Below are 71,051 nucleotides of genomic sequence, written 5' to 3'. Positions count from 1 at the left end.
GACAAGATAAAGTATAATAAGTCCAAGTGCCGAGTCCTGCACTTTGGCCACAATAACCCCCTGCAGTGTTATAGGTTGGGGACAGTGTGGCTGGACAGTGCCCAGAAGGAAAGAGACCTGGGGGTACTGGTCAGCAGCTGGCTGAACATGAGCCAGAAGTGTGCCCAGGTGGCCAAGAGGGCCAATGGCATCCTGGCCTGTATCAGGAATGGTGTGGCCAGCAGGAGCAAGGAGGTCATTCTTCTCCTGTACTCTGCACTGGTGAGGCCACACCTTGAGTATTGTGTCCAGTTCTGGGACCCTCAGTTTAGGAAGGATGTTGAGATGCTTGAGCACGTCCAGAGGAAGCAATGAGGCTGGTGAAGGACTTGGAAAACAAGACATATGAAGAACGACTGAGGGAGTTGTTTAGCCTGGAGAAAAGGAGACTCAGAGGTGATCTTATCACTCTCTACAACTTCCTGAAGGGTGGTTGTAGACAGCTGGGAGTTGGTCTCTTTTTCCAGGCAACAACTGACAGAACGAGAAGACACAGTCTCAAGCTGCATCAAGGGAAATATAGGTTGGACATTAGGAAAAAGTTTTTCACGGAAAGAATGATAAGGTGCTGGAATAGTCTGCCCAGGGAGGTGGTGGAGTCACCATCCCTGGACGTGTTTAAAAAAAGAGTCGATGTGGCACTTGATACCATCATCTAGTTGAGATGTTAGGGCATGGGTTGGACTCAATGATCTTAAAGGTCTCTTCCAACCTACACATTCTGTGATTCTGTGATTCTGTGATTCTGTGATTCTGTGATTCTGTGATTCTGTGATATAAGAATGCTGTCCCTGTCCAGAGCACATTGAAGGATCAGGACCTCTTTGCACAGCAAGATGAACTATTTCAGGGAGTAGACCCAGAGAGGTGGTGACTATCCACGTCACATTTTGAGGACCCAGAGATAGAACATCCTCCTCATTCCAGCAAATTGCTCTCAATGCCAAGAGTCCAAGGTCCAGTCCAACCCCATGCATTTTCTTAACTCTAAATGATGCTGGTTATTTTCCTAGCAAACATTCACAGGCTTTACACTTCCTTCATGAGAGGCTTTGCACCACAGATGAGTATAAATCAGCCTGCCGTGGCCAATGAGTCACATCAAACACTGCTGTCCCCCCTGGATTTCCCTGCTGCCAGCCTACTGGCTAAACTGGGAGCCTCTTCGGGCCAGATGCTGATGCTTTTATTCACAGCCATTTCCTCACCTCACAGCTTGCTACAGGCACAGACACCGCCCCCTCCCCCCCCCCCCCCCTCCCCCCCCCCCCGCTTTCCTTCTTCATTTGCCATGGCATCCCGATCGCTTGCACACTCAGAATTGAAACCTTGGTGCAGGAAAACCCCCAGAAATCCGGGTAAAACCCCGCACTGGCTCATGCAGGCAAAACACTATCCTCCTGTCAGGCAAACATAACAGGATTTGACTCGCTGTGTGAAACAGTGTGTCCCGTGCTGGATCTGACCGTGCCTTACTTCCCGGCGCTGTGTCGGCGTGCCCTCTGTCGTCAGAAGCTGCGAGTTTGTCACCTGCCCACGCAGAGCCGCCGAGCTGCTAATGACAACAATTCCTGCTTTCCTGATGTCGGGGTCGGGTTACCGGAGCCGCGGGAGAAATGCCTCATGCTGTCATGGTCAGCAGATCTCACTTTATTAAGGTTGCTTTACATTTTTATACTTTTCATAATTAGCTCATACATATTGCAAAAGCCAAGCTCATCATTGGACATAACTAATTAACGCAAGCATTACTTAGCATCGACCTCAATAATTGCAAAACAGTTAAAGTCAGTACATCATATCTTTAGTTTTCCCATACTTGACTAATTTCACATCTGGCTTACATCCTGTTCTTCACAAAAGCCTTCCTTCAAGGATAGCATATCCTTGAGGCCTAAATTCTTACTAGTTTAATCATGTCATGTCCCTTTTCTGCGAGCCACTGCTCTGATAAGCTCTCAACACTTCCCCCGTTTTCTTTTATGGCAAACATCGACATTTTTACATTCTCTACCATTGACATCATCATGCGTTGTATACATTGGAAAATGCATGGTCCTAAAAGTAAACAAGCATTTAAAGCTGGAAGAAGTCTAAACTGCATGTCCTCTCCAGAGTTAATCACGAACTGAGTCCCAGGCAGGCTGTCAGCCTGTATCAGCAGTGGTTGGAGCGTCTTTCTTAAGCGATGAAGCCTCCTCCCTTCGGGGCTGTTCATTTATTGCAGCTCGCGTCCATCTAGCAGGAATCCAGGCGGGACCTGTTGGGGATGAAACACAAACATATCCTCGGCCCCAGTAAAGCACTTGTGCGGGGCCCTGCCATATTCCTGTTTTTGGGTCCCTATACTGGACAAAAATAGGTGGTGTGGGAGGGGACGCTGTCTGGAAGTGGGTAATAACAGGAGGGACTGTCCTATCTCCAAAAAGACACAAATGGTTTAACACAAATAAGCATCTCAATAACTTCTCTTTCGGCTCTGTAATGTCTGAGAATTTGAGCAAATAGCGTTTCAAGGTCCCGTTAGCCCTCTCTACTACGGCCTGTCCCGTGGATACATGCGGGATTCCCCGTGTGTGCTTAATATTCCAAAACTGCATGTATTGTTGTATGCGCTGGCTACAGTATGCCGACCCATTATCTGTTTTAATGTTCTGAGGTACACCCATTACTGCAATACAGCTGTTAAGGTGCTTTTCAACATGTTTGGCTTGTTCCCCTGTTTGTGCTGTAGCCCACAAATAGTGACTAAATGTATCGATGGTGACATGCACATACTTAAGCCTCCCAAAAGCAGGAACATGCGTGACATCCATTTGCCATAGTTCATTTGGAGACAATCCTTTCGGATTTACCCCTAATCCTAATCCCACCCCTCCGTTATGATGGCTGCACACAGAACATGTTCTAACAATTGCCCTAGCTTCATTAACTGAAATATTGAATTCTCGTGCTAGCCCTTTTGCATTCTGATGAAAAATATTATGGCTCTCTTTGGCTTGTAAATAAGTCTATAACGGGAAGAGTAATGGCTCCTGAGGAGCCAAGGCATCCGGTACCGCGTGGCTCCTTGGATCGTGGCAAAATGTTCGCAGTCAATTGTGGCAGAGGTACAAATTGAGCAATCCTCTGACCCTTTAGAATTTTCACTGGTGGATGAGGAGTACTGGCAATAACAAAAATTTCTCCTTCGGAGTCAGCGTCTACAACTCCTGGTTCAATAAACAGGCCTAGCACTGATCCCGATGAGCGACCTAAAATAAGTCCTCCTGTAGGCTGTCCATTAACAATAATGGGGCCAAAAACTCCGGTAGAAATGACATGCGGGCTGTTGTTAAACAAGGTAACAGTTACTGCGGCTGCTAGGTCCAATCCGAGGCTGCTGGAGGTTGCTGGCACGAGCTGGTTGTCGGCAGAGCAGCTGGAGCTACTTGTGTCTTGGCGCGGCCCAACTTCGCGCTGGTTTTGCAGTTTCCCTATCCGGACCGGACACAGGCGACGCTGTTATGGGTGTTAGAGCGGCATTTCTCGCACCAGATACCCGTAGCGTTGCACTCACGACGGATATGCCCCAATTTTCCGCAGCGAAAACATTTCATTCTTCCTCCTGTATTAGAGTGCTGATGTGCCGTTGCCGCTTGGAGGGGTGCGAGGGCAGCTAAAACCTGAGTATGTGCTGAGGCGGTTTGCTCCCTAAAAGCCTGCGCTTGTTGCTGCAGTCCCTCCCCTATTTTCTGTAGAGCTTCTACCATAAAAACTTGAGTGCCTGAAGGCATGGATTCAGCTTTGTCTAACAAATCCTGCACATTCCAATGACCTGGGGCTGCAGCTATAAGGGAACGGGTATTAGCATTCCCATTTTGTAAAATACATTGCTTAACTAAAGCATCCTGCATATGATCAGCAATACCTGCCTTGCTTAATGCTTCAATTATTTTATCAACAAAAGATCCTAGGGGTTCATCTCTACCTTGTTTGATTCCCATATATATGGGGGTACCACCTGGAGCTCTGATTTTGCCCATCGCTCTTCTTGCTACTGCCATAGCCTCTCTTAACTTCTCCTGTCCTAAAGCTACCTGTGCCTCGATTCGATGAAATGGTCCTTGCCCCATAAGTTCATCCATTGTAAGTCCTGTCAAGGGATCACCCTGAGGTCGCGGCAAGGCAGCACTCATGGCTGCCTCTTCTCGCCAGCGAGCCTCAAATAGTAGCCGCTGATGTGGCGTATAAATAAGTTTAGAGATCCCTCTAATGTCCGATGGCAAAAGGAGGTTGGCATTAAACAAAAACTCTAACATTTGTTTAGCAGGCTCACTCGTGACTCCGTAGCTGGCTACAGTAGCTCTAAGCTGAGAAAGCAGCTTCCAGTCAAGATTTACAAGCTCAGCTCTTTGGCCCCCTTGCGCATTAGGTTGAAAAATAACAGGAAAAGCGCAAGTATCAATCTGTTCCTGGGCAGCCGCCGCAAGCTCAGGGTCTTCCCTCTGCCACCCCTGTTGCGCCAGAGCCGCCCATGTCTCTCTCCTGCCCTGTGCCATAGCCTCCGCGAGGTCCGAAAGGGCTCCGGGGAACGGCTCCGTGGCGGGGGGGGTCAGGAGGCGTGGGAGACGGGGGGTCGGCATTAGAGGGCAGTGGCGGGGCCGGCGGCGGCGGCTGCGGTGGGGGCAAGTCAACAAAAGCCACTCTCGGGGGATTAGGATCAGAAGGGTGACCATAATAAATCTTATTTTTCCCCTGTGCTTCCTTAGCAGCTACAACTGCCTGCTTCTCAGCCTCACATTTAAGCAGTTCATTCTGTACAATCTTCCAAAACTTGCTCATTTTCTTAGCAGATTTATCATCATCTAAAACTAATTCCCACAACTTGTCCCCATATTTACGCCATTCTGCTAATTCATGCACAGCATGAGGGTTAGCAAAGAACCCATAAGAGGCAGCATGCCCCAGGAGAGAAGGAAGATCCTTATCTAAATCAAGACCCTTCACACCCCGCCTTTTTAAAAGGGAAGTGAAGAGATCATACGCTGCTTGCCTGTCCATGCTTACCGGTACCGTCGCAACCCTCCAGGCGTCGGCAGCGCGTGTCGGCAGGGCACACCTTTATGTTCACCCCGGGTGAAAATCTCACCGTCGCAGAGGAACCGAGCCCAACGCAGCTCTGAGGAGGGAGGGGGAGAAGCCTGTTCGGGCGCCAGATGTCGGGGTCGGGTTACCGGAGCCGCGGGAGAAATGCCTCATGCTGTCATGGTCAGCAGATCTCACTTTATTAAGGTTGCTTTACATTTTTATACTTTTCATAATTAGCTCATACATATTGCAAAAGCCAAGCTCATCATTGGACATAACTAATTAACGCAAGCATTACTTAGCATCGACCTCAATAATTGCAAAACAGTTAAAGTCAGTACATCATATCTTTAGTTTTCCCATACTTGACTAATTTCACATCCGGCTTACATCCTGTTCTTCACAAAAGCCTTCCTTCAAGGATAGCATATCCTTGAGGCCTAAATTCTTACTAGTTTAATCATGTCATGTCCCTTTTCTGCGAGCCACTGCTCTGATAAGCTCTCAACACCTGATGGTGCTGTCCCTGCAGACGCTTGCAGCCCAATTCCTTGGCGAAGTAGTGCTCCTTTCCTAGCTGCCCAAACAGAGCAGCACCCACTGATGAACCCTTAAATTTGATCAGTGGAAAGCAGTCAACTAGAGCTGCTTGCTGAGCTGAAGGTCTGCATCCATCTCCCTCACAGGCTGCTTTGCAGTGTGTCCATGCTCAGCTCTGGTCTGGAAAACTCCTGTCCATCCTCTTCCATGCTCCTCTGAGATGTGGTCTGCATGCAGCCCAGCATGTGTTTTACCTCAGGAATGTTTAAATTAATAGCTCTGTGTCATTCACACCTCACCAGCCTGACTTCCAAATTCAAAGTGAAAGCTGGACATGCTCAAGATATGACTCAGGATGCTTTTTTCCATTTCCATGCTCTTTTCAGAGAAAGGCAGGCACCTTTCAAGAACAAGCCACAGGGAAGGTATGTCTAAGGAGGAACCTCCACTCTCTCTTCTATTAGGCTGCTCAGGGCAAAGCTTTACAAATAAGCACCAGAACAAGTCTGGTTTAGCATTTTAGCACCAGGAACATCCCTGGAGCTGTGGCCCCATTCTGTTCCAGGAAATGTGTCTTTTCAGACCTACTGTTCTAATGAGATAGAGTTGTCTAAGAACCATCATTATACCCATTTTCCCAGTCAGTGGAAACAGCATTTTACCCTTGTTATAAAGCCAATTTATGGCCCAAGTGTGCTGGAAGAGAATTTAAATTCTCCTCCCCTTGATTAGGCACTCTTCTTGTAAAGTTGGATTCACTGTTTATGGGCAGCATAGGACTCAGACAGGACATCCTCACATTTCACACTTTCTGGCTTCCTGAACCCTACTCGAATCTTTCTTGTTTGCAGCAGACACTATACACAGAACATGGTGCATGGACAGACAAACACAGTCCCACAGGTAGTGCTGTCCCCATGGTTTGGCATAGGACAAGTGACAGTCCCAGGCAGCCAACACGTGGTAATTGCAGGATCCTGTGTGTTCCTCCACAGGAACCTCTGCAGGGGAACAGAGAGATGGGGGCTAGGGGTACATTATTTGCAAATAAACACCTCTCTGAATTTCAGTGACACCAATATGTACCTAACCGCTAGAATTTTAATGGACACTGTGTAATTAGTGAGTAAAAATAACTTTAGGTCTATTACCATTAAAATGGGAAGGGACTTTACTGTCTGGTAATTAAAATCTTAACCCTTTTGGTAGTATATGGAATCAAGGAATTTTTGCTTAGGGTATAGAACCAAATTGCACAAGCAGTAACTGTGCTTAGTTATATCTCTTGGTAATGCACAATAAAAAATTCAGACCTAACTTTATAAAAGGCAGCAGTAATCAAAATCCAGCACAGATTCTTATTAAACATTTCAAATATGATAATATTTATTGGCTTTTTTTTTTTTTCCTGAGATGTTCTATTTATTTTAATGATCTGATGGTAAAATGGAGATGAAAATGTAGACAAAATTATCCAGAATTTCTCTTGAAGTTCGCTCAATGTGACCACAAAAAAGATCTGTGTGTACCATATGCATATGGATCAGAGTGAGTTTTGGGGGTTCATTATTCCCAATGCAGATAGATCAAAATATGAAAAAGAAAACTGCAAAAGGGGAGGTAAAATTACAACAGCATTCCCAGAGCTGTATTCATTTTGAATCAGGAAACCATACCAGTAATCCCATTCCAAAGGCCCTAACACCATGTAACAAATCCCACAGCATTGGATGAGAAGGGGAAAGTCTGGCTGGGCTGGACCTACTGCTTGTCAACAAGGCTGAAACAGCCCCTGCACTTAGCCTTCCAAGATCCACCTGTCGTCCCATCTGTGATTCTCAAGGCATGGAGTGCTGCCATCTAGTTCTGAGACCACCAACATAACAAGGACATGAAATTGTTGGAGCAGGTCTGGAGGAGGCCAAGATGTTCAGATGACTGGAACACCTCCCCTTGTGAAGACAGGCTCAGAGAGTTGGCATTGTTCAGGCTGGAGAAGAGAAGGCTCCAGAAAAATCTTCTAGCAGCCTTCCAGTACTGAAATGGGGCCTGCAAGAGATCTGGAGGACTTTTGACAAGGGGCATGTAGTGAGAGGACCAGGAGGAATAGCTTTAAATGGGGAGAGAGTAGGTTTAGATAAAATGTTGAGAAGAAATACCTTACAGTGAGGATGGTGAGACACTGGCACAGGTTGCCCAGAGCAGCTGGGATGTCCCATCCCTGGAAATGTCAAGGCCAGGCTGGATAGGGCTTTAAGCAACCTGGACAAGTGGAATGTGTCCCTGCCCATGCCAGAGGGGTTAGAACTTGTTGATCTTTAATGTCCCTTCTGACCCAAACCATTCTATGATTCCATGATAAGGATAGCTCTTTGTAACCATCTAATTTAAACTGTCTAAAATGCATTTTTACTTTTATTAAGCAAAGCTTTGCACACTTACGAAAGAGTCCAAAGCTTGCATTCATAAAACTAAGTTATTGCTACCCATAAAAGTAAATAGATGGCAATTACTGAGGAATTACATTTAGAGCAAAAATTACTGAATTTATTACCCCTCTGAATATGCGCAGTATATGTAGCAAAACAGATGTTTGAGGAGAAGAAGTGGGCAAAGAAATTTCTCTTCCTCTTTAATGATGAAGCCAACAGGCAGCCAAGCTCATACAGTATCTGAAATCTGAAGCTGTATGTGAAGATGGCCTCTAGGTACAGCATTCATGTGCAGATAACAGCAAATGGTTCAGTGAGGGGTATAATGCAAAAAGAGCAGAGACAACTGCATTAAATGAGAACACCAGGCTGGGAAAAATCCTGTTAGATAGAAGCCTTTTGTTAAACTTTATCCTCTACAACCAAAAGGCTTTAATCAAAATCCACTGATGCTCTTTCCACTGATGCACCCAAGCTCTGGCTACCAAGCCTTGTTGCAGGTCAGAGCCCTTTGCTTTGCCTGTGGAGTGTAATTCATGTGGAACACACTTGAAAAGTGGACAAGGTTATCAAGCACAAAAGTACTTCCAAGGGTATATATGTGGCTCCACTTCAGGAGGCAAAAATCAAGTTCCTGGTGTAAAAGCATGACTGCAGCTTTTATCAGTTTCTCTGCCTGTGGGCACTGTGATGTAACGGGAATGTGAGTCAAGCAGAGGATGTGCCTACACAGTGTAGCCCAGACCATTCCCAGATTAATAATGACAGCTTCCAGCACATACTCTTTTAATACAATATTGCTAAAATAGAAACCTTTTCTTTTTAAATAGCGTCTAAAGCTGTGAAAATTTTAATGATAGTTCCCACAAATTACCTCTGACTGTACTCTCAGAAAACCACATCTAACTACTGTGGAAATGTGATGTACGTTTTTCTCTAAAATGATAATAGTTTCCTGGTTAGAAAGTGGTGGTGCAATAGGTTACAAACGATGTTCTGAAACAGCTTCCAGATAATGTCCTTGAAAAATGAAGAATTGTCTAAAACCAAAATTTGCACAGATTGTCTCACATATGCTGACTGTTTCAAAAGTAGAGACCCTTGCTCCCACCCAACTCACCCAGGGATGCAGCTCTTGGGGAGACTGGTGTGCAAGGCTTTGGTTTATTTGTGAAATGCTCAGTGCTCAGTTTCCTCACTTCCTTGGTCCTGTTCATCCTTTCTCTTCCAGACATATTCAACCAGAGATGGACTCTGTCCTAGAAGCATCTCTGAGGAGATGGAGCACTTGCCACACACAGACTGATTGTTTGGTCCCCTTGTATCTAATATCCCTGCACAAAGTCCCAGAATTCTCTTACCATTGTGCTGGCAGGCTGTTAAAGGCATCTCCCTTTAATTTAAAGGCGTACATTGATGGAGAATTCAGTCCCTTAGTAATCAGGCTGATTGCTCTCTCTCTTGAAAATCTACATTGTATTTCTACATTGATTCTTGCTGACTTCAATTTCCAGTCACTGGATATTATATCCTTTCCTATTAAGAAGCCCTCTAACACCTCTTCTCCCTGGACAGTCTTTTCATCGAGTTCTTTGTGACATACTAAATAGGCAGGCCACCTTATTTAGGCACCACAATAAAGCTGGTCCCAGCCCTGACACTGCTCTTCCTGCTCTTTAGTTCTTTAATTTCAGGATAATATTTGGTTCCTATTTGTCCAAGATTAAAGCAAAAAGGGACATCACCACTGTTGCAATAGGAACAGAATGGGATGGCCAGGAAGTCCCCCACCAGCCTTCTTGTGAAGATTTCAGGCTTTTCAGGGGGCTTTGTTTGTTTAGACTGGGCTCTTTTAAGAGGAGGAGAGACTCAGGTGTTCTGTGAACACATCTATTTAGCTGATACAGGGGCAGGTAAGAATTCTGACTTCCATGAGGGCAACCTATGAATGCTGCTGTAGGTACTTGTGTAGTCCAGAACAATCCTCAGGAAAGAACTACAACCTTCACCTTGCCACGGACAGGACGTGAAAAGTGCATTTGGGATCATCACTATTACTCTTCTGACGACAAAGCCACTGATATCCTGGGACGTTTTTCTGATGTGTATGAAGCCAAAGTCTTGAAGAAAGGCAACCTTCAGGAACTGTGGATCTCTGGAACTGGAAAGTTAGAAAAACTTCTTCATATACCTAATGGAAAGCCTATATTTGGCTCAGGCTGCCTAAACACCAGTTTAACCTGCTCTCCCCAAAAGTGCCTCAAGACATCTCTATTTGTTCCTGAACTCAACAGCTTGAGGCCCTGTTCACAAGACTCCCCATCATGCTGTGTTGACATGGGGTGTGAGGCCAGGGTCTGCAGCAGCAGGATCAGGATGTTCTTACAGGCATGGATCAGCTTGCTAAGAACACCGTGCCTCCTTGTTACTACCTGTAGTGGTACAGCAGGCTCCACATTTCTTTCCCTGTGGGCTTATCTGCACCCACTTTATCCACATTCAACCTCCCTGACTTTCCAAAACCTGTCAGAATCACTTTTTGACTGAGCTATGCTCCAATTCTTCCTCTAGCAATGACATCCTCTCTGCCCCATGGAACCAACCTCTGACTTCTCTAAATCAGAATGTTTCCTCATTCCTACTCACAGTTTCATTCAGACTCTCTCAAGGTTATCTTGCAGCTGGGCTTTGTGCAGTCTGACCCACTGTGTGGAAAACTTCCTGAATGCAAAATTATCCATGCTCCTCCTGCAGCAGCACAGCTCACACCCTGCTCACTGAAGGACCAAAACACTTCAAAAGAGGGTGAACTGGAGAGAGTCCCTGACGCTGACCTCATATGGGAGAAAGAGCAGGCAGGAGGCATGGACATGGGAAACATTCATCCTTCATGCTCTGGTGTGGGCATTCTTCCAGACACAGTTAGTCCTGGCCTGGTTTCCCAGCTGAGTGTGGAGAAAAGCCTTTCTTCCTCATTTTTCCAATAGTCAGACCATATGAACAGTATTTGTCTGTCAGAGCATGGATTGCCTGATACCAGGGCCAGACTGATCCCAGTGCACCAGACAGTTCCCCTTTTCCAGAGAAAGTCCACACCCACCAGGTTGATAATTCTCCCTAACTGGACCCAGTGGCTGCCCAGTCTCTCTCTTCCCCTGTGCCCCTTTTTTCTTCCTTGGCCATTGCTGGTGGCAATGACCTGCAGCCTTCCCTGATTCAAGAGGGCAGGCTCTCTGCCAGTCTTCCCAACCAGAATGGAAGAACACTTGGCTCCACTCATTCTGGATGAGCTTAGCCAGAGATAGGTGTTACTGCCATCCCCAGTACACATTTACTCCAGGCCCTGACACAGTCACACAGACATTTATAAATGGCCTGAATACTGCCCGGGGTAGAGTTTTCAGGCCTAATCGAATTCAGTACAACCAGCAGTTGTTGTTGATGTGTTCATCCCTTCTGCAACTGCTAATAACAGACCCCAGGCCTTTGGACAGATCTCTGTGGGACAGGACTGCCACACAAGGCATCCCACCAGTTTGACACCTGGCTACTCACTGCCAAAACCTCCTCTTCAGTAGATGGTATTAATGCACAACAAAACAAATCCAAATCAAAGAAAAAAAAAATGGGGTTTTTCATACATATATGCAAGAGCCTTGCGTTCAGAACTCTGTTGCTTATCCCATTTAAACTGATCTACAGAATGAAAAAGAATCAGATAGGAGCTGACTTATGAGTCACAGACCCTGTAAATCAAGAGAAAGCCCTCTTTTTACTGACTGGCATCCTTGCAGGTCTCCAGAGTTTAGCAGTGTTGTCCTAGAGCTGAGGCTGGGCAGACACATCAAGCTATTGGAAGTGATTTACCATTTGACACTAACTCCATCTAAAGGAAGTGCTGGGCTGGTGAGGTGTTCCTGCTATAGGAAGATAGAGGGGCAGCTGAGGCTTCAACTAAATTCTTTATTCTGATTCTTTATTGTAAGGCAACCCCATCCCCAAGTAGGCATTTCTGTATAAGAAAAAGGATTTCAGTGTACCTGAAACATATGAGGAAACCAAATTAGAAAGTTCTGTGTCTTTCTCCTTGTAATTGGCTCAATGCCAAGGGAGAAGCACCTGTTGGGCCTTGTCACTGTCCTTCAAAGTCTACCTCTCCTTATTGGCAATTTGCCAGTGGAACCCACCTAGACTATTAAGTACTAAAGGGACTACACAAAAGAACCAAAGAGCTTTTTGGGACTGCTGTAACAGTGTCAGTATGCTCTCTGCACTGTGTTCGACTTGCATTTTCTTTATCTGTTTATGTTTCTTATTTTCCTTGTTATTAAGACCTTTTATTTTACAAAACATGTCTGGGGAAATTGTCTCACTACGTGATTTAAGCCATTTCTCTGAACAGGCTGGACCCTTGGAGGTATTGAAAACTCCAATAGTTCTTCCTTGAATTATCATTTCTCTGGACCTCAACATATTTTACCCTTGCAAAATGCAGATCTCCAATATGGAGTATCTTGCTCAGACCCTTCATTAAAGCAACATCAACTAAATTAGCTGCCCTAGAGATCTGATGAAAGCCTGGAAAATGTTAAAAAGATTTAAAGAGGGAAAAACCCCTGCAACTATTGACAGTGGTAAATGCATCTTAATTAAAACCTTGGTATGTACAATTCAAACACACTCCAGTCATCCTCCAACTCCTTGCAAAAGCTAATGAAATTAATTTTTCTTACAGTCCTCCACTGATCCATGAAGTACAAAAAAAGGGAGTCAGAACAGAAAATTAAATATTGTGGGTGCAGGGCTAGATGCTGATTGCATTTACAGGAGTGTAATTGCAACAGGATCCCTTGCAGATCCTGCTGGCATTGTTTCAGGAAGCATGGTAGCAACTGCTGGGTTGTGCTGCAGTGATAAATGTCTGGCCCTAAATAAGTGAAGCAAAAACTGATGATGATAAAGTCCACCTCATGTTCCAAATCAAATTCAAATATCAGGTGTGGTGGCTTTTCTGCTTCTTCAGTCCAAAGGAGGATAATAATTACATCCTTGATTTATGAATAATAGAAATTTGGTTGGGCTTTTTAATTTTAATCTAAAGAGTCCCCACAGTTGCACTATTACCAAAGCCTCTTGTAACTCAGGCCAACAGTGAGAGGGAGAATGTAACAATCCAGCAAATTCCCTTGCAGAAAACAGAGCAGACTTGGTATCCCAAGGCTTGCAATAAACATCCCCTACTCACACCAAAAAAACCCAAACATGAGGGCTCTTCGTGTGTGCAAGTGTTTCAATATCTATATAATGCATCTTAATGGAGAAAGATCACAAGTTCGATTTAGTCTGGTCAGGGGTAGCTGTTTGCTTAAAGCAAACACTCTGTTTACCCTGGGATAATGTCTTTCTGTGCCCACTTACGCTCATCTTCTCCCTGTTCAGGATGCCTGCTCACACACAGGGAAATTCAGTGAATGAAATCTACTCCACAAAATGCCCCACAGTCCTTGTGCTGGTACAGAGGAGATCTACACATGCTTTCCAGGGAAAGGGAGTGAAATTTCTGTCAGTGACTCTCAGGGTTCTTCAATGATAAAAGTATCTGACCCATTTTCTGGGGCTGGATGTCAGACAAAACATCATGCTGCTCCACTTTTGCAGATGGATCTGGGGCACAGAGCGGTATCCCAGGAAGTGACACCTGCTTGGAATGAGACCTTGCAAAGGGACAACTGTCACAGTCTCCAATCACTGGTTTATTCCACAGCACAAAATTTCCCAAGGAAAAGTAACAGGTACATTGTGACCTTAGAGGAGTTTGATACTGTTTGGCTTTTATTACAGAGAGGGGGGGACTGGGGTTTGCTGGGATTTTTGGTGTCAAGCTCTTTGAGCTTTTTTACATAATACCACTTAGCACTATTAATTTTATTGCTCATTAGTGAGGACTCTGTTACTTCCTAGGAGTAAAGAACTAGAGAAATATTGGCCTGACATTTCTAAGTCTGAAGAGATTTTAGCCAGCTAGAAGTACAAACTGTTTCCCAAGGGAAAAGTTCTCGAGAAAGCCTCTTCTCAAAACAATCTTGGCAAAACAACTATCCTTTCCCAAAACAATCTTTTGCCAGGTGGTGTTTGGCTGTTTCTCTAGTTTCATCGATGGAATTAGAGAGGTGTCATTCCTATTCACCAATCATGTTAAGTCTGTATTGGAATACCTTATAACAGGTGGTAAGAATTAGACAATAAAGCCTTCTATACTCTTTGCCTTCTGAAATATTTGGAATCTTTCGTCTTTCTTTCGTGTCTTACAGCGACAGAGAAACTTCAACAAAATCATAAAAGAGGCACTAGAAAAAGGAAAAGTTGATATGGAAGAGCTGTAAATGATCAATTTTTATGGAAAGAAGGGGCAAGGGAAGAAGACAGGAAAAAATGTGTCACCTGAAGACACATGCTATTTTTTGAAATTGCTGTCTGGATTTATTATAGAATCATAGAATAGTTTGGGATGAAAGGAACTTTAAAGGTCACCCAGTTCCAATCCCCCTGCCATGGACAGGGACACATTCTACCAGGACAGGTTGCTCAAAGCCCCATCCAACCTGGTCTTGAACACTTCCAGGGGTGGTGCATTCACAGTGGCCCTGGGCAACCTGTGCCAATCCTCACCAGCCTCACAGTAAAGAATTCCTTCCCAATATCTGATCTAATCTAATCTAATCTAATCTAATCTAATCTAATCTAATCTAATCTAATCTACCTTCTGTCAGGTTTAAACTCACCTACTGTGCATATGTCACTATATTAAAAATCCCTCTTCCAGCTCTCTTTTAGGCCCACTTTAAGTACTTGAAGGCTCTATAGGGTACTCTAAACATTTTGCCAAAGTATGCTGATTTCCTAAAGATGTCAGTAAAGGGTTGTTTCGACCCCTTGAGAATATCCTTCAGTATTTCTCCCATGCCTCTATCATGGAGAGAATGAAAACCCATAAGCCCTTTTAACTGTCTCATCGAGTAGTTTTGGTGCCTTACAGGATCCGGATCCCAACCTCTTCTTTCTTGCATGTTAGAGGGCCTGACTATAGGCTTAGAAAGATATTTTCCAGGACCTGTCAGTGAGATAGCAAATGTAGAGAGCAACTCTTCAGAGGAAAGGGGGGAGCTGAAGACACCTGAAGTCACCTCCAAAAGGAGGGAGAGTTATTAAAATCTCTTCAATATAGTCCTTCTCATTCTGTGTCAATGTTCTCCATAGGCTTAGGAGACTGATTCAGCAGTCTATGCAAGAAGGACTGACGATCAATGTGACACACCATGCTTGCCCCATTGCTTGTTCCCATTGCTCTGTGGTACATTTCAAAAGAGGATTTGTGCCCTGTATTAGGACTTTACCTGAGGTTGTAAGATGCCTCTGCTCAAAAAGGGACATTGCTGGGGCAAGTGAAAGGCAGCCATCACCTTCCTGCTTACCTGAAACAAATGCACACACACACAGAGTGAGCTCCACCCCTCTCAGCCCTTCAATGAGACAGCACTTCATCTCCCAGTCTCCTGAATTTGTCAGCTGGTTGTTTCAGCTGCACCACAAAGTCTAGCAACTAAGCTCTTCAATTAGTCTTTCAATGGGCCAGCACTACCTAGAGAGGATCTTCTGGAAACCAAGAATTTACACTGGAGGATCCAACCACACAGCTGAAAAGCTTGGCAAGCTACAGAGAGACAAAGTACCCCTCTCCTCCCTTTCTCTTCTTTCTGGATATCACCTAGAAAAAAACTCATCTTCTCTAATGCAGCCCTTCCCTGTTGTCATTACACCTTTTTTTAAATGTAGGGTGTAATGTTCTCCTCTACCACCAAGCCCAAACTGTTTTCCCTACCAGTTTTGTTCCACAGAGTCCCCTTGGGGAGATACCCCTAAAACTTCCCCATCTCCCTCACTTAAACCCCACATCTCCACATCAGGGGAAGCAAGACACTGGACCCATCATGTCTGCCAGGTGTCCACGCACAGATGCACATATGCAAGCCAAGAGCCACATCCCCAGGGCTCATTGCCTGTTTCTTAGGTATAAAGTTTCCCCATGATCCTTAAAGCACATGACTCTAACTCCCCTCACCCCCACACCCCTTTCCAGTGTTGTATCACATGTATCTGTCCACACTTCTGCCCAATCCTTGAGGACCACAAAGCAAAAGTCCCTGTCTCATGCAACACTGGTACTGCTATCACCAAGCCATAGCTTTGTGGCTGGGCTTCGAGGTATGTGGTCATCAGCAGGAGACAAAGTATGCATCAGAGCTGTGATGATTCAGGGAGTTTTAGGGTGGTTTTTTCCTTCCCCACCAGCCAATAAGAGCACTCACAGAGGCATTTCTTCTCTGGCAGGAAGCAGGGCAGTTATTCCTCTGGCTGTCAGGCTCCTCTTCTAATGTGATGGAGATGGCAGAGAACTTCATCTGCAGCTTCACTGCACTTTGCTGTTTGGCACTGTGGAGCTTCACCGGGACTTCAGGTGGTAAGAATGGAAAATAATCGCTGCTTTCCTTGTGTTTTAGGTTCTGTGAGTGCTGCTATGTAATGTTCTGGTAAATGACAGCCTTTCTTCAACTGCTGCCCATGCTGCCTCAGCACTGTAGGGTTTAGCCTGCAGCTGAAAACCCAACTGCTCAAAAGACTTTCTCTTTGTGTAGTGAACCATGCTATTCAGGGATATCATTAGGGGTTTTAAAGTCAATTTATGGTTTTAATTGATTTGTCAGTGTTTAAACTCTGCATGACCTTGATTATTAAATCTAAAGACTGCAGGTAACAATCTGACTGCCAAGTACAGATGGACACTGGAGTGCCAATTAGCTGACTTAATGAAGCATTAACCTGTTTCATTTCTTTCTTTGCTGAGCAAGGGAACTCTCTTGATTGCAGTTGGCCTTAAATCTTTAGAATGGGAGCTGCAGACATGAGTGTTTTTCTCTGAAGGTTTTGGTTCAGTATTACTGAATATATTTCAGTGTTAGTTTGGTTTGCATACACAGAAAAACCTCAGGGATGTGTCTGGTTAGCCAGTAGCTTTTTTGTTTCTGCTGTGGTTTCCTTTGAGGGCTGCAGACACACGCAGGAACTCTGCCATATCTTAAATGGAAAGATAAATTCCTAGCCTTGCTAGGGGGTGGAAGCTTTTAAAGGAGGGAGTAATGGGGAGGTTTTCAAAGTGTCTTGTGGAAAAAAACGCCAAACCTGTTGCAATCTGCTTATTTGTTTCACTGCAGCCTGGGAGGGAGCATCTGCAGGATTGCTTTCTCATGCTGCAGGAACAAGGTCCCAAAGCAGTCCTCAAGAAGGAAAGCACAAGAGAGAGCCTCAATATAGCATTCAATGCATATCTGCAAGAATAGCCCCTGTCTGCTTAATAAGTTGGTTGCCTGTCAATTTTGAGCAAGAAACGGTTCTAACCCAACAGGAGCAGGAGGAGGGCTGGCTTTTCCATCTCCCTCTTCACATTTCCAAATCCAGGAGTAAGGATGGGCTCTGGATATGGATGATCTGGACCTAAGCGTCGCTCACTAGAGCAGCAACAGTTGTCTGCTCAGATCATGAGATCACACACTCGTGGCCCCTGAGTATTGTAGGTGCCTGGCCAGGTTATGCTGTGCCTCTGCTCCTGCACACATCCCTGGATGTTTCAGGAATGCTGGTATACCTGGAGCCCTGTGCTGCTATTTGACCCTCTGAGCCAAGTCTGCCTGATGTCTGGAATGGGGCCATCACCTTACACAAATTCAAATTTTTAGGTAATGGCACTCAAGCCAAGACAGATATGAAACGGTCAGAAAAGTCTGCAGAGAGAAAATCAGAATTACAGGTACCTCACACCAGAGTCTCTGGGGTTTGGAAATATAGTACTGCAAACTATTCCAAATGGTACAAGTGATTTCAGACCAGTGTGTGTGCCATGCAGTGGCGGCCTTGAATGGGAATGAAAGCACACAAAGAAAACCAAATTCTAGTCTTGAGAAATCTGAGTCCCTAGAGGAAAACAGTGGGATAAAGATCTCCCACAAGGGCTCAGTAGATTTTATACCCACTTTGCTCTGCTATGAGTAATTTTCAACACAAAGTTGCAACATGTCAAAGAGCTAAAATGCCCAGTACCCTTTGGTGAATGCTGGGGAAAAATGTAACCTATAACCCATGCCCTGCTTACAATACATGGTATATTGAGTCTATGTCTACAACACCTGTCCAGCTTGCTTACCTCTCCAGGTGATGCATTTCATGTGTGACACTGCTGGAGCTCCCAGGAACTGGAGTCAAGAACAAGGGCTCTTGGACTCTGACTCTTGGTCTGAATAACAAACATAATAGTTTTCTTCCCATCCACGGTGTGATTTCAGCCAGTCTCATACATCATATGCCTTTAAAAGATGTCACCATGACTCAAGAGGTGTTCAGGGTTCTCAAAAGCCACAAAAAGACGTTAAGATTGAAAGCAGCTGTGGTTTTCACCCCTTCTACAAAGAACAGTATCTGATGTCAACACCCCCACTACTGCCACACTGACTTTCCAACAGGCATGAGAGCAGATATTCAAACATTGCTGGGGAGCAGCAAGAAGAGCAAGGCAGCAACCTGCCATCAGTTTGGCAGAATGTCCCAAGTTGCTTAGGTGAGCTCAGGAAAAAGCGGGTCCCTCTAGCTGTTGGGTTGGTATTGATGGCACAAGAAAAAGCATGGCATTTCTAAGAGGACAGCTTGCCTTGTGGGCAAACCAAGGCCCTGCTCTGCCTCAAGCTTCAAATCTGCCTGCAGACAGGTCCTGCATGGCCCTCCTGAATCACCAGTGGGTGCCAGTGACTTAAACCCCTGTGAAAAGTTTTACCCAGCTGAGCTGGGTAAGATGTGCTTGCCTGAGAAAAACCTTCAGTCCAAGGCTGAATGGTCACAAGCTTCTGTGAATCTTGGATCCCACCCTTGCTCCAGTGGGAAAACACCATCCCATGGAGAATAGTCTTGGGACCTACAACTGGATTCTGGGCTGTTGGGTGAAAAAACATCACAACATTTGCCCAGCATTGGCTGCACACCAAGTGCCAACACAGATCAGAGGCATGGGACAGGAAGCTCATCACCTCCACACCAGACACAAAGCCACCTGCAGAACACATGCTCCTCTCCAACACATGGCCTGAGTCTCTCAGCTCCCACCTGCAAAAAAATACAGGGGTAGGTAGTTGGGGTATCAGCCAGGAAGAAAGATAGATTTGGATTTCCCAACATCCTTGGGTTGAGAAGGGATGTGGAATTGAGTCTCTTCTTTGCAGGTCAAGGTGTAAATCCCTGAGCACTGTTACAAGTGGGTGCAGCAATTAACACCTGTGAGAAGGATGTGACAGTTTAAGTAGCATTCGAATAAACAACACATGAGATAAATTCTTGTCACCTTCCATGCTGATGGGGGCATGCAATTCTGGTGGGTTTTTTTTGTTTTGTTTTGTTTTTTTAATAGACTCCTGATCATCAAGCTGTCCCTGTCTTCTACTTAGGTTTCTCAGTGCAAACTGGCTTAAGTACATGGCCTATGCTCTGTGCAGCTGGCTGTGGGTGAGAGATCTATCTGTGAAAAAAGCTAGAGGTGATAAAAAGCTCGACTTTCACAGCAGATTTAGTACAACCTCTGTGTGTACATTTGTGTGCACAAGTACACACAGGCTCACTGCCTGCACACACACAGGGTCACCTCCTGCACTGGCAGGCCTTGGCATTAGCAGTGGATGGATGGCACCTTCTCCAGGACTGGGGATTTTTTCCTCTTCATTGATTTCAGAAGTGGAAAAATGGAGAGGAAGAGAAATGTAAAAGGGGGTGAAATAATGACATCAACTGTAAGCTTCAAGCTTCTTTTAAATGATTGAAAAATAAGTGGAGCATGGGGAAAGAGCTACACAAGCAAGTAAAAAAATACAGTAAATGGTTCTATGAAATGCTCTAATGTGAAAGGTCATGGGTTAACTCCCCACACTCCCCAAATTCCATTTCCTACTCACCTTGCTTCTCCACTCCATGACTTTGGTAATCATAGAATTGTTTGGGTTGGAAGGGACCATAAAGACCATCTACTTCCAACCCCCCTGCCACAGACTGGGACATCTTCCACTAGACCAAGTTGCTCAAAGCTCCGTCTAGCCTGGACTTGAAAACTTCCAGGGATTAAACATGTACCAGTGTCTTATCACCTTTTCAGTGTAGAATTCATTCTTAACATCTAAAGCCTTCTAACATAAAAACTTCAAGATACCATCAAAGGTTTAAGGGTGGAGTGTGGGGGAAAAACATATATTCGTAAGAGAAGATACACAAATTAAGAGCAGCAGAACTCTTGAGCCAGTGTTTGATGTTATCAAAACTATGCTGTACTCTGCTATCTTTATAAGCAGATTCAAAGTTGGTCCTTCTGTAAACCAGGAGTTATACCAGAGACATTTAAGCAACATTTGTGATACTCTGGCTTCTTCTATGTAATTCTGAGCTCTGCTTTCACTTCTGACAGCATCTCTTTATGTCACTTCATTTCCTAGGATTGTTTCACCATTTCAAATATATAAACAAAAATTACTTTGTAACAGATGCAAGCAGAGACCTTCTGAAATACAAATGCACTGGACAAGTAAAAGGGTTTAGCATTGGTTCAGGGGGCTGAATTTCCCACCCTTTCATGCCCCTGATGTGTTTTACCCTGATGTTTTGTGTTGTTTCAGTTACAAATGTACCACCACCCCATGCAACCATAAGACCTGGCTTCCCTGTCCCAGTGAACACCAACAACCCCAGGGTCTGCAAGGCCACTCGCTTTGGGGTCTACAGATATAACAACAGCTCCAATGACCTCTTTCTGTTTAAGGAACCACAGATAAAGAAAGCCATGGTACAGGTAAGAGCAGTAGGCTCCTGGATGGTCCTCCAAACCATCCAATTGACCTTCCTACAGCACATCCAAGACACAGCATTCCTGATCTTCCTCAGGTCTGCTAAAGCTGTACCCTATAGCACTGCTACACAGGAGGGCTCTGTGTAGGTGACACACAGTTCTCAGGTGTAGCACTTGATTCCTAGCCAAAGTTTTGGCATCTCTTTCCCCTGCCCTCACTTTAAAGGAGGAAACTGCTTTCTCTAGATTGTCAGAGGGTTGAAGTACATGCTTCATGTGGAAATCAAACGCACCATGTGTGAGAAGAGGTATCACTCCAGCCTGGACAGCTGTCACTTTCAGAGGGAAAAAAACCTGCAATGGGTATGTGTTCAATTCATTTGGGGTTCCCAGGAACTGCAGGGGATTCTTGGCCATCTCTAGCTGTACAATCATTTTTAGACCAGCTTTGCCATGTCTTCATACATGTGCAAGCCCCTTTTCTGCAGAGCCAGCTGAGGTGAGACCAGGTTAGCACCTTTCATGCATCCAGGGCCAGCTCCTGTCTGCAAGGAGTTGAACCAGACACATCCACCTGGCTTATGTTCCTGGGTGACTGAGGAGAGTGTGAAGAAACAGAAAAGGTGCTAAATAGATTTCCTGTGTAGGAGACACTTTACACAGGCTTTCCCACTAGACAGGATTACTTAGCAAACAGTATTTTTCCTAGGATAAAGTGGGCAGACAAAAGGATGCTGTTTTCTCCTGCCCCATCACAGCCTGCAATGCTGAGATCAATCAGCGGACACTTGGACTTTCTCACCTATTTCCCTTTTGTTCACAGATGCTGAGATGCTATTTTGAGGTCTGGATAACACCTTGGGCACACACAGTACATATCCCTGTTGCCCATTGTCAGCAAGACTTTTCCCTATGAAAGCCTGACTAACAGAGGATCTCCCACCATGAGTTTTTATTTGTTTGGACTGCTGAGGTCAATACTGAAGTGGGGAACAGCTGTACAGAACTGCCACAGAGCTTTTCTCTCAAGCACATGGTTGTTTTTTCCTTGAGAAAGACACTCAAAAGACAAGACCTGCCTTGACTGAATGTCTTGCTATCTAGTTGTGTATCTGTTTTTCCAAAACTAAACTGCACATGAACATGTGTTGTCATTCATTCACCATCCATCCTCTGGTCAGTTTCCAAGCACTCCCAGGAAGCTCTGTTGCACTTGTTTTGTGATAAACCTTCACAAAGCCATGATGGAAATTGGTCTAAACCACAGCACGTGTGAATATAACACTGAGGAAAGCTTTACAACAGTGGGATGGTTTGCCTGGGTATACACACACACACACACACACACAAGTTTTAAGATTTTCCAGTGCCAGGGAAATGGTCAGACACATCTGCAGGAAGGCAAGAGGGAGAGCTGTTCTTTTTTTTAAGACAGAGGTATAGATGTCTTGAAACACAGACAGCTCAGAAATTACACAGTCTAATGAGTCCTTCCACTTTAATCAAAAGGTAAGCTACACTGTAAAAGGGCATTGCTGCAAATGCCAAGGCAAATAAATCTAATCATATTCCCAAAGTGTAATTGTGAGGTTAAAAAGCATAGTTCCATTCACGTTAATATACAACATTTAATCTCTGCCAGACCACAGCTTATATTCAGGTTCAGTACAATGATGGTCTTCCCTAGGTGGGCATCTACCTTTCCTTCAAGTCTTCACTCTTCACCCATGGGCTAATTATTGCTTACAGTGGACTAAGGTCTCTATTAGGAAGGATTTGGATAGCTGCTCCCTTAAAACAGACATAAAATCTAAGCCCATGATCAGTCATATAGACCACCACTTCAAAATGGGCAGGGCCATGATCTAAGCCACAAAGAACACATTTTTTCCCACAAATACTCCTTTTCTGAGAGTTGTTGCCTTTCTACAGTAATAATATAACTCCTATTAGCAGTAAGACACCCACTTTCAGCCCTTATAACAACCATTCAGTGAAGAAAGGCCAGTGAAGGGCTCTAAGCCAAGGTCTGGGGATCTTAAAACAGATGATATTAATAGTACAGATGAGTATCTGTTCCAAATTATCCCAAAGCTGGGCAAGTCTCAAGTTCTGCTGCAGAAACACCACTTGTGATGAGCAGGTGGCCCAGCAGCAGCCCAAATTCAGCATCCAGTGCTGGAGAGGCAGTTGTGCTGCATCTTATTTTTGGGAACAGCAATGGGGAAAAAGATTGGGGAAAAAGGAAAAAAGGAAAAAAGGAAAAAAGGAAAAAAAGGAAAAAAGGAAAAAAGTAAAACAGGAAAATAGGAAAAAAGGAAAAAAAAAAAAAAAATGAAAAAAGGAAAAAAGGAAAAAAGGAAAAAAGGAAAAAAGGAAAAAAGGAAAAAAGGAAAAAAGGAAAAAAGGAAAAAAGGAAAAAAGGAAAAAAGGAAAAAAGGAAAAAAGGAAAAAAGGAAAAAAGGAAAAAAGGAAAAAAGAAGGGGAAGCTTAAAAAAAAAGCTCCACAAGAGCCACAAAAGGATGTAATGCGATGCTATATTCAGCCATTGCACAAGCCACCACCAACAGCCTGGTGCCAAAGACAAGGAGAAGAAAATCAGCTATGGTGGTTTGGGCTGTCCACAAAGCAGGAAAGCCAAGCCACAGCTAAGTTTGTAGGAGAGCAAGAGAAGACAGGAAGAGCTGCCCTTTGCATCTCAGAGGTGTTAGGAATGGTCTCAATCCCTCTCCTCCTTCAGCTGCATGCTTCACACAATGCCAAGGGCTTCCAACCAGGCTGCCAGCTTGTCCTGGGCAAACGTGGGAGAAAACTTCCGAATGGGGTCCCTCTGGAAAGCAGACCCAAACAGCCCCTCCTCCAACTGGTCTGGGAAAGAATTTCCTTGGAGAAAAGTGGGAAAAACTATTTATTTAACAAAGTGCCCACAAGCACAAAAAAACGAATAATATGAAACAAGAAAACCTCTAGTTGTTCCGAAGTGAAATGGCAAACTCAGAACGTCCTTGCGGGTGTAGCTTGGCTTGCTCAGTCTCTTATCAGTCCCTCTGGTGCTGGAAAACTGCTGAGGTCCAGGCCCCAGTGGGCCACAGGCATGAGATCCCAGTGTGTCTCTGGGTTTTTCAATCCAAGACAGGCTTAAACAGTCCCAATGAAAAAAAAACAGTCCAGGAAATTTCTCTGCCTCAGCTAGCTAAAACTAACTAAAAGCAAAGGAGATCTCCGTCCCGCTGTCTGTCTGTGCTGAAGATGACACACTCCAGGAGCAGAATGTGGAAGAGTGAGTGCAGTTTCTGCAAACAAACTGCATGCTTCTTCCTTCCCCCGCTTTGCTCTTGGAACCAGTCTTAAAGGTACAGAACACAATATCCAATATAAACAGAACAGACAACTGGGGATACCATAAAGCACCATAAAATCGCCCTAGGACACAGCTCCAGACAGTCTAGGCCAGAACAGGCTGGGCAGATCCATGTTCCTTCCTTCAGCCAGCAGGACAACCTGATATTCAGGAACAAATGTCATTTGCCTCTCAAATGCCACCATGAGGGCAAGCAGGTAGCACACTGTCACTTCAGGTCTGTGCAGAGATGCATACAGGCAGTGAGCATGTCACACAACAGGGTCCCCTGTGAGACTCTCCAAGCACCTGACACACAGTGCTTCATTTCAGTCACCTCGCCAAGCCAGTTCTCTGTAGGGGTTCTTTTGGGAGACAAGGTGTCCTGTTGATGGCAAAAGAAAGAGTCTGCTCTTTGTCTAGGGGAATCAGGACGTTATTTGGGTTCCAGCCCCTTCAGCTCCTTCCCCGTCCGGTCCTGATGCAGAGACCGCCCCTCCCAGCGCTTTTTCCTAGGAGGAAGGGGCTAGAGGCAGGGACAAGCCACTACCCAATCAGGGACAAGGTGGGAGTGGAACAGAGTGGGTTACATTCCAGTGTGGGAGGATGGGCGGGGTGGAGCAGGGACAAACCACATGATACAGTTTCCAGGGAACAGAAGAAACATTACAAAGCCCAATATAAAAATGAAATACAATATAAACCCAATTAATGCACTATGACAGTTCTCCACTTGTCATAGCAACAAAAGTTAAAGCCAGGTGAACTTGGCACCCTGCAGGCTGACCAACCCAACAGGCCTTTGCTGTTCTCCCAAGGAAAAAGCAGCACAACTGCTCAGACCTCTCTATCCAAACAAGCACCTGCTGAGAAAGATTAGCCTTATGTTCAAAGCTGCATCCAAGTGTCCACTTTGACATATAATTCCAGTGTGCTTTACAATAAGAAAGGCACACTGGAATTGTAGTATCCGTCCTCCCTTCAGCTATGGTAACAGAGCTTTCATCAGCGCCAAAGAAAGGAGCAGAGCTAAAGTCAACACAGCTCTTTGTATCACTCCAGAGCACTTCACTTAGGAAGGATCTGGGTAATTAAAGAGAAGGACACTGCTAGCACTGACTTAAAGAACGGCAGCTAAATACCATTTAATCATAATGACATGCAGCAATCAAAAAGCCAATGTCTCTGCCCTCTGCACCTTGGCTACAATTTACACCAAGGTTAACGGTTCACCAATTCATTCCAAAGAGTTTATGCCCTTGCAGACTTTTCTGGGTCTCTGACATCTATTTCAGGTTACAATGGCAATTCAAAAATATTTTTAGTAAAGATTTATGGCATGAGGTGAGAAGGAAAACTTGTTTCTGCCAACCCTTTATGTTGAAGAAGGAACAACCCCCAGCAGTTTTACCAGAGCTTCAAAGTGGCCAGTGATCCTCAAATGGAGATCTGCACATGCTCAAAAGCTCTGCTCTGCAAATATTTCCTCTCATACCCCCACTTTTTTAAACTGCAAAGGAAACAAACTGCCTGCCACCAAAATATAAAGCATTGCTGACTGACAGACTTCCCGCTTTGCATTCTCTTGACATCAGCAGTCTACATGAAAGACCTGGAAGTTCTGCCTGTACCAGATGCATCCAGTTTCATAACCTGACTGATTTTCAGATCCCAGACAGCTGAGGGAGTCACAGCTACATGGAAACAACACAAGGTTTAGCTGGCAGCAGACAGATAAGGAGATATGACAGCTGCTGACTATGAGGAAAAAGCATTGCACACATAGCTAACTACAACAACTTACTGCTAAATTCTTCAGTCCCTACCTCAAACAAATTAGCTAAAATCAGCTGCCCCCTGTGCTCATTCTTCTGCAGCACTGTTTTTAAGCAGGCTAGATGAGAAGGCTCAAGTGTCAGCATCATCAGATCCCTGTCGTGATCACTAAGCAGACAGATCTAGAGGCTTAAGAGGTCATTACCTCACCTGTGAAGGTTTACTGGCACAAAGCAGACACAAATTTAAAGGAATCAGATTTGTGCCAAGGCTTTGCAAACACTTTCATCAGCTGTTCACACTGAGAAACCAACCTCTGCATAAAAGCGTCAGGGGCATAAAAGTTACTTTCCAGCAGCTCTATGACAGAAGTTTGCTCCAAACAAGAAACAGAGCAGTCAACTGTGCAGTAACATTTTAAATACTTTCAGCAAAATCTTTTCGATACTTGTGCCCTGCATAGACATCTATTCCACCAAGGTGTCACCCTGGATTTTCTGAGTTTTTTAAAGCCTTCTACTTGTTCATAAGATGGAGTCAGACTTCTTAGCTTCTGTACAATATTAGTAGCAGGTTTTGCCTTTTCTCACACATGTAACATAAACAAATCCTTTGTTTTTCATTCCCTGTCCTTTGTTTGCATATTTCTAACCTGAAAACAACTGTAACTGACAGTTGGTCTAGCCATTCGGCTGGGAGGTAAAAACTCCAGAAACCAATCCCCAGCCAGACCCACAAATGCATAAAAAGTAAGAAATAAACAGGCAGAGGCTCTCGGCCTTGGCTCAGCATTGAGCTCTCTTGGAGGAACATCTCTGCCCTGCAAATCTCACATCTCCGTGTGGTTGCTTTGCGTGTCATGTGCCACAGTCTGCCCCAAAAGAAACTTGGGTAAGACACAGGAAGCAGTCTCAGGCTTCTCTGGGAGTTACGCAGAGAGGACTTCCTCTCTTCTTAGGGAACCACAGCCCCTTTCTTCTGCCACCAAAATTCAATCAGGCTCTGACAGGACCCTGGATACCTCTGTAAATGCTCTTGCATTTAAGTTAAGACTCCTCTTCTCACACTAGAAAAGAGCCAGTTTCAGAGCTGCAGAGATGTCATGTTCCTGCACTCATATCATCAAAAGAGAAAACTGGCTGTTTTTTTCCAGGCCTGACTTGTTCCAGGTTTCTCCTTGCTCAAGGCAAGGAGATGTGACACCATCCATCTGAAATCAACACACCATTGGCTCAGCTTCTGTGGAAGTGGAATGAGCCTGTAAAACCAGTCCTCATAGGAACATCAAGAGGCCTTTATGCCAGCTTGTTTATTCCACAGGCTTTTTAGTGCTGCTGCTTTACTCTTGCATTTGAGAGCCAGTCAAAGATATTTTTAGAAAAAAAACAGTTTCTAGAAAAACACTGTTTTTAAGCACTCCTGTCCTAGAGTGACTTTATGATACTTAGTCTGTTTGTGTGCTATGTATTAAGTTCTGTGCCTTTAAGACTAGTTCTAAGATCAAAGAGAAGTGCAGAGTTTGTTTTGAGAAAACTGCCTGACTCCTACACATTCTTCTCCAGACTGGGTGTTCAGCAGAAGCTTGGAGAGACTGCAGGACAGAGATTTTTTTTGCTTTTAATTAGTTTCAGCCAGCTAGAGCAAAGAAGTTCCCTAGACTGTTTTTTTTCCTTTTTCTTAGAACGGTTTAAACCTGCTCTAGACTGAAAAACCAGAGGAGCACTGGGGGCTTCCACCTGCGGCCCACCGGGGCCTGGACCTCAGCATTTTCCAGCAGTGCTGGAAGGACTGGGACCTAGTTACCCGCAAGTAGAACAATTTCCACTAGGGCTCTAAACAGCAACAAGCCTTTACCCAGATCAAGCGAGAGATCGCTCATACAGTAGCCCTTAGCCCAGTCAGGACAAGACCAGATGTAAAAAACGTGCTCCACTCTGCAGCCAGGAACTAAAACTTTCTGTCCTAAAACTTTTGGCAAAGGCTACCTAGTAAGACTCAAAGCCGACCACTAAGATTCTAGAATCGAAGCTACCAAAAGTCTAAAGCCAACTATACTTCAACAGAGAAAGAAATCTTAGCTGCCTATAAAGGAGTCCAAGCCACCTCAAAAGTAGTAAGCACTAAAACACAACTCCTACTGGCACCTCGGCTACCAGTGCTGGGATAAATGTTCAAAACGGAGGTTCCCTCTACCCACCATGCCACCAATGCCACATAGAATAAAGATTACCCTTATTAAACAGCGTACCCGTATTAAAAACCCAAATCGCCCTAAAATTTTAAAAATAATTACAAATTAGCCTAAAAGAGAAAACTTTAGTTTCACCAATGAAAAGGAACAAAGGCAAGTAACATGCTAAAAAAGCTCCACCGTACAATCAATTGCCAGCAGAAGAAACACACTATGCTCTTTTCATTGACAGTTCCTGTCATATTGTTAGGATGAAACTAAAGTAAAAAACAGCTGTATAGAGCCCCACACAACAAATTACACAAGCTACTTAAAAAAAAAAAAAAAAAAAGTGAGTCAAGCCAACTCACTAAGCTCAAAGCTATTCAACTGGGCCTAGACATTACTAAAAAAGAGAAGTGGCCAAAGCTCTACCTCTACACTGATTCATAGATAATAGCTAATACTCTATGGGGATGGCTAAAAAAGTAGAAAAAAGCTAATTAACAGTGCAGAAGAAAACCAATTTAGGCTACTAATAAGTAGAAAGACATTACCAATCAAGTAAAAAAACTACCTGTAAAAGTCTGTCATATAGATGCCCATGTCCCCAAGAATAAGGCTAATAAAGAACACCAAAACAACAAGCAAGTAAATCAAGCTACAAAAATAAAAGCGTCAAAAATAGATTTAAATTACAACACAAAAAAAGTTGTTCCTAGTTCAATAGGCCCATGACGCCTCAGATCATCAAGGCAAAGATGCCACCTATAAGTAGGCATAAGACCAAAACATAGATCTAACCACAGACAATATTTCTCAAGTTACCCATGACTCTAAGACATCCACTACAATCAAGCAAACCAAGCAGGTGAAGCCCCTCTAGTATGATGTGCAGTAGTCCAAGTATAAGTATAAGTAAGCCTGGCAAATTAATTATATTACACTGCCCCAGACACGCCAAAGTAAGCACTGTATACTCACAATAGTAGAAGCCACCACAGGATGGCTAGAGACCTACCCTGTGCCTCACGCTACAGCCCGTAACACTATTCTAAACCCTAAAAACCAAGTTCTTTAAAGGCATAGTACCCCTAAGAAGATTAAGTCATACAATAAAACTCATCTCAAAAACAGCCTCATCAACAACTAGGCTAGGGAATATGGCATTAAGTGGGTGTACCATATTCCCTATCATATACCAACTTCAAAGAAAGTAAAAAGATACAATAGACTGTTAAGAACCACCCTGAAAGCACTGAGTAAAAAATCATTCAAAAATTAAAAGCAGCATCTAGCAAAAATCACCTGGTTAGTTAACACCCAAGGTTCTACCAACAGAGCACACCCTGCCAAATCTAAACCCCTACATACAGTAAATAAAGTCCCAGTAGTACATGTAAAGTTTTTAAAGAAGACAGTTTAGATCAATTCTTCTTCAAGTACAGACTAACCCATCTGTAAAATTATCTTTGCTCAAGGACCAAGTTGCACATAGTGGGTAATACAGAAAAATAAAATCACACAATATATACCCCAAGGAGATCTAATTGTTAAGTGAAAACTGTGTATAATTATCACTATGAGCTAAATGTTACTACCACTATCTGTATGTAGCTATATATTTCATATTGTTTTTATAAAGATATATATGTGTGTGTAGAGCTAATATATATCTATTAGTTTTAGTAAGTTGACAATATAAAGACAAGGGGTAGAATATCCTAGAGTAACTTTCTAATACTTGTATCCCCAATTGTCTGTTTTATTTGTGCTGTATATTAAGTTCTGGGCCTTTAAGACTAGTTCTGAGAACAAAAAGAAGCGCAGAGCTTGTTTTAAGAAAACTACCTAACTCCTACACATTCTTCTCCAGATAGGGTGTTCAGCAGAAACTTAAAGAGACTGCAAGACAAAGAGGTTTTTTTACTTTTAATTAGTTTCAGCTAACTAGAACAAAGAAGTTTCCTGGACTATTTTTTTCCTTTTTTTTTTAGAACTGTTTAAAATTGCTCTAAACTGAAAAACCCAGGGGAGCACTGCAGGCTTCCACCTGCAGCCCACCGGGGGCTGGACCTCAGCATTTTCCAGCATCACCAGAAGAACTAAGACTGATAAAAAACTGAGAGAGAGCCGAACTACATCCACAGCAAGAACTTTCTCAATTTACCATCTCACTCCAGAACAAGAAGTTTTATTGTTTCATATTATTCACTCTTTATACTTATATGCACTTTGTTTGCTAAGTAAAATAGTTTTTTCCACTTTCCTCCAAAAAAGTTTTTTACCATAACAGTTAGAAAGAGAGATCATTTGAGTTTACTTCCCAGAAGAATCCCATTCAAGGGTTTTCTCCCAAATTTATCCCTAAACCAAAACAACCCCTTATGCTGAAAAATGAGACCTGTGTGTCAGTCAACCTGTTTCACCTGGGTTTTACTACAGAGCCCCCCATTTCTGCATACCATGGATGGATTATCAGGATCCAGCATAACACCAGGAATGGGAGCCAGCTAAAATGAAGTGGTAAGATTCCTATGAGAAACAGAACACGAATGGCGTGGTTAAGCAGCCTGTCACTGAGCAAGCTTTGTTGCTTAGCATTGTGCCACCCACCACAGTTGGGACTTTAGAGACTTCAGAGATATTTAATCTCTCAGACTGAATAAAGCCTGTCTGTCCAGCTTGTACAAATAGAGGGAGCTTATGGGGTACAAGTCCAGTCAGTCTGCAGTACCCTGAAAAAAAATTAACTGAGAACTACACTCTGTTCGAAGGTTACTTGGTGAAATACTTTTGCAAATAAATCACTAGTGGTAACTATGTACCAAGAAGCAAAGCTGTGCTTGTCTCAAGGGTGCAAAAGCATCAGCATAATAGAATCACGACTGCAGATTTGCTTTTTCAACCCCAACCTGAGATGCCATCAAGTTTAACTTTCATATCCCACCAGAAGAGGACAAATAGTTGCAAGGGCTGGCAGAGCAATATTAACCAGCTGCTGCTGAAGCAGCCTGCCCTGGACTGGGTTTTCTCAAAAAGAGCAGCCCCTGGCCTGTACAGGAACAAGTCTCGATCAGCCTGATCCAGCAGCCATCAGCTACTTGTCACAGGCCTGCTGCAGCCTGGCAGTAACACAGAACAACGTGACAGAGGCACTGACAGGGAAGAGTCATTTTCATTTGCACAGAACTCCATTAATAGGCCAGTGAAATCAGGTGACATTTTTAGCATCACCTTCTTCTTTCCTGGTGCTTTTCATTTTATATATTTATAGCAAATCTCTTTCCTTTCCAAAGGAGAAGAAATGCAGCAATGGGGTCAAATTTAGGTTGGATTGTCACCCAGTGGTAGAAAAGGAGAGTCCAGCAAAAACCTTGACTCCAAAGTATTAATGCATTAAATCACACAGCTGCTGAAGCAACTTCTTTAGTTCTTTAAGATGCAAAACCTCTTATTTAAAATCATAGTAGGCTTTGGGTTGGAAGGGACCTCAAAGATCATCAGGGACACTTCCCATGAGACTGGCTTGCTCAAAGCCCCATCCAGCCTGGCCTTGAGCACTTCCAAGGGTGCGGTATCCACAACTGCTCTGAGTAAAATGTTCCAGTGTCTCTGCTCTGCGATTCTGCCAGGCACAGAGGTGAGACTGACAGGCTGTAATTCCCCCGGTCTTTTTTTTTTTTTTTTTTTTTTTTTTTTTTTTTCCCCAAAATAAGGTTATTTTCCCCTTTTTGGTTGGTGGGAGATTACCTGGACTATCACAGCTCCTCAAATACAATGGATAGTGAGTTAGCTCAATCAGCTCCCTCAGGACCTGTAGATGCATTTTAACAGGTCCTGTGAACCTTCATGCTCCTCAGATGATCTAAAACATGATCATCTACAGTGGGTGATTCTTCAGTCTCCCAGGCACTGCCTGTCCCTCCTGAAACTTGGGCAGTGTGGCTGGAACACTTCCTGGTGGAGACAGAGGCAAAACAGACACTGAGCACCTCAGCCTTTGCCACGTGTCGGGTAATCAGGTCTCCCCTTTCCTTCCACAGAGGGTCTTCATTTTTCCTAGTGTTCCATTTATCACCCACATACCTGCAGAAGCTTTTCTTGTTGTCCTTGATGTCCCCGGCCACGTTTAATTGTCTCAGAGCTTTATCTCCTCTAAACTGATCCCTGGCTGCTCGGACAACCTCTCTGTATTCCTACCAGGCTACAGCCCCTGCTTCCACCCTCCATAGGCCTCTTATTAGTGCCTGAGCTTGTCCAGGAGCTCCTTGATCATCTACACAAGGCCTCCTGGCATTTTTGCCCAACCTCGTCTCTATTGGGATACAACACTCCTGAGCCTGGTAGAGGCGATCCTTGAATATCAACAAGCTTTCCGGGGCCCTTCTTTCCTCCAGGGCTTTATCCCATGGTATTCTATCAAGCAGACTCCTGAAGGTGCCAAAGTCTGCCCCCCTGAAGTCCAGGACAGCAAGTTTGCTCTACACCCTCTTCCCTGCCCTAAGGAACTTGAACTCCACCACCTCATGATCCCTGCAGCCAAGGCCGCCCTTGAGCTGCACATTCCCCCTCCTTGTTGGTGAGCACAATGTCCAGCATAGCCCCCCTCCTCCAGCTCCTCTACAAAACTGAGTTACTGTCTGGAATTCCTTTGTGCCGCCAGCCATTCCAGCCACAAAACGTAACAGCACAGGCTATCCTTTGCAATAGCTGGTAACAAAGCATTCTCCAGATTTACCAAGAGGAGTATCTGCTAACAGAGGAAGTCCCTGGAGATGCATCTATGAGCTACTATTGCATTCCAAAAGCTTCCAACAAAGCCTTCTTCATCCACCAACAGGATGTTTACAAGGGCCATTTGAGTCCACATCCCTCGTCAGACAACAATCTTCCCCAAAATCTTTATGAGTTCTTCATAAAGGCATGTTGAAGAGGATTCCCATAGCTAGCCCTCTTCTCCCTGGAATGGTCACATAGATAATGAACAGGAGACTTTCAGGACCTGGTAAAACATGGAGGAAATACTACAAACAAACCTTTTCAGACCCACTGGAACTAGTCCTTAATAACAGAGAAAATGCAACTTTCAGTCATCATCTGACCTCTATGCTATAAAGAAACATAAGAGTCCACAAGTAACGATCCAATTTGATTCTGCATGTTGATTAACAGTTAATTGCAATGTCTGATGTTACTTACACATGTTGGGACTGAAGAAACCCAATGGCACAACTAAATTTTTAGGCATGTCCTGGATGTTGCTGCTTCTACCACAGCACCATGGCCTAACATTAGAACATACACTGTAATCACTCCTGGACAGGAGGCACTAAACAGAAATAAACACATGCAAGCCACCCTCTTCCACCCAAATCACACACAATTAAATTCCATCCATCACAAATCCTTCCAGTGTAACAACTGCATTAAAGGTGACATGATGGTGTCTGTTCAAGATGATTCCAAACAAGGCTGGGCACAGGAATATCAATGGATTTCCTTGGAGGAACAAAGAACTGAATGAAGATGTCCCACCATAGTCCTCAGATATGAACAATAATACAGGCCGACTCCAGAGCATGAGCAGTCAGCCAACACAGAGGACAGGTACAGCAAGATGTATCTCTTCCTATGGTCACAGTGCTCCTGCACCTTAACAGACTGCCTGTCACTTTTTGTCCTTGGTCACACACTGCCTCAAGCACATGCTTCCTTTGCACCTCTGGAGTAGTACAGGACAGTGGGACTTCATCATGGGCAGGCAGTTAAACATGCTGAAGATCAAGTCTGCCAATAAAGGGAGAGCGGAAGGATCCCAGGTAAAGGTGTCCATTGTGTTCGTGTGCCTCGCTGATGTAAGCTACTTTCACTCCATTGGGATCATGGAAGCTTCTTTTGTAGGATCCTGTCTCACTGAGTTCAACAACAAGGCTATATTTGGGTACAAACTTCATCACGGTTTCCTGACTCAGCAACTGAAAGAGAAGAAAAAAAAAAGAAAATTAACAAAAGGTTTTGTTCTCCACAATCTGATCTCAAACATTTATACGGGCAAAACGACTCCACGCTCCTCAGAAGCAGCAGCTAAGAACACAAGGACACATTTTGAGGAAACACTCTTACACAGGGTTAACACAATAATATCTGAAAAGCCAACTTGAGAGGAAACAAAAGGATCAGCAGAAACTCACTCTACGCCAGAGGCAGGCTGAAAGGCTGCCCACACAAGGGACAGCAGCTTGCTCTGGTGCAGCATCAGATGCCAAGCTCCCCACAGCATCACTCAGAGCTCCTGCACTGCACCAGGAGAGACAGGGACAGCACAGAGCTTGTTCAGCTGGAATGGAAGCCTAAGCACTGCTTGCTGATTTTTATTTTTTCAGTGACAGAAGTATTTTCAAGTATTTGCATTGATTAAAAAGCACCATGCTGTTTCTTTAGCCCTTAAAAAAACACATCCTTGCTCATCCTAAAGCGGGGTGACACAACAACAGGCATAGTGAACCAGAACAAAATGTCACCTAACACCATCCACAACATGCACACTGTCTCCTAGGGTGCCTAGGGCAGTCATGGGAACAGCTCCCAGTTCCCAGATGCTCTGGCAATAAGCAGTTTAGGCACTTCAGGTGAAGTCTTCACATATCCAAATGTAGATCCTGTCTTGCTGCATGGTTAGAGATAGTCTCCTTTTCTTTCCTAAGATCAAGATGGAAGGCAATTTAAGAAATGTGTATCTGCTACTCAAAGAAGCAAAAGTTAAATTTTACTACCTATTAATATACAATGGCTGTTCTACCCGGGGAAAGCAACAAGTTTTAACCACAGCACCCAATGTTTTTTAAAATCCTCCTGTGAGGAGGAAGAAACAGGACAAACAAATATTTATCACTTGCATTCCTCTACTAAAGGTGATTTTTTCAAGAAAAAGTGGTTTTTTGGGGTTTTTTTTTGTTTTTTTTTTTTTTTTTACCTTAAATATCATCCTTTTAATCCATGTTTTTTCAGATAAAAAGTCCAACACAGAAAATCCAGGACTGGGTCGCACAGCTGCCATAGCTACCCAATATCCTCCAGAGCTGCTTAACCTGATATTGTCTGGAAGACCAGGCATATTCTCAACAAACATATCTGCTCCACCTTTCATCAGCCCAGACACATAATACCTGAAAGTTATACACAATAGATTAGAACACGTTAACTCCATCAGTTTAAATAATAAATGAGAGTCCCAAGATTTAAAAAAATAATTTTTTCTCATTATTTTGGTACTGGGAAATACAGCACTGTCACACACTTCTCCCCCGGAAAAAAAGTCAGTTTACTCCACCGTGCTTAAGGAGCCCATGATGGAAAGATTATGCAACCCAGATGTTTACAGTGAAATAAAAAAAATAAGTATTGAGGATGGACAGCTTCTTTATCATTTTTAGCTAGGCACAACTGAAGTGTAGGGTTTCTTTTGTCATTCCATTTGTTTATTTAAACAATCCCCACACAGATAGGTAATAATTCCAAAGTCATACTCGCCTTCTGATTCTAGCCATGGTTGTCTCCTGCACCAGGACAAAGTCTTCTGCAGGAGAGAGCTGCACACCATTGGGAAACCGCAACCCCACCATTAAGACTCTAACTTCTTTTGTCACTGTGTCATATTCAAGGAGGCTAAAAAGAACGATTTTTGCGTGAAGATGAATATTTATGCATTTGTGTTTTCATTCTTTTCAGGCATTCCATCTTTTCTCACATGTACCACATGCAAGTTAAGAAGGCAAAATAGCCAGGAAGCATTTGTTTATGAACACAAGAGAAATAACAAGGCACTTGAGAGTGGCAGCATTCACAAAGGATTTGGGCTGAATGCAATTCTAACACCTTCACTTTTAAAACAAATGTTGCATGCCAGTCCTCTTGAAGGAAAAAGGGGAATCTCATTTAATTTGCTGCAGGTCTCATTAGCAACACCCACACAATTCCCTCACCCTCCCCTGCACAGTGCAGTGCTTGCAAAGGTGGGTTTATAAAGACAAAAAATGCGAAGATCAAGGAAGCGGTGAAGTCCACTCTTACAACTGAGCTTACAGCAAGTTAAGTGCCTTGGGAAGGAGATACTTGCCGCCCATCATCTGTGCCTTCCATAACCAGGTACAAGTAGTCTTGTCTTTGCCATTTACTGCTAGAGTCAGTGAAGATGAATATTTATGCATTTGTGTTTTCATTCTTTTCAGGCATTCCATCTTTTCTCACATGTACCACATGCAAGTTAAGAAGGCAAAATAGCCAGGAAGCATTTGTTTATGAACACAAGAGAAATAACAAGGCACTTGAGAGTGGCAGCATTCACAAAGGATTTGGGCTGAATGCAATTCTAACACCTTCACTTTTAAAACAAATGTTGCATGCCAGTCCTCTTGAAGGAAAAAGGGGAATCTCATTTAATTTGCTGCAGGTCTCATTAGCAACACCCACACAATTCCCTCACCCTCCCCTGCACAGTGCAGTGCTTGCAAAGGTGGGTTTATAAAGACAAAAAATGCGAAGATCAAGGAAGCGGTGAAGTCCACTCTTACAACTGAGCTTACAGCAAGTTAAGTGCCTTGGGAAGGAGATACTTGCCGCCCATCATCTGTGCCTTCCATAACCAGGTACAAGTAGTCTTGTCTTTGCCATTTACTGCTAGAGTCAGTGAAGTAGATCTTCCTCCCATCCCTGGTCACTGTAAGATCATTTACAAATGACAACTTCTGGCCTTCTATCAGTATTTTGGTTGACACAAGTGGCTTTGTTTCACCTGGGTACAAAAAGAAGAAAAGAAAAAGAAGACACACAATATAGCAACACCAAAATGCATCTCTCTTCACTTTGTGTAGATTTGGGTTATGGGGAAGTGAAGAGCTTTTCAGTACCATAGTGAGATCAAGGTAGAAACAAAAGTACAGCAAACATGACAAAAGGTTTTATGTATCAATCTTTTTCCTATTCTTTTATGAAAACCAAAACAGCTACAACAGAGCTCTATTCATGGATCCTGGGAAAACAATTTTAACAAAATTTACCAATTTTAACAAAAAACATGTAATACCAGAAGATAAGTCACTGGTAGCTCTGACACAGAGAGGAAGTGATTGCTACAGTAAAATAAATCTCAAGTTCTTGCATGACTTATTTCATCCAGACAGCTTCAAATCACTTTACAAAAGAGAAAGGCATTGTTTTGCTTGCAGCATCTGGCAAAACTGCAAATGAAGCCCAGATTTGTCAGTGGAAGAAAACTTTGGAGTAGAAAAGTCATACCTGTATCAGGATCAACTTCATAGAGTCCATAATAGGCATCTGCTACAAACAGGGTGTTATTTGGCCCCACTCGCATGCCAAGTGGTCTTCCACACGTTGGCTCATCTTCACGGCCTCCTTAGGAAACAATTTTAAAATGTTTTTCCAAACAGAAATAAATACAAGGCATTCAGGTCATATACAGGTGTGTGAGGTCTGGCTGAGATGAAGAGCCCTCCCAGTGCTGTGCTTTGCACAGGCAGCTAAAAAGGTGTTTTGGCTACTGCTGAGCAGGGCTGGCACAGCATCAATGCTCTCTCCAACATTCCTTCCTCCAGCAGGCTGGGGGTGGGCAAGATCCTGGGAGGAACACAGCCAGGATAGCTGGCCCAAACTGACCAAAGGGATATTCAATGCACATGGTGCCAGCTGAGATATGAAAGCTAAGAAAAAGGAGGAGGAAGGGGAAACAATTATTATTTACATTTGCCCTCCAAAACAAACTCTATACATGCTGCAGCCCTGCTTCTTGAGTAGTCAGACTTCACTGGCTGATGGAAAATAGAGAATAAAATATTTGAGGTTTTCTTTCTTCCTTTGCTTGCTCATGTGACCTTTGCTTCAAACTGTGGCTTATAAAAATGCTATGGCATACATATGACATATACATTCATTAAAGAAATGATTCCTACAATGATTCCTACGTTACCAGGTGGGAGTGAAGTAGATATCCCCATGACGTGTTTTCATCAGTCTAGAGATAATCATACAATCTGTCCGGTTAGTAACTAACAGCTGCCCAAGTTAGGGTAAAATCAGAAAACTGGAATTAACAAAATGCTTCTTCTCAGAAAGAATCAGTTTTATTGCAGGTTTGGGGAGGGGGGAGGGTGTTTTGGTTTTTTAATTAAGAAAATCCTTTCTTTTTCTGGAAAGGTCCAATATTGTCATGAAACAGCTAGTTTCTCAAGACAAAGACACTGAAGACTTCTATATTAGGAGGAAGGGGAATTCTGCAAACCTGAAGATTTTAGATAAATTCAAGGAGATATCTGAGTCCTGAAGAGCTAAGAACTTCAGAACACCAGCACTCTGAAAAATTAGGAAGAGAAATTTTTGGAGAAGGCAGATGGCTGAAGTCTTTTCACTTCCCAATTCCAGGAGCACTAAATCCTAGCTTCCTATTACCACTTTGGCCCCAAACAAACAGGGCAGCACAACCTTTCCACCTCTCCCAAGCTGTTCTAAGTCCAGTGGAAATACGCAGAAAGAGGATTCTTCACACCTGCCCCCACCCACATTCATGCCTAAATCCAGCTTTCCATCAGCTGCCCTACCAACGCTGTTCTACCTATGAGGCAGCCAAGAGAGTGCTGCCAAACCACCCCAGAGTCTAATCAGGTAAGCATCCACATAAAATTACATAGAATAAATGCTGAACATGTCAATGAGAGCTACTAAGATAGCAATAGTTCCTGACCTTAATTTCTAACTGGCAATCAGCACAGTGCTGCAGAACCTCAGGTGAGCTTCTATATCATTATCACAAACAAAACTCTCATCAGTCCCAACAAACACCAGACAGACTTCTCAGGCTGCCCAGGCACTGCTGAGATGAACATTAAGCTCCCCATAGAGATGGTTCTGTAATAGATGAGCTTCCAGTCCACCAGTTTTCCTCCCTCATTTCCAGAAACCCCATTAAATAAAGCAAATTACTCATTCAGAAAGAGGTGCAGAATTCCACAAGAAATAACTGCAATTTACCAGTGAGAAAACAAAAATACCATGACCAATGCAGAATCTCTGCCAAAGCAAGTGCAGCCACAACTCTCACTATGCTTACCAACAGAGTAAGGGAAATAGGTACAACAAAATGCAAGCAAGATTTCTGTAGATGAGGGAGGTGTTATTTATTTTCAAAAAGTAAGGTACTATCCTTCTGTCCTGGGTAATCCCAAAAATGTGTATTGTATTCCATATCTTCCCTACACCAACCTGCCCAAGATGACCACTGCCCCTTTAGAACCCAGAAGCTGGAAGAAGAACTGGGGTGTTCTACCCCAGGCTCATGGAGGTGACCTGGTGTCCCTTTAAAAGAGAGGGAACAGGCACACAGAGCTCCTCTGTTCTCCCTAGGGCTTTGGAGCAGAGGCTGCAGCTTTCTTCGGCCAGGCTGCCAAGAAAGTTGCCTGGGGCAGGTTCTCTGAGTCAAGGTAGCGCAAGGCAGCCTGGAAGGTTTGTTTATCTCCAGGCTTTGCAGAATTCTGTAACATCTTTTTGACGGCTGTTGCCAGGACCAGCACCATTTCTGGGCCAGGGAAGACGTTTCCTTCAGACCTTTTTTTGCTGCTGCCACCCAGGACAGTTCTACCAGCACCATCCCCTCTCTTCAGGAGTCCCAGACACTGCCCCAGTCCCAGCTGCTGCCATCAAGAGAGCTCCTGTCAGGTGGTGTGGAGCAGACGGATCGGCAACATTTGACTAATTTTGGACAGGAACAGTTCTCCAGGATTCTTCTCTTTTGTCCTTTTTCCCTGGTGGCTGTTGTTTGGGGGGTGAGGGCGATCTGTGAACATGGAGGCTTGGTTGCTGTGTTGATTTTTCTTAGTCAACAGGATTCAGCACCTTTGTATCTAGTGGTTATTACTGTTATCTTGGTTGTTGCTGTTTTATTTTTTAGTAAACTGCTATTTTTTCACTTATATCTTCTCACATTCATCTCTCCTTATTGGTGGAAAAGGAAGGGTTAAAAATACAAGGAGAGATAACTCATTTTGATGTGTCCTGTCCATATAATTGTTTTAAACCAAGACATTCCCACTCACAGATTAGCTTGAGTTCATTCACTCACATTTGTTTAGAAGTCCTCAGTTTTTATGAGGTGATTCTTCAGCTCATAATCTTGGTGACTTCAACTTCCACAAATATTAGAACAGGTTGCTGCCCATTTTTTTCTTAAGACATATGCTTCTGGACGGACTAACAGGAAAAAGAATGCTACTTGTGATGCACTTCACTCTTGTCTTCCTCCTGATGTTAAGAGGCAGGACTTTCCACCAGCATATCATCCATGGTGAAGGTCTGGTAGTCATGGCACAAAACTCCCTTGCATTCTTAAATTTTACCGCTGGAAACTGTGGGCTTTGCGATCAAGACCACTCATTTCCATTCTTTTGGCCCTCTGCTCTACACTTCCTTTCAGTGCACATATTTTCACTCATACTTCACTGATACATTCATATTTCTGCTACAAATTTCTGCAGAATAAGATATGCACCTGCAATCCAGACTGAACAGTTTAACCACACATGCCCTTAACCCAGACATTTTCAGGTACACTGTGCTCAGGAGCTGCCACTCACCACAAGGACCATGGCCAATTCTGGCTATTGTTTGTATTTCCCCATCTTCAATTCTGATAATCTTCCCATCAGCTGTCCCAGTAAACAGAACATCTGCAAAAACAACTTGTGTGATTAGGTTGATCACAAAACAAGACTGGTAAACGTCCTTCTACTAGCATGAAGTAGGGAATAAGGAGACTTCAACACTTATCCATAGAAAACTTATTCCCAGGTTGATTATTTCACTCACAGGTCAGCTGTCCCTTACAGGAAGGTTTCCATAAAGTTTCCAACGAGATTGATGAAACCAGGCAACATAAAAAAAATCAATTTATTTATCAAATTGAGATTTGGTTTCTGAACACCACAAAATTCAGCTCCCTCAGCAGCAATGAACTTTAAAAGAAGAGGTAGTAGCTTCTAAATATTAATTCCCAGTTAAGACCTAGCCAAATGAAAAATGGGACCACTTCCTCCAAACTTAAGTAGCCCCTGACTACATTGCTGATATTCTCAGTCCAGGAAGACAGGGATTTTTAAGACAAGATTTATTTTGAATTCATGAAAGAGGAGAAAAACAGTATAGAGAACCTAGGTTTTTCTGCATAACACAATTACTTTTAGAAAACCTGCACACAGAAAATAACTACCTGAGTTTGTTATCGAGGAGGTCTACTGCTGAACAAATTCTTACCCATGGAACAACTTTTATAGAGCATTCTTTAAAAGCTAGTTTTGGCACTGCTTACCCCCAATATTGACAATGGACTCTGGTCCAACCAGCTGGTTTTCCCACAGCCGTTCAGCTTTTCGTAACTTGGTGTTGGACTCTAAAACACCCATCAGGAGGGGAGGTTCCTTCAAACTACAAAACAGAAGGACCATGTGATCCTTTGCACAAAATGCCAACATTCTTGAGCAACACATTTGATAATTTTTTCCCCTAGTTTGCCAACTCTCGCACACCTGACTTATGCTTTACATAAAGCATGTTTCAAAAAGTGTTGCAGTAGCTTGAGCACTTGGCCTTTAATGAAACTGCAGTTCTTGTCTCACAGAACGCAAGAGTGCATGTTATAATTACAAGCTGCACTGACAGCTTGGGTAGCAGAAAATAATTTTCCAGATCAATGACTAAAGAAAGTAATTCAGCTCCTTCAATGATCAGCACAAGATGGCTCAGAAACTCACTGGGTGTGGGTAATATTGCAATCACTCCCCAATTTCTCAATTCAGATAGAACCACTTTGTGCCGCTAACTCTTGTTTGCTGAAACAAAACAGAGCGCACAGGAGAAGTTATGCTTCCAGAACATCTGCTTTAAAACAAAACAACCATTTACCTTATGGGCTGAGGGTCTAAAGGACAATCCAGGAGAACAGTCACTCCAAGCAGTGGCACAGCCACAGCCACAGCCAAAGTCAGGAAGGTAACACGGAACACCTTGCTGCTGTAAGTACTGCCAAAACCAAACAAGAAATAGGATTAACATTGTTTTCGGATATAATTGTCCTTTAAAAATCTGTAGCAGCCTCTTTCCTTCAGAAAATGAAACAATAACCACCATGCTCACCTTCAAGGTCCATTTTGCACACATTAGGATAAGAGAACGGTTTCAGGATACTGGCATAAAAGGCTGAACATTTTTATGTTAAAGTTTCATTCACGCTACAAATTACAGCTGACTAAAATAAAAACAAACAAAAGAAAAAAGCCAAAACAAGACAAGCCGCCTGAGAAATATGGGGGTTTTGGCTGGGTTTTTTTTAACTTGATCTTTAGTTTTGGAAATGGTTTCTATACAGCACAAGTTTTGAATAAAAATTTCCACTAAAACAATGAACACAGAGGAAGCTAAATGAAAGGCTGCTTAACTTAGTGAGCATTGGTTTGAAACTCAAGCCCCAGAACACAAAAGAAATTAAGTATTTTCTCTTTACCCATTAAAACACAATAAAATAAGTAAAAATTTCTTCCATAGGAGAAAACCCAATTTTGCTTACCCAGTAAAACACAATAAAATAAGTAAAAATTTCTTCCATAGGAGAAAACCTAATTTTGCTCTCTACAAGTTTGAAAGGAATCAATCAGGCACTTACAGAGAAAAGCAGAGAGCCAAGTTCAACAAATCATAGCCTTGAATTGGAAAAGTAGAACATATAATTTTAGCTGTGCTGAACCACTACTGGCCCAGCCAGACAGGCTCCTTGCAGGATCAGTTACATAAAGACAAATAGAGCCTGGTGGTTCTGCACTAATCCTTGGACCACTTCCACTGTTTTATTCTTCATTGGTCAATCATCCGGACATTAGGAAATATGAACCACTGCCCAGAGCACAAATATCCCAGCTGGGGAGGTAAATACATGTACTTGTGGTACTGATATCAACATCAAGGTAACGTTTGTGATTATTACTGAGAACAGCAAGGACAGAACTAGAAATTAGGATTTACACAGGATTTAAGCACTTTCTGCTTTAACAGTAAAAAAAAAACTTGCAGTCTGTCCTCTTGGATCTGGAATCGAGAGCAGGGTGTAAAGATAAAAGGCAATCCCCAAGTGTACAAAAAGACTTCAGCCTTTGGCCTGGTTTGTCCACTGTCCTTCAAGAGATGAAAGCTCAATAATATAAGATTAACTGTCAGCAGACACCTGACCACTTCTGTGACAGCTGAGAACAGCTCACACAAAAGGAGCCGGGAATGAACAGGAACACAGTCTGCCAAAGCCAACCTAATTAAAGCTCCTAAAAGCATGAATTAAGTAAGGGTCGTATTTCTGATCCTCAAGCAGTGCAAGGAACTGATAATAAAGAAAAAAAGCAAGAAGAATAAAGTGACAAGCAAACTCACACTTCAGGCCTTCAAATCGCAAGACCTAGTTCAGACACTGCTGAAACCACAAGAAATTAAATAAAACCTAAAAGCTTTACAAAAAAGTAAACTAAAAAGTCATCTTCTCAGAGTTCTTCTCAAACTACACAATATTGAATAGTGACAACTGTCAGTCACTGGAGCAAATCACTGAGGTAAAGGTTCGCCAACAGTGAAACAGAAAACCTTAGTCAGCTGTGTCTCTGATAACTAATCCTACATGGCCTGCAGCCACAAATCACAGTAAAGCAACCTACCAGGACTCCAGCTATAATTACAGCAATTTAAACTAAAAAGCAAACTCATTAAACCATCTCTTGAAGACAACAGTAGGCTGGCAAGATGCTACTATGGGTCACCATAGCCAGGAGGCCAGGCTGTGTCATCCCCTCGGCAGAAGGGGGTGAGAGAAAAGCATCTATCCTCAAGAGTTTCTGCCATGGCTACCAGCCAGGAAAAGGCCACGCCCCGGAATTTCCTCCACTATTTTCATACAGAACAGCCCCTGTGAATACTCTGGGTCAGTGACTGAGACCTAGAAATTCAACTGATTTGAACATCAAAAGAGGCTGAAGGCAGGAGGAGTAATCTCTCAAGCTTAGAGATGCTGATGCTCTCCTCCAAAAACAGGGACTGAGTGAAAGCCATCAGACTTTCATTCTGATGACCCCGAAGGGCAGAGATAAGAATCTGCAAAGCACTCAAATCAGATAAAATAGATGGTGAACAAAAGGATTACAAGTCATCAGCAACCTTATGCAATGAAAGGCTAAGCAAACACTACCACTTCCTTATTACAGCTATTGCCTTTAATCACCATGAAATGATTTTTTTATAAAATTCTCAAACCGGAAATTGTAAATAGATTTTTTTTTTTAACTTAGCCACAAACTGACTGCTTATAACGTAAGACGTGTAGATGAGTCGAAAAACTGAAGATTACTCTTTAAACTATTACCAAGACATAAACAGACGATCCACAATTACACAGAACTTAATCACGCCCACAATAAAGCTGTGCAAGCCACAACGGGGTAACTTATTTCTAGCCTGGCAAAACATAAACAGGACGAGGGGAGCGGAGGGGAGGGGAGCGGAGGGGAGGGGAGCGGAGGGGAGGGGAGCGGAGGGGAGGGGAGCGGAGGGGAGGGGAGCGGAGGGGAAGGGAGCGGAGGGGAAGGGAGCGGAGGGGAAGGGAGCGGAGAGAAATTTATCAAACCGATTTTTTTGTTGCTGTTATAAACCGTTCCTGCAGGTCGGCAGAATAGGTGAGTAGGAGCTGTCCCAACTCCTCCCCAACGTCAGGCCCCTCCAGGAGGAGCAAGAGCACTGGGGGCACTCCTGGGCTGACACCCGCGGGTGCCCAGCACCAGCCAGGCCGGGAAACCGCGGCCTCGCTCCGCACGCCCGCAGCGGCCTCTGCTCAGCCCCGGGGCAGCCCCCCAGCCCGTCCAGCCCCTCCTCGGGCACTCCGAGCCCGACCCACCGCTCCTCCGGCCCGGCCGCACCATGAGGACGGTGCTTGTGCCCTCCCAGGGCCCTCCTGGGCAGCGGCCCCCGGGGCCGGGACCAGGCTCGGCTCTGCAGCCGCAGTGTCACCGCGGCCAACCCCGCCCGGGCACTCACGTGCCTTCCTTGGCCTCCTGCACCAGGCTATCCTCGGTGATGACCTGCGGGCGGAGCGGCCGCCGCTGACGCAGCCCCGCCGCCTCATTCATTCCGATCCCGATCCTGATTCCTGACACTGCGGCCGCCGCGCACCGGACTCGCAGCCCCGCCCCTCCAGCCCCAGGCCGCGCCCATCACCCCGCCGGGCCAGGCCCATCATGCCCGGACAACGCTCTTTATCCAGGCCACGCCCCTTTTATGCCCGCTCGCTCATTCCTGCGGCGGCCTGCAGCCGCTGGGATCGCAGGAAACCTTTACGGAAACCCCTTGACGGTGACAAGTGCCCTGCTTGTGCAAGAAATTATTTCCTTCCATAAGAAAGTTTTGGGATTTTTGTCATTTGGATACACTGCCATACACAGTGTTGCTCTCGGTCATTCACTCGACCTCAATTACAGACCTTTTTTTTTTTTTTTTTTGGCCATATATGTGAGCTTTTAAAACAGATTCCACTGGCAGGAAAGACTTAGGCAGAACAGTGTTTCCTGTCACCATTTCTTTGTAACTACAAGAAAGGCACGACCAATTTTCCTCTCTAATATGAAAACATCTTAGTTATGAATGGGCCAGGAGACCAGCTCCACAGTGATTTTAGCCTATATTAAAAAAAAAAAAAACAACCAGCCTTTATTAAAAAAACAGCCTAGGAGGGTGGGGGCCCTGCACACACCACTGCTGCTTCCACGACAACTCAGAGAAGGAGGCAACCAGTTCCATCTCTTTAGAGCAGATGAGGCCCCCCCTGCCTCACAAGTCTCCAGGGAGATGCTTGCTGGCTCTTGGTCTAGGCATGCCATCCTGATCGAGTGCAGTTGCAGTCATGGCAACAAGGCAAAAAGCTTTGATTGGTGGTCTGTTGCTCTTTACTGTTTTTCTCATCTAAAAGTGTTGTTTAGATCTTTATTGGTATTCGGGCTCCTTGGTTTTAGGGGTTCTTGTCTGCTAATTTAACTTCCACCAGATACTAGGCCTTATGGGAGTCTTACATTTGCAGAGGAGGTGATGCAATCTTCTGCCATCATGGGTACAAAGGGAGCAGCAGGGTGATAATGGTAAGGGGGAGATATGAACTAGGAACTGATTAACCTACATAACTTATGAGACATTCACAGAAAACTTAACATTGAAACAGGTAATTAACCTTTAGAAACTTTATTTCCTGCAGTCTTCAACAAAAACAATATGATTTTCTTATTATCCAAACTTCCACTCATTCTCACCATAGTCAAGTTACTTGGGTTTCCTTTTCCTGCTTAAAGCCAAGATTCAGCTTCAGACTAAGGAAGCACCTCTGAGTGTCGTGACTGATAGCATGCACGGCAACCACCTTCTGCAAGGAGTCACCAATGTAAAACTCCCTGCCAGTCCAACAGCAGGGAGATGGGAATGTGGACGTGGGAATGTGATCAGTAAGTTTTTGAAAACAACTGTTGAACTACCTGCACATCTTCAAGTAGAAAAGGCAAACTCCAGCATGGGAAGAGCTGCACTTCCCAGCTCCCTCCACACTGGTCAGTGTTGGACTTAGGATTCCAATCTGCAGCAGTTTGCAGGGGGTGTTTTACAATGCACTGAAGTGAGGGCACAATTTCACTCCTCATCCTGTGCACTGGGAGATGCAATTGCTGCTCTGGTTCTGCGTGTTCTAGTTTTATCCGTTGCCTCACAAAATTGTTGAAATGTCATTCAGAGCCCTTGTCTTTCAGCAACAGATCTTGGCCAATGATAACTTTAGCTTATTTACATGTTGAATTTTATGTGAATTTGATTTTGAAATAGTTGCTTTTAATACAAACTTTTTTAATACAAACAGTTACTTTTAAAGAAGCCAATGAACTAAAATTAAAATTTTGCTTAAAATTAAGTAGCACTTTTTTTCTTCCTAATTTATGGTGGAGTGTGATAAAAAAATTACATTGATTTATCCTATTAAGTACATGTGCAAATTTGCTGAAGTTCCTTTTGTATAATTTTGCTTATAGAAAGTTCCTTACCACAGTAAATAAAAGTTTGCTTAAATTACATTTATCATAGCTCATGGAAACTTCATCAGAAGCACAGTGCCTGTCTCTTGTGGCATGAAAGCTGTTTTGGGGAGTGGGTGTAAAACCTCCCCAGTGTGTGGATGGAGAATGTATTTGCACTGTCTGTATGTAACTTTTCTCTGCTGGGGAAGATCCTCAATATTAGAAGATACTTCAGTAGTGCTTTTACATTTTTAATATTTCATAACATTTTAATCAGTGAAAATTTTTGAGAGGTTTTGTTTTCAAACATCTGTTCTACCTTTTTGTATATAACAATGTTATGGTGTATCACACAAAAAAAAAAAAAAAAAAAAAAAAAAAAAAAAAAAAAAAAAAATTGTGCCCCATCATGGTACTGAGGAAAGATTTAGAAGAAAATCCTGAAATTGCTAAGGTGGATTGGTGCTCCAGTTGCATTTTTTGAGGGGTGTGTTTAGGTATCATATTCCCATTATGACAATATACAATCCATCTTTTTCCTCAGAACACCATCCAGCACCTGTAGCCAAATGTTTCAAGTAATTTTCCTCTGGTACCTTGAGGCAGTTTGTTCCTCTGCCACCTGAACCAGGATAAGGAAAGACATGATCCGTTTGCAGCTAAAGGCCGATGGACTACAGCAAAACCTCTTCATGTCTTAGCCAGTATTGCAGATCCAATTGCAGACGCTTCATGGAGCAGGATATTTACAAGTTGCTTGTCACTGCACACTGTTGGCCCTGCCTGTTCATATGGAATGCCTGGTGGAAAAGCACATTTTTTCACTTGTTTTTCTGCTTGCCTTCTCTATAAAAGATTGTTGGAGGGGAATAGTTCAGGCAGGTCATGCACCCTTCAGTTCCCTCCTCATCCAGGGCCACAGAAAGGAAAGCTGCACATGCAGCAGTAGTGCCTTAAAGAACAGCTGCTGGATCATAAGCCCATCCTGGGGACCTGTGTGAATTGCAAATGGAGATGACTTGCAATTGAAAATGGGGAAATTTGAGGCAGTAATATTTCCCCTGTAAAATACTTCTTCTGTGGGAGACACAGTGTGGAGAAAATGCTGCTCTGCACAACAGCTGTACTAAATGTCTTTGCAAATGTTCAGAAGATATATTGAACATTAATATTAAATACTTAATATTGATCCAAAGGATGAGAAACATGGCAGATCATCTATTAACCACTGGGAACCTGGTCCAACATATAAACAGGGAAAGATACACACAGCACCTTGCTCTCTCTGCGTAACCAGATGTTCACATTACCCATTTGTCTGGAGATCCATAAGGCTTAGACTGTGCACACATGAGCTTTTCAGCTCCTCCTAGGACAATTCTCATAAATCTTCCTTATGGTGCTTATGTTCTCTGCTGGGCTTAGTCAACCTGACTAAGGACCACCTTTCTCCCATATTTCAAAAGAACTTCTGTATTTCTCCTGTATTTCAAAGGAATTCTTGTATTTCTGTATTACAGAAAGAGAACCACCAAAACCGTAGAATCAGATGAAGTGAGTTCTTGTTAGAATTACTGTAATACATGGCAGATACTTAGGAATAGAAGTGGAAATTAACGAGCAGAGAAAGGGAAAAAAGTTGGAACACAAAGGGATGTAAAATTTCAAACCATTTGCTGTTGGCAACACTGCTTTTAAAAAAAAAACCCACAAACCCATACCATAACTATAATAGAAAAGCCTTTCTACTGGCAAGAGAGATGATTCTCCTGCAAGGTTCTTCAAATATAATGATGATACAAGGACCCAAAGCAGAACTATTTCATGCTTTTTCCAGCTTCTGAATTTATAATCTTATCAAGACTTGGTTTGTAAAAGACAGGTGTCTGCCAGGGAAAGCTGGAGCTTCCCTTGGAATGGAGAATGTAAAGCCCCTCCCTCCAAATTATTATAATTTTGCAGTTAAGGGCCTTCAGGCAAAGATTTGTGAATAGGAATAGCACTGCTTTACTAAGAATATTAAAAAATACAAATGTAGTAAAGCAAGCAATCGAACAATCAAAGAAGTACTAGAAACACTGGCAGAGTCAGAATACAACCCTAGTCAGGGTGTTGGGAGTAGTCCAAATAAGGCCTCCTGGAGCAACAGATGTGGTTCTGCTGGAGTAGAGATGATCCTGTAAAAGGGTCCAGTGGTGGTAAGATTGGTCCGGTATTTCCTCTGGGAATCCAATGGAAAACAGGCTGTCCTACTGTGCTGAATTTCAGCTTTTATCTAGGTAGGAATGCTTGGCCCCTCCCACTGGGTGGAGCAGCTCACAATGGGATGTTATAATGTTATCAGTCATGTGATGAGCCTTAATGGCCCATTAACAGAAGATATCCCCCTGGAGGGAGGATGGGTCCTGGAAGAGATAAGGAACATTGCTCCACCTGGTTTTTATAGCTGGTCCCTTACAGAAGGCACCTGGCCCCTCTCCCCTGGCGTTAAAATAAAAAAAACCCGCCTCTTCAACTGGTTTCAACAGATTGGGAATAGAATACATGCTTTTAGTTATACATTGCAACCCAAGACAAGACTGTGAAAGCAAAGTGATACTGCAGACCGAAGATGGACATTAGAGTCATACAGCAATTTCTGCACGTTTATATCTGCTTAACATGGCCTTCAGGTAATGGAACTTTCCCAGGCCAGAAATTCTGAATTCCCACCAAAACAAATGGGAATTGCAAGTCTCAGCAGTAAATAAGACTGAATCTGTGGAAATGAAAATCTGAAAATGATCGAGAACAACATTTTATTTTCAGCAGTCCTTGATTGTACATCTGTATGGTTAGTCTAAAATTCAGATGCAGAAGAGCATGAAAATCTACAGCTGAATGAAAAGATGGTGTCAAATGAACATTTGATCCTCCTTGGCCCAATTATAGGAATACAACTAAGAAACAATTCCATGGAAATCAATGTGGCTGTAGCAATGCAATGTCAGTAAAGTCATGAAAATATATCAGCCCACTGGATACAAGACTGTAATAAAAAAATATTGTCTATTCTACCTGTTTCAACATTCCCTAAAAACCACTGGAATTTTAAGATAAACCTTGTATATTCTCACCTTGCATTGCAAATAAGGCCTTCCTGGGAGAATTGGATGCTCTATTGTCTCAGGCAAAAGCCTGAGAGTGTGCTGGCCACTGGGGCACAAAACTCTAAAAAGATTCCCCAGGAGATGTCTGATATTTGCAAACCATATCCTGGGCTGCATCAGAACCAGCACATCCAGAAGGTGGACAGGGGTTCTGCCCCTCCACGCTGTTGACATTCCACCTGCAGTACTTCATCTAGCTCTCCTGGGCTTTCCAGGACAAGGGAAGGACACACATGAGCTGGAGCATGTGCAGAGATGATGCAAGGGCTGGAGCACATCTGGGTGTCCATCTGAGCACATCTGAGACAGCTGGGCTTCTTCAGCCTGGAAAAGAAACTTAGGCTTAGGCTTGACTGAACTGTGACCTGAAGGCAACCTACAAGAAAGCTGGACAGGGACTTTGTACAAGGGCAGGCAGGGACAGGACAAGGGAGAATGGATCCAAGCTGAAAGAGAGTAGATTGGGGGGTGGATGAGGGTAGATGAGGGATTCAGAAAAAAAGATTCTCCTGGAAAAGGTTGCCCAGAGAAGGTGTGGATGCCTCATCCGTGGCAGCATTCAAGACCAGGCTGGATGCAGCTCTAGACAAGCTGGTCTAATGCAACGGGTCCTTAGCCACAGCAGGGAGTTTACAACAATGTGATCTTTCAGGTCCCTTCCAAGACTTACCATGCCACGACTCCATGATTTTGGGATACTTCCCCTCCTCATCCTCTTGCAGAAAAAGAAACTTAAGACTGAGTTCCACATTGCAGACTCCGTCTTTTGGCAACCTACAACTGTCTCAACAGAGGATGAAGAGAGATGACCTTACTGACACAATTTATCTCTTCTACTCAAAAATGAAAGATTCCACTCCTGTCCACTCTCCCACAGCCATCAGGACAGGGAATTCTTCCCAGGGAAATGCTTCATCTCACCCAAGTGTTATAAATAAGTTCTATTCAAATAATCTATGTTTTAGTTACTTAATTGTTAAGTAATTCCATTAAGATTGTTAATGCTAGATCTGTATAAAGAATTTGCCTTATTCCTGTTTTAATATTGATTAATCACCTTATTTACTTGTTTGTTAATTAAGAATTCACCTTATTACCTGTATCTCTGCTCCCATTCCTCGGATAGCGTCTGAATATGCAAATAAAAAGAACACTGGGATTCTGGGAGCAACTCAAGAACAAGAGACTCTGAAAAGCAGGGAACCAAAGTAGAATCCAGGACTGAAGTCGCACTTCAGACTAGTGAAAAAGGTACGGGGGTCTGCTGAAGCAGCTTTATTTAGTCGCCGTGACCTGAGAAGGAGTCCCCCATCGCTGGATGGCCCCTGATCAGCGAAGCGAAACGGACTCCTCGGCAAGGCAAAAAAGCCCGTGAGGGGAGTGGGAGTCTCCAGTTTTGCTGTGAAGCGAAACTGTGTGTACTTCCTTCTCCGCGTTGCCAAGGGAGCAAGCAGGCTCCCCCAAGGCCAAGCTTGATAATAAAGAAACATACAAAGAGCAAGTCTCTGACTCTCTTTTTTTTCCAGAACACAAGGAAGGAGAAAGCTACAAGCCAACGCTTTTATTCGTTTCTGTATTGATTTATGTGGTTATTTCTTTCACAGGTATTTCTTTGTTTCCTTCGTTCCGCGGGGCTCGCAGCGGCAACGGACGAACGGCCGCGCCCTCCGGCGGCTCAGCAGCAGCGGCAGCGCCTCCCTCGATTGGTTTTTAGCTCGACTTTCCGCTCGTTCTCCGTCCCCTTTTCCCTCTCATGGTCCCTCCACTCCCGTCCCGCCTCATCTCTTATACCCTCGGCAGGGCCGCCCCCTGCCCGCCCCTGGCCAGCCTGCCACCGTGCCGTCTCCTCCGGGTTCTCTCTGTATTGCCTGTGGCACCGTTGGAAGAGCCACGCGATCCGCTACTGGCGGAGCAGCACCGTCTTTTGGCTCCGCCCCGTGGGCTCTGGCCCAGCCCCGGTTTCGGTCCCGGTCCTGGTCCCGGTCTCGGATGAGGCCCCTCCCGCGGTTACGTCCGGAGCCGCCCCGCTGCCACCTGGCTCCTGACCCGTGCCCAGCAGCGTTGCCGACAGCTTCCCCGGTCCGAGCTCCGCCGCTCGTCAGCTCAGCCGCTGGCCCCGAGACGCCGGAGCCGGGGACGGCTTGGGAAGGAGCAGCGCCCGGGGTGGTCGAGTGCCCTGGGCAGAATGTCAAGAGCGCAGTGCCACCCGCACGGGCGGAGAAGCCTGCCCTGGAGCAGCTCTGCCGGGAGGGCCCGCTGCTGGGGAGCGGCGGCTGCGACAGCGTTTACTCTGGGACCCGGCTCGCCGATGGCTTCCTGGTAAGAGCGGGGCCGGGTCGGAGGGCGGCGGTGAGCTCAGCCTGTCGCTCGCCTTGGATTGCAGTTGGCCATTAAGCGAATGTCTCGGGATCGCATTTCGGAGTGGGCGTAGCTGGTGAGTGAGTGGGGCCAGCAGCAGCAGTCAGCGGGGCGTGCCGGGCGAGGCTAAGGCGAGGCCCGGCAGGGTGGAAGCCGGGACGCAGCCAGGGGACCAAGAGTGGAGTGAGCGGGAGCCGCGTAGCGTCCTGGGCCAGGCAATAGTGAGCAGCGATGGGGCCGTGTTGTAGTGCACTAAATAGGTAGTTCATTTTTGTTATTAGATTGCACTGGGTGGCTTATCATATTTGTACACAAAAATAGTTTTATTATATTTTGCAGATGGTATGTTCTATACCCCCTCTAAGTTCTGGTGTTGGTATCCTCTGGTTGGTCCCTCCCTATGCCCCCCCCCCCAAGTTGTTTCCCATTGGTTGTGGTTCCTCGCCCTGCCTCTTCCCGCCCCCCCCGCCCCCCGCCCAGGTTTAAAAATCCCCGCGAAAAAAATCTCCGTCTCTTTCTTTTCCTCCTGGGCTGTGAGTACTACAATAAACCTGTGGGACCATGGTCCCGAGGAAGAAAAAGAGCGTCTCTGACTTTTACCTTGAGTCCCATTATCAGTCCCCTATCAGGACCCCATCGGGGTCTGGAGCTAGCCAAGATTTGATCCCAAGAGCTAGGAACCTCGACAGGGCTGGGCAGGATGTACCAAAGGCTCAGTGTGGCATTGGCCCCGCTGACGGCATTGCGGTTCCCCCGCAGCACAATGGCCTCCTTTTGCCCCTGGATCGGGCGCTGCTCTGGGTGGTGTTGTGCCCTGGCTTCCGCGGTGTCGTGCAGCTTCTGGACTCGTTCGAGCTGCCCGACAGCTTCACGCTGGTTATGGAGCGTCCAGAGCACTGTCAGGACCTCTGGTACTTCCTGGATGAGTGGGGGTTCCTGACGGAGCCCATGGCACAAGGCTGTTCAGCCAGGTGCTGGGGGCCATGCGGTGCTGCAACAACCGCTGCATTCTGCACCGTGACATCAAGGCCGAGAATGTCCTTGTTGACTTGGCCACTGGAGAGGTGAAGCTCATTTACTTCGGGTGTGGCGCAATCCTCCAGGACATGTTCTACACCCGAATGTCAGGTGATACCAAACCCAGGGCCTTTGCTGGCAGAGGGGGAAGAGGGATGGAGGGAATGGGAATCCTTCTTCAGTTGGCTGCAGCCAAGTTGCTTTTTGCTGGGGCAGGGGCTGGCTGTTGTGGACCTGGCTGGGAGGGAGGGAACAGAATTGGCCTGATGGACCTGCATCTCATATGAACACCAGTGTACAGCCCACCAGAGTGGACCCTCTTCGGCTGCTACCATGGCCAGCCAACCACTATCTGGTCCCTGGGCATCCTGCTCTATGACCTGGTCTGCAGGCACCTTCCTTTCCGCACCGATGAGGACATCCCAGCTCTTCTTCCCACCCTGCGTGTCTCAAGGTGGGGATGCGCCTCCTCACAAATGGCCCTTTTCTATGGGAAACAAAATTCAGCCCCACAGTGTCTCAAGGTCAGGTCTGAGGCTCCAAGAGCACCCAGAGTCCTAGTTACTGGCAGCTTTGGTCTGTGAGGAATCATATGACATTTGCAATATTTGGAGGCTGCACTTCCTATGTGCACTTAACTCACAAAATCTTTGCCTCCCAACCGAAGGAGCTCTCCTTCCTCGGAGACCCACGTGCAACAGAGAGCAAGAGAATGGGAAAAATGGCAGCAGCTGAGATGATGACAGTAGAAAAAACCTGGACCTGAGTTTGGAGGGGAAAGGATGTAAAGCAAGGAGACCAAGTGTCCTAGGGTAGTTTTATGATGCTTGTATCCCCAGTCGTCTGTTCTGTTTGTGCTGTACATTAAATTCTGTGCCTTTAAGACTGGTTCTAAGAACAAGGAGAAGCACAGAGTTTGTTTTGAGAAAACTGCCTGACTCCTGCACATTCTTCTCCAGATGGGGTGTTCAGCAGAGGCTTGGAGACACTGCAGGACAGAGATTTTTTATTTTTTTTCTTTTAGTTAGTTTCAGCTATATCATGGGTTAGCACAATTTTGTTTTCTAGATATAGAGAAATGTAAAATGTTTTTCCCTGCCCTGACCCTAGCGTGGGTTGGGGGGCGGGGGGAGGACAGGGACCTATCAAAAAGCAGGCTGGGATATTGGCAGCTAAGTTGACCAATGAGAACTGTCAATGTAACTTTGGAAGGAACATTTAAAACTAATCTGCTGGGACCGCCTCGCTCTCTTGCTTTAGAATCACAATGAGGTAACATCGGGGGTGGCGGGCAGCCTTGGGTCAGGCCTTGCTGCCCTTTTGGGCAGCTGAGCTGGGCCTGGCCGGGTGTCTGAAGGCTGCTGCCCACACAGAGAGAGCCTGTGCCGGCTGAGCCCCTTTCCCTTGCTTGCTGGCAGGGGAGAGGGGCAGTTACAGCTCAGCAGTGCAGGCCATGTGCTCAGACTGCGGCAGAAAGGGCCAAGCCATGGCCCAGCTTAATCACCGCTGGCAGCCGAGAAAGCAAGCCTGCAGCTCCATAACGACTCTGAGCTGGACCGCCTTAGATGAGACTGAGGGGTGGAAAAAAGACCTTTACCAGCTTCTTCCACCAGCGAGGCCTTGCATTTTTTTTTCTTCAGCCCTGCAGCCCGTCACGTGCATGTGGCCTTTGCAAGCCCGGGTGGATTTAACCCTTTCTTAGCAACACGGAACTTTTAAAGCACAATTCTTTCTTGAGAGAAAGAAGAAAGAAAAAAACAGAGGGTACATGGAACAGACACTGCATAAAGTTAGTTAGATGAGAAGTGAAAAAACTATTAATATTGGAATAGGATTGAAGAAGTGGACATTTTTAACCGGACTTTTCTAAGGTAAAATATGAAGAAACGAACTGTTCTTTGCAGCATCTTAGTATTATTTGGGTAGAATGCTAGTCTAATCAAAATTAAGGACTGATGTAATAGCGATTTATTTGGGAACTTTAAAATCCCTGCTCCTGGGTCAAAAGGAGGTCTCGACCTTTGAGACAAAGATAATTTTAGATCAGAAGAAGTATTCGTAAATAGTACCCCAGATACACTGAGAAGCTCTGCTGATAGAACATCACAGTCTGCGAAAACTACGGTGGCAGCAGATGTGTAACATTGAGAGCACTGGATTATTTTGTCTTGTAGCAAACTTCTTCATAAAAAGATTGTAAAAGGACTCTTCTCCTAGAGTAATGAGTAGTTATGTCTAAGTGGTGAAACTGACTGAAAATCCTAAGTTGTGTCTTTCTATGTTGTTCAATAAGAAAGTTAATAGTCTGTAAGAGGAAAGAAGCATGTTTTAAGGTATCATTCTGTTTTAGTTTAAGTTTATCTTGTTTCTCAACTTTTTTTTCTTTTTTGTCTTTTAATATATGTTAATAGAACTATTTTTGTTCATTTTTAAGCCTAAGCCTGCTTTGTTTGTTTTTCTCCTAATCTCTCCCTCTCACAAAAATATTAACACTAAAACCTCTGCAAGCTAGCTAGGGCAGTGAAGTTCCCTGGACTGTTTTTTTCCCCTTTTTCTTGGAACTGTTTAAACCTGCTCTGGACTGAAAACCCAGGGGAGCACTGGGGGCTGCATCTGCGGCCCACCAGGGCCTGGAAATCGGCATTTTCCAGCAGTGCCGGAGGGACTGGGACTGATGAGAGACTGAGAGAGAGCCGAGCTACATCCACGGCAAGAACTTTCTCAATTTGCTATCTCACTTCAGAAGGAGTGGTTTTATTGTTTCATATTATTCATTCTTTATACTTGCATGCACTTTGTTTGTTAAGTAAAACAGTTTTTTCCACTTTTCTCTGAAGTTTTTTACCAGACTGGTTGGAGGGAGGGGCCACTTGGGTTTGCTTCCCAGAGGGATCCTATTCAGGGGTTTTCTCCCAAATTTGTCCCTAAACCAGGACACCAAGCTAAGGACTGTGTGGTAGATTTTCAGTTTATGTGCTGTAGGCAGAGCTCTTAGAACTTTTTCTGTGGTGTGGGTCCAGGGAAGCAGCTGAGCCAAGGAAGAACTCAGCTGGACACTGCACTTCAGGCTGTGGTGGCCATGGGCAGAGCAGCCCAGAGCCCAGCCACATGACTGTCTTTGCAGCAGTGCCAGGACCTGCAGCTGTTTTGGGTTTGACATGGGGTGCAGGAGGAGGCAGATGAACAACAACTTTGGTAGATAGAATGTCCAATCATAGGCTCAGACACTTTATTTCAGCCTTGCTGAGAAAGGGCCCAGTGTATCCCTGACAGGAACTGACACTTTCACTGAAGTTTGAACTGGTCCTGATTTGGCTCTTCAGCTGTGCCAGAAATGATAGGATACTAAGGAAGGGTGTGCATCTTCCCCCACTGCCTCCATCCCACTTCCTGGCCATCGCATGGGGGCCCTGTAGCAACTTGGGCAGGCAGAGACCTTCCAGAGAGCAGAAGGGCAGGGAGCTCTGCTGAACTTCCAAAAAGCCAGTGAGCCTGAGATGATAGATGAGTGGGATCTGGAGAGCACCAAGCATCCTGAGAGCTCAGCAGCATCTAGGCTCCAAGGCTGCTGGGGAAGTGTAGGAGGGAAGGGCAGCAGCAGAAGAAATGAAGGACTTGAGCAAAGCAGGTTTTAACATCCTGCAGAAATGTTTTGGGGTGATTTGGCTGGAGATCATCACTGGCTGTTAGGTGCTTTGGGGACAGGGAGAGAACAGTGATCTAAACCCATTCCCATACCATCCAAAAGGCTAGTGAAGGCAGTGGCACCCCAGAATATCTTGATGCCAAACATGTGGATTCCAGCTGGGAATGTAGCTACACTTCCAGAGAAGTGAGCACGAGGAGTGAGTTGGCAAATGTGAGACATGGGTCTCTCCCTCACTAGTTTTTTTTCAATTCCCTGCCCTTGGCCAAGCTGCAACATCAGTTTGACATTTCTTATCCTGCCAAAGTTCCAGCTAAGAGCATGGCTAAGTGTCTTGAGGCATCAAAGGAAGAGGCTTGGATGTTTATGCTGAATATTATTAAAATAACATATTAAACTTAATACATGATATAAAATTCTTATACTAATGTATCTAGAAATATATATGACTAATGTTCTACTCTTTCCACGCTTCCTTGCTGTATTCCAGTGGTGGGGATATGAAGAAGGGGTCATTGGGACCACCTTTGATTCCCCCCTATACACAAGGAAGCAAGTCCCCCTGTTTGCAGTGCTGCAGGGTCTCTGCAAAACTCTCCACAGCTAGATTTCCAAGAGTCCCGGAAAATGAGGTAAGCCAAGGTGTCTGCTGCTCCAGTGTGCTGTTCACCTCACTCTTCTCATCTCATCAGGTTCTTTTGCACAGTCAGCTCTCCCACGTATGTAGGCAAACTGGTGTGTATTCACCATTTTGCCCATCTATGATGATCCAGCACAATGTCAAACCCAACACCATATGCCCCAAGAGCAGAGGTGGTGCTGGGGAAGAGGAGGCAGCGCTTACAAGCGCTGCAAGATAGGTCCTCTGCTGGACTTGGCTATTGATTCCATCTGTAAGTTTGTGGTGCCATTTGGGAACTGTACTGCATGGGTGTGGATCCTGCAGATCTTTGAATATTGTGATCCTTGACTGTCAACTCCTGCAGCCACAAGAATATGTATGGGCAAATACTGGATGCTTTAGATGTATTTGCAAACTCAGGTGCTGCTTCTGTAAACATCAGGCGTAACTTCTCTGTGCCTGGGCCTCCACTGTGAAATGAGATCCCAGAAAAGTTTTGAGGTATAGATGCATAATTCGATCAATGTTTAATATTTTGATCTGGGTTTAAGATTGTGCTGGCTTGAAGGCAAAACCAGCGAGAGACTCCAAGTCAGAAAAAACAATTTAATAGGAGAGAAAAAAAAGTAAGATAAAATAAAATAAAACACATGCAATAGTACAAAAGATCACTGACAGAGTCAGAATGCAACCTGAAACCGTGGTGGTAGCAATCCAGATGAACTGGTCTTGTTGAAGCAGTGTTCCCGCAAAAAGGTCTGGTAGCTCTTGTCCTCTGGGAATCCAGTGGGTAAGGCTGCCTGAGCTGTCCCAGATGTCAGATTATATCCAGGTGGGAATGCTTGGCTCCTCCCCCTGGGCGGAGCATCTCACAATGGGCTGATATAATTTTATCAGTCTTTCAATGGGTCCTTGATTGCCCATTAAACAGAGATAGCTCCTGGAGAGAGTTATCTATGAGTCATGCAGCAGGGCATTGATGGGCCATTAAAAGAAGATAGTCTGATATAGCTGATATAGTCTGATATACCTAGATAGATAAATATACACATGCTTATACATACACATATACAGAATGAAACCTTACACCCAGTTCTCACTTAAAATTAGGTCTCCCTGTGGTACACAACGGGTTTCCCCATCTTTCTGCATTACCCACCAAGTGGAACCAGGTCTTTGAGCAAAAACAATCCCACGGTTGGGTCTGCTTTTGCCTGAGGTGGGATTAATCCAAACAGTTTTTCCTAAAATGCCTTCATGTGTACCACAGGGACTTTATCTCCATCCACTGTGTGCAAGGGTTCAGACTGGGCAGGACCAGCTTGATGAATTGACCCTCGAGTGTTGACCATCCAGGTGGCCTTTGCTATGTTCACTTCCTAATTTTTGAAAGTCCCCCTACTAAGCGCCTTCAGGGTAGTCTTAAGTAACTCATTGCACCGTTCAATTTTCCCAGCAGCTGGTGCATGATAAGGGATGTGATATATCTATTCAATGCCATGTTCTCTAGCCTAGGTGTTTATAAGGCCGTTCTTGAAATGGGTCCTATTGTCTGACTTGATTCTCTCAGGGGTGCTATGTCTCTACAGGACCTGCTTTTCAAGGCTTAAGATAGTATTCCGAGCAGTAGCATGAGGCACAGGGTAGGTCTCCAACCATCCAGTGGTGGCTTCCACCATAGTCAGCACATAACGCTTGCCTTGGCGTGTTTGGGGAAGGGTGATGTAGTCAATCTGCCAGGCTTCCCCATACCTGTACTTCAACCATCGTCCACCGTACCACAAAGGCTTTACCCACTTGGCCTGTTTGATTGCAGCGCAGGTCTCACAGTTGTGGATGACATGTGAGATGTTGTCTATAGTAAGGTTCACTGCATGGTCACGGGCTCATCGGTATGTTGCATCTCTCCCCTGATGACCAGATGCATCATGGGCCCAGCAGGCTAGGAATACTTCTCCCTTGTGCTGCCAGTCTAGATCCACCTGTGATACTTTCACTTTGGCAGCTTTGTCCACCTGCTCATTGTTGTGATGCTCTTCATTAGCCTGACTCTTGGACACGTGTGCGTCCACGTGTCGAACTTTCACAGTCAGCTTCTCTACTCGGGCGGCGATGTCCTGCCAAATCTCAGCAGCCCAGATGGGTTTCCCTCTGCACTGCCAGTTGGCCTTTTTCCAGCGATTCAGCCATCTCTACAGAGCATTAGCTACTATCTACAAGTCGGTGTAGAGATAGAGTCTTGGCCACTTCTCTCGTCTGGCAATATCTAAAGCCAGCTGGATGGCTTTAAGTTCTGCAACCTGACTTGATCCACCTTGTCCCTCGGTAGCTTGTGCAACTCATCGTGTGGGGCTCCAGACTGCAGCTTTCTATTTCCGGTTAGGGCCTACAATTCGGCAGGAACCATCAGTGAAGAGGGCATATTGTCTTTCAGTCTCCGGTAGCTCGTTATACAGTGGGGCTTCTTAGGCACGTGTCACTTCTTCTTCTTCAGAAGATAATCCAAAAGTCTCACCTTCAGGCCAGTTAGTTATAATTTCTAGAATCTTAGGGCGATTCAGGTTTCCAATACGAGTGCGCTGTGTGATGAGGGCAATCCATTTGCTCCATGTGGTGTCAGTGGCATGATGCGTGGAAGGAACATTTCCCTTGAACATCCTCCCCAGCACCGGTAGTCGGGGTGCTAAAAGCAGCTGCGTTTTAGTGCCAATTACTTCTGAGGCAGCTTGAAGTCTTTCATAGGTGGCTAAGATTTCCTTCTCTGTGGGAGTGTAGTTGGCTTGGGATCCTCTGTAGCTTTGGCTCCAGAATCCCAGTGGTCGCCCCCGAGTCTCCCCAAGCACCTTCTGCCAAAGGCTCCAGGACAGGCCATTGTTCCCGGCTGCTGAGTAGAGCACGTTCTTCACATCTGGTCCTGTCCTGACGGGGCTAAGGGCTACCACATGAGCGATCTCCTGCTTGATCTGGGTAAAGGCTTGTTGCTGTTCAGGGCCCCAGTGGAAATCGTTCTTCTTGCTGGTGACCAGGTAGAGAGGGCTCACAATCTGGCTGTACTCACGAATGTGCATTCTCCAGAAACCTATGGCGCCTAGGAAAGCTTGTGTTTTTTGCTGGTCGGTGGGGACATTGTGGTGATCTTATTAATGACCTCAATGGGAATCTGCCGCCGTCCAGCTTGCCACTTTACTCCCAGGAACTGGATTTCTTGAGCCAGTCCCTTAACTTTATTTTGCTTAATGGCAAAACTAGCTTTCAGCAGAATCTGGATGATCTTCTCTCCTTTCTCAAAAACTTCCCCTGCTGTGTTCCCCCATACAATGATGTCATCAATGTACTGTGGATGTTCAGGAGCCTCATCCTTTTCCAGTGCAGCCTGGATCAGTCCATGGCAGATGGTGGGGCTGTGTTTCCACCCCTGGGGCAGCCGGTTCTAGGTGTACTGTATGCCCTTCCAGGTGAAGGCAAACTGGGCCCTGCACTCTGCTGCCAGAGGAGTGGAGAAGAAGGCACTGGCAGTATCAATGGTCGCATACCACTTTGCTGCCTTGGACTCTAGCTCGTACTGAAGCTCCAACACATCTGGCACAGCAGCACTTAGTGGTGGGGTGACTTCATTCAGAGCACGGTAATCCACCATCAGTCTCCATTCTCCACTGGACTTACACACTGGCCATATAGGGCTGTTGAATGGTGAACGAGCTTTGCTGACTACCCCTTGGCTCTCCAGTTTACGAATCATCTCATGGACAGGAATCACAGAGTCTCTGTCAGTGTGGTATTGCCGACGGTGTACTGTTGTTGTGGCAATTGGTACCTGTTGTTCTTCAACTCTCAGTAGTCCCACAGCAGAGGAATCATCTGAGAGACCAGGCAAGGTATTCCGTTGTCTGATGTCTTCTGTCTCTACAGCAGCTATCCCAAAAGCCCAACCATATCCTTTTGGGTCTTTGAAGTATCCATTTCTGAGATAGTCTATACCGAGGATGCATGGGGCCTCTGGGCCAGTCACGATGGGGTGTTTTTGCCACCCATTCCTGGTTAAACTTACTTCGGCCTCCAATACAGTCAGCTGCTGGGACCCTCCTGTCACTCCAGAAATAGAAATGGATTCTGTTCCTACATACCTCGATGGCATCAGGGTACATTGGGCACCAGTGTCAACCAAAGCTGTATATTTTTGTGGGTCAGATGTGCCAGGCCATCGGATCCACACAGTCCAATAGATCCGATTGTCCCTTTCCTCTACCTGGCTAGAGGCGGGGCCCCCCTATTCCTGGTCATGGTACACGTTGCTCTCTTCCTGTAAATATGTTCCTGAGGTCCTTTCAAGAGGATCAGTCATATCATTCTTCCTATACCATCTGGAGTTCTGTGCCTGAGAGACTGGAGCAGTGTTGGCTCTAGATGAGCTCTTTGTGGTAGGTGTCTCTTTCTTCAGTTCACATACCCAGGCTGCTAAGGAGGAGGCGGGTTTTCCATCTCACTTCCTCATGTCTTCTCCATGCTCCCGAAGAAAAGACCAGAGGTTACCCTGTGGAGTGTATCCTCTCTCCCTGGCTGGCAGATACCTGCTCCTAATGGCAGAGACTCTTGTTGGTTCTGGCGAGATGTGGTAAATTTCTTCCTTAAGTTCCTTTTTCAGTTTCTGATGGCCCTCTTCAATCAAACTCTGGACTTGCTCAGCCAGCCTTGTTTCCACGGATGAGACATGGGTACAAAATGGGGCGGCGACAGTGTCCTCGTAAATTCTTAGTTTATTGACCAAGACGCCCACCTTGTCCTCACCTTCCCTCCATTGCCGCGTTGCCAGGTAACGGGAGTACATCTTTGGTCTAAGCCGTGCGAATCTCAACCACATCTGCGATGTGCACTGGACATCATCTGGGCTTTTAGGAAATCTCTCATCTTCTGAAAAAATGATCTCCAGCACAGCCAATTCCCTCAGGTATCAGATACCTTGTTCCATTGTGCTCCATTTTCCTTGGTGCACCTGGAGGTCTTCTTTACAAAGGTATCTGTCCCTCACACTTGTTAGCAGTCACTGACAGAGGCTGAGAGTTTGTTGGGTTCTCCCGATCCCCTGGTCAACGACCACATCCCGAGACAGCAATCCCAGTTGCCTGGCCTCACTTCCATCCAGAATGGTGTAATTGGCTGCAGCATCCCAGATGCGGAGCAGCCAGGTCAGAATGGACTCGTTTGTCTGGCGGGTGAATTCCCTCTGCAGGTCACGCAGTTCACCCAGGGATAGAGAGCAGGTGATGATCTCTGGCTCTGTCTCTTCTGTTAGGTGCGAAGGTCCTGCCACATCCTCATCAGTCATTATGCAGACTGATTTGCTCTTTGATTTCTTCTTCTGAACAGGGGCAACTGCCACTGGTTTAGGTTGTTCTGCTTCAGTGACAGTTTGTGTGGAGATGCGGATGGCTCCTTTGGTTTCTTTCTCCTCTGTGACAGCTTGTGCAGACACTGACACTGTTGCTTTGTTTTTGGTTCCTTTCTCCTCTGTGATGGTCTGAGTAGATGCAGATACTGTTTCCTCTACGACAGTTTGTGTAGACACGGATGCCTTTGTTTTGCATTTGTTTCTTTTTCCCTCTTCCTCAAGGAGACGCTGCACTACCCCATGTAGTGTTTGATTTCTAAGCATGGTGTAGGCCGTGCAGAGAAGACAAAGCAGAACTAACAACAATATTATGCTGTCCTTGGCACCTAGAGAGAACTCAATACTTTTGAAAACTGCTGTGCCAGGCCTAAAAGACTGGAAAAAATCATTCTTTACCCCTCCCTACAGGGGCTGGGGGTGATTGTTGAGAGCCCAGATGTAGCATTCTGGACCAGGACAAGAAAACAAAATAGACTATATATTCCAAATGATGCTCATTGCCTCAGAGGTTATCATACAATAAACATAATAGACCAATAAAGCAATTTCGGTACCATACCCTGGTCTACACATGAGCATTAAGACTGGCAAATACTGCCCCATGTGCGGGAAAATGTAGAGCGCTAGGTATAAGATATATGAAAGCATGTTGAGCATCATAGCAGGCAGCTGGATTTTTTTCTCACTACAAAATTGTAATTCTGACTTTTCTCAGTACCTCCTGCCCCACGTTGGGTGCCAAAATATATGTGCTGGCTTGAAGGCAAAACCAGCGAGAGACTCCAAGTCAGAAAAAACGATTTAATAGGAGAGAAAAAAAGGTAAAATAAAATAAAATAAAACACATGCAATGGTACAAAAGATCACTGACAGAGACAGAATGCAACCTGAAACCGTGGTGGTAGCAGTCCAGATGAAGTGGTCTTGTTGAAGCAGTGTTCCTGCAGGAAGGTCTGGTAGCTCTTGTCCTCTGGGAATCCAGTGGGTAAGGCTGCCTGAGCTGTCCCAGATGTCAGATTATATCCAGGTGGGAATGCTTGGCTCCTCCCCCTGGGCGGAGCATCTCACAATGGGCTGATATAATTTTATCAGTCTTGCAATGGGTCCTTGATTGCCCATTAAACAGAGATAGCTCCTGGAGGGAGTTATCTATGAGTCATGCAGCAGGGCATTGATGGGCCATTAAAAGAAGATAGTCTGGAGGGAGGGGGCAAGGGAAACACTACCCAACCAAGTTTCAACAGCTCATGTAGATGGTGATAGAATACATACTTTGGGCACATCTTATATTGTAACCTAGGACAGAGACATGTAAAGCTTGTCATGTGCTTTGTCACATCTAACTAAAGTGTTCAGTACTGTTTACTAGAAGGCAATGTGGTCTGGGGCTTCTTTGAGCCGTCATTCCTCTTTTTCACCAGCTTCTTGACAGATGGGTGTTCAGCCTTCTGGTTTTCCATCCCCTACAAAGACATAGAGAAAGCCCATGAATCTTTAGAATATAAAATAGGAAGGTCCCTGTTTAAAACACAAGTTAGAACCAGGATCACTGATACCAAGAATTAGGGAAACATTTCCTAACTTACAGAAATAAACAGATCAGAGATTCAGCAATGTCAACTCTTTGTTTTCAATAACCCAAGGCAAGTTATGGGTGCTTCCATACTGAGCAGCAATCTAAAATCCCAAATTCCTTAGTCTTGAGCATAAATGGGAATAATGCCAACTGGTAGACAATGAGCGTTCCTAAAGGAAGCAGCAGAAAAATATCAGACTCTTTGGGGGCTGGCCCATTGTGTTGGAAGTTGATTTGATTCACCACTCACTCTCCCTGCTCCTACACAAAGTCACACTCCCTTCTATAATGCAGATAAAAATAATAAAAACCCCCTCCCCCAACAAAACAAATTATTTTCCACTGAATGCTGCTGAATTCACCAAGCTTCTTCCAGCTCCACAGGGCTTGACAGCAGGGCAGTATTCCCAGAAGACAGATAATTGTAGTAATTAGGACTGACTTGGACATCTTTTGTGTATTTGGAAATTTTCTTGGTACTACTACTTCCCGTATCTTTTGCAAAGGCTCTGTTATCTTCAGAAGCACTACTCCCACTTAATTGCTTTACTGTGGGCAGAACAAGGAGAGTGTGGTGAGGGCTTATGCTTAAATGTAAACCCGTTTTCTCCTCTTTCCCTTTCCTGTTTGTGACCAATATTCAAAATATTCAAACCCCCACTTTTTCCGCTTATAATATTGGTTCCTTTGTGGTCTGCAGATGAGCAGGCTGGGGATTAATAGCTCATTCCCAGAAGCAAAATGATTCAGCAGAAGAGGAATGAGATAAAGACAGATTTGATATGTTTGATCTCATATTAGCAGTGGCAGTACTTGAAGAAAGGAGACAGTTCTCCTGCCAAACACTTTCTTCTTAATTCTTGTCATAATATCTTCCAGGTCCCTGGTGGAAACAGATTGTTCCAAAAGCCTTTTAAGTTTTTGATGATTCAGCAACATCTTCACCATCTCCTGTCCATAATGCCTAAGGAAGGACGGAAGGAAGGAAGGAAGGAAGGAAGGAAGGAAGGAAGGAAGGAAGGAAGGAAGGAAGGAAGGAAGGAAGGAAGGAAGGAAGGAAGGAAGGAAGGAAGGAAGGAAGGAAGGAAGGAAGGAAGGAAGGAAGGAAGGAAGGAGGAAGGGAGGAAGGGAGGAAGGGAGGAAGGGAGGAAGGGAGGAAGGGAGGAAGGGAGGAAGGGAAAGAAAAGTGAACAAAGGAAGAGTGTTAACAGAAGAGGCTGATACCTAAACTCATCAGGTGCAATCCTTGCATGAGAAGGCATTAACTACTCAGCAAAGAGAGAGATCTACCTCCACTTATCACTGCTGAGAGCTGTCAGCTGAACACAAAAGGCAAGAGGAGAAAGTGGGGCAACATAAAAATACCATTTCACTCTGAAACTGTGGGTGTGCTTCTGTGGGATGGAACAAGTGAAACACATCTGCTTTGTTGTCAGATCCTATTAGCAGTCTTGCTGCCATTGCACAATAATTTGCTTTTGTTTAACTGGCAGGGTAGACAGGACAAAATCTGATACTTGCTTTTGATTATTCTATACTATATGTAAGCACAGGGGCAGCTAGTTGTTCATGTGTTCTTGGCAGCTATTAATGGGAATTTAATCATCAAAGTAAGGGGATTTGGGGGGTTTGGGTTGATTTTGCCACTAGGAATCCAGAGTTTTCTTCAAGAAGAATTTTGGAAGTCATTGAGCCACAGATAAAAGCATTAGAGAAATCTGCAGAAGAGGTTTAGAAAGACTGAATACATGGGCTAAAGACCCCTGAAATATTTCTAGGAATGTCTTAAGTTAATGAGATATAGATGTTTGGGATCCTTCAGTGATGTAAATTAGCCAACAGTTTGGCTTTGTGCTGTGCACCTAAGGCCAAACAAAATTGTTTGACTGGCAAATCTGAGTTCTTTTGATCTCACTAAAGAATCCTTCATTTCACAGGAAGCTGCCAATGCTCCTTCTTGCTGGCTAACCTCAGATTACCCAATACAGTCATTTCCCCAGGCAACCCAGGGCAGTGGTCACAGCACCAAGCCTGACAGAACTCAAGCAGCGTTTGGAAAATGCTCTTGGGCACATGGAGTGACTCTTGGGGTGTCCTGCACATGGCCAGGAGCTGGACTCAGTGACTCTGATGGATCCATTCCAACTCAGCGTATTCCATGATTCTATCACCCTTATCCACATAGTGAGGTAACTTAATATTTCCTTTAGTTCCCGCTCTTTTGTGGTTTTACTCTTTATAGCCAGACACCAAATAGCTTTCCTGTTTTAGGAGGTGAAATGGAGATCATTACCTTGTGTCCTTGTCACAGTCCTGAGCAAGCTTCCCTGCCATGTGTGCCAGCCTCTCAGCCCTGGGTGTGTCTGTGAGCTTCATGACTCCAATTTTCGCCATCAAGGACAGGAGGAGTTCCGCCACACGCTTCTGCACCTGGATGTGGTGGCTCCTGGGAAGAAGAGAGCAAACACAGGGAGAAAGAGTGACAGCGTGCTCCCTGTCGTTGCTGGGGGAAGGAGGCCTGCGTATGAAGTACGGGGTACAATTCAGAACAATGTTCTCACCTCGCTGGAAACTGCCCAGCAAATGTCACGATGTCTACAAAGCAGGACTTCTAAATGGGACCCAGCCAGGTGTTTGATGCTGAAGAGTCCCTTCTCCTTCAGCTCGCTGAAAGGCAAGTACCAAAAAGATTGATTTTTCTCTCCAGCCAAGATCTAGGCAGCACTCTCTGAAATTACCAGGCTGGCAGCTCAGTCAAACAATGGGAGGTGCTTTTCAAGGAATACTTAAGGAAAGGTGGCCTAGGAAAGGGAAGTTGTGAGGAAGAGCCCATGTTGCACATTTGTCAACTCACCTCGTGCTCACTTCTCTGGAAATGTGCCTACATTCCCAGATGGCATATACATGTTTGGCACCAAGATGTTCTCAGGTGTCACTGCCTCCACTAGCCTTTTGGATGGTATGGGACTGGGTTTAGATCACTGTTCTCTCCCTGTCCCTAAAGCACCTAACAGCCAGTGATGATCTCCAGCCAAATCCCCTCAAAACATTTCTGCAGGATGTTAAAACCTGCTTTGCTCAAGTCCCTCATTTCTTCTGCTGCTGCCCTTCCCTCCTACACTTCCCCAGCAGCCTTGGAGCCTAGATGCTGCTGAGCTCTCAGGATGCTTGGTGCTCTCCAGATCCCACTCATCTATCATCTCAGGCTCACTGGCTTTTTGGAAGTTCAGCAGAGCTCCCTGCCCTGCTGCTCTCTGGAAGGTCTCTGCCTGCCCAAGTTGCTACAGGGCCCCCATGCGATGGCCAGGAAGTGGGGTGGAGGCAACAGGGGCAGGTGCACACCCTTCCTTAGTATCCCATCACGTCTGGCACAGCTGAAGAGACAAATCAGGACCTGTTCAAACTTCAGTTCCTGTAAGCAAAATGGTGTCAGACCTCTGCCTACAGCACATAAATTGAAAATCTGACACATTGGATTTAGCTTGGTCTTCCTACCTTACATCCATTTCTCTGAACTCAGCTCCACATTTTTTCTGCTGACATCATCATAGCCAGTTCCATTTTTCCCATTCTCCTGCTCTCCCCTGCATATCTTGTACGGCGATGTCACCAAGACACACAAAGAAATCACACGCAGACAAGAGATTTTCGCAGAGGTTCTTCTGATCCAGCTCCCAGCTGAAAGAGCAGAGAGAAGAGAGCCCCTTTGTTTATTCTTTTACTTTTTATACATTTGTGGGTGTAGCAGAAGATTGGCTTTTTGGGGTTTCCACCCCTCAGCCTCAGTGGCCAGACAAATTGTCAGTTACAATTGTTTTCAGGTTAGAAATATGCAAACAAAAGACAGAGAATGAAAAACAAAGGATTTGTTTATATTACTTCTGTGGGAAAGGTAGAAAAACTGCTCTAATATTCTACAGTAACTAAAAGATCTGACTCCATTTATGAAAATCAAAAGGCTAATAAAGAAACTCAGAAAAACCAGGGTAACATGGCTTAGTAGAAGGAAAGCTTTGGTGGATGGGAGGCAAGGGCTTGGAGGGAAGGAGCATAGAGGGACTTGCCAAAGAAAACCTCTTGGCAATAGGGTAGCCAGTCAGGCCAGTGGCAGTCTCTCTCTCGGAGCCCTCCAGCTCCATTTTTGCCTTGGTTAGCTTGAGAGAGTAACCACAGTTGGAAGGATTTTTCCTCAGGGCCCCGAAAATCCCAGGAATAGCTGTGAACATTTTCCTTAGAGAGCAGGTTCCCATCAATGGCGAAAGGAAGGTCTGCACTTGATCCGGGGAGAAATCAAAGCTTTCTCCTGTGGTCCTGCCCCCACCCAACTCAGGAGCCCGGTCCCTGTCCCCAAACCAAGAGGGATTCCACGTGTTTTTTCTGGCTTATATGCAAGGGAAGGGGCTAAATGCGGGGAGAAGCCACTACCCAATCAGGGATAAGATGGGAGTGGAACAGAGTTGGATTACATTCCAGTGTGGGAGAATGGGGCAGGGAAAAAGAGCAGAGACAAACTTCGGGATGATACATTTTCCAGGGGAACATGGGAATAGAGAAGAAACCATTACAAACCTGAATATAAAAATAAAGTACAATATAAACCCAAATAATACACAGCAATACAGCCCTGCAAAGTGGAGACACAAAATGTAACAGAGGCTGCAATGTAAACCTAAAGCTCCTAAGGCCCCATATTTCATGAGACAGATTTCCTGTAAACTTCTAAATAGCTGCACAGGGAAACATGCTCTTGCTGGAAGCCCCTTGAAGCCAGCCAGGGTTAAACCCTAACCTAACAGTGCTGCCACAGGAACACCCTGGCCTCTCTGGTCTGCCCTGGGACAGCAGGGAGCCCAGAGCCTTGCGGTTTCCATGAATGGGTCAGCTGCACATGCACCCTCCTGCTCCACTCCCTCCACCACGGCTGAGTAACCCTACAGATACACGAGATACTGGGAGCAGTACAGCTCATTGCAGGGAGCACATGCAGGGCAGAACTGTTCCTTGGCAATGTGCACAGGCTGTCTGGGCTGGCACAAGACCCTTCCTCCTGCCAGAGAGTAGCCCAGCTCCCACCTTACTTCTCTGTGAGTCTGAGCCATGCCGACAGGGAAGGAGTGAGTTAGTTGATCTCCCACGTTTATCATCAACACTTCTAATGGGTGAGGCACTTGTGGGGTTTCTGAATTATTCAGAAAGTTTCTTTGTATTTCTTTGTCACGGAACTAGTCTACATTTAATTTTTCTTAACAGTATTGAGTTTGCAAGTCTGAAGTGAAAGGTGGAATGCTTCAATGATAAGAGGAGAAAAAAGATTCCTTCTTGTGTCTGACCTGTTAGTACCTACTAAACACCCACAGAGCTGTGACTGTTATTTCTGCAAACCACAAGGATTCTCAGCAAACAGGCAGGACTTACTGGTGTTTCTATGGCACAGTAATACCATCCTCAGGTCCTCTGATCAGCAAGCAGAGGAAGAATAGGAAAGTTATCTCTCGATCTGTAGTGAGATATGACATTGATGGCAAAGAAAGAAATAGGACTTGCATCTCTTGATCATGTCCAATTTGTGGTCAGCTGTGGCTGACCTGTCCCCATCCTGGCTGACAGTGTGAGTGATTTGGCTACTGTCAAAATGAGATAGCAGAGTAAACTAATGATAGAATGTTGTGTTGCCATGGGCATCCTTGCAGAATCATCTGTAGCTGTCAGCCACCTACTTTGACACAAAGCCAGCACTTGCCACCATGGACCAGTTGTCCCTGAAATCTGGTGGGATTTTTTCCCCATCTGCCTCAGGCCTTTCAGCTCCTTTCTATCCTCACCTTTTCCTTCAGTGGTCTTTCCTTTTCCGGTAAAATCCATCTTTGAACC

The 71,051-nt window shown here is 44.9% G+C and overlaps 2 protein-coding genes and 1 pseudogene across 4 annotated transcripts; 2 read left to right on the top strand and 1 right to left on the bottom strand.

Annotated features, from left to right (window-relative positions):
- Positions 1-13,828: 13,828 nt before the first annotated feature.
- On the top strand, positions 13,829-23,039 carry CST7 (cystatin F). The gene is made up of 5 exons (XM_040057695.2): positions 13,829-13,873; positions 16,470-16,599; positions 20,837-21,009; positions 21,253-21,369; positions 21,830-23,039. The coding sequence occupies exons 2-5, from the start codon at positions 16,518-16,520 to the stop codon at positions 21,920-21,922; spliced, it is 465 nt and encodes a 154-aa protein (XP_039913629.1). The 5' UTR covers positions 13,829-13,873; positions 16,470-16,517; the 3' UTR covers positions 21,923-23,039.
- Positions 23,040-33,333: 10,294 nt separating this feature from the next.
- Positions 33,334-45,587, bottom strand: APMAP (adipocyte plasma membrane associated protein). 3 transcript variants are annotated; one of them, XR_005699795.2, is made up of 10 exons: positions 45,418-45,582; positions 42,259-42,375; positions 41,666-41,781; positions 40,935-41,027; positions 37,591-37,707; positions 36,913-37,087; positions 35,827-35,961; positions 35,270-35,462; positions 34,818-34,995; positions 34,142-34,271 (listed from the first exon to the last, which is right to left on the bottom strand). XR_005699795.2 is itself a non-coding variant. In XM_040057692.2 (9 exons), the coding sequence occupies exons 1-9, from the start codon at positions 45,507-45,509 to the stop codon at positions 34,062-34,064; spliced, it is 1,248 nt and encodes a 415-aa protein (XP_039913626.1). In that variant the 5' UTR covers positions 45,510-45,587; the 3' UTR covers positions 33,334-34,061. The 3 variants fall into 3 exon arrangements, 2 of the variants coding, with proteins under 2 accessions (XP_039913626.1, XP_058275612.1); XM_040057692.2 differs by lacking the exon at positions 34,818-34,995 and having other exon boundaries at positions 33,334-34,271; positions 45,418-45,587; XM_058419629.1 differs by lacking the exon at positions 34,142-34,271 and having other exon boundaries at positions 34,629-34,995.
- Positions 45,588-52,564: 6,977 nt separating this feature from the next.
- On the top strand, positions 52,565-65,884 carry LOC120751260 (serine/threonine-protein kinase pim-3-like; annotated as a pseudogene).
- The last annotated feature ends 5,167 nt before the right edge of the window (positions 65,885-71,051 follow it).

Source organism: Hirundo rustica, chromosome 3, assembly GCF_015227805.2.
Source record: "Hirundo rustica isolate bHirRus1 chromosome 3, bHirRus1.pri.v3, whole genome shotgun sequence".
NCBI lineage: Eukaryota > Metazoa > Chordata > Aves > Passeriformes > Hirundinidae > Hirundo > Hirundo rustica.
Note: the sequence above shows the minus strand (reverse complement) of the source record. Positions and strands in the feature narration are given on the sequence as shown.

Coding starts and splice junctions, on each gene's coding strand:
- APMAP (XM_040057692.2), bottom strand. CDS start 45,509: ATGAATGAGGCGGCGGGGCTGCGTCAGCGGCGGCCGCTCCGCCCGCAG. Junction 37,088..37,590: donor TGAAGTTGATCCTGATACAG/GTATGACTTTTC, acceptor TTTTGTACCCAG/GTGAAACAAAGCCACTTGTG. Junction 35,962..36,912: donor GAAGGCACAGATGATGGGCG/GCAAGTATCTCC, acceptor CGTTCTTTTTAG/CCTCCTTGAATATGACACAG.
- CST7 (XM_040057695.2), top strand. CDS start 16,518: ATGGAGATGGCAGAGAACTTCATCTGCAGCTTCACTGCACTTTGCTGT. Junction 16,600..20,836: donor CTTCACCGGGACTTCAGGTG/GTAAGAATGGAA, acceptor GTGTTGTTTCAG/TTACAAATGTACCACCACCC. Junction 21,010..21,252: donor TAAAGAAAGCCATGGTACAG/GTAAGAGCAGTA, acceptor TGCTTTCTCTAG/ATTGTCAGAGGGTTGAAGTA.